Source organism: Apium graveolens, chromosome 9 (genome assembly GCF_009905375.1).
Source record: "Apium graveolens cultivar Ventura chromosome 9, ASM990537v1, whole genome shotgun sequence".
NCBI classification, from domain to species: Eukaryota; Viridiplantae; Streptophyta; class Magnoliopsida; order Apiales; family Apiaceae; genus Apium; species Apium graveolens.
In genome coordinates, this window is record NC_133655.1 from 97795044 (window position 1) to 97867132 (window position 72089).

A 72089-nucleotide genomic window follows, 5' to 3' on the forward strand; every position below is an offset into this window, starting at 1 on the left:
ATGAGGATTATGTGGAACAGGATGACTCCCTGTATGAAGAGGAAGAGGAAACATATGATGTTGAGGGATTTGAGATAGAGGCTGAAGAAGGAGAAACTGAGGTTGAGCAACCAGTACCAAACCCAGGCATGGATCCCATGGGCCAGTTCATGCAACTCCTAAGGCAGAATTTGGAACGCCAACCCAACCCACCCCCTCAAGGAAATAACAATACTGTGGCAAACTCTTTCAGGGCCTTTAAGTCCCTTATGCCCCCTCAGTTCCACGGATCAGCCGACCCAGTTGAGGCAAGGGCATGGTTAAAGGAAATGGAGAAATCCTTTGAGATCTTGAGTACCGATGAGGCACAGAAGACTGTATTTGCTACCTACCTTCTAAAAGGAGAAGCTAACTACTGGTGGGACGCCAAGAAATACATGAAGACAGATGCTATTATAACCTGGGAGAGATTTAGTCAGTTGTTTCCGGGAAAGTATTTCCCGAGGTTTATGGAAAACCAAATGGAGCTCAAGTTCTTGGAGCTAAAGCAGAATAATTTATCGGTAGCAGAGTACGAAGCGAAATTTACTGAGTTATCAAGGTTTGTGCCGGAATTTGTGAGCACCGAGGAAAAGAAAGCTAGGAGGTTTCAGCAGGGACTGAAACCGTGGATTCAGAATAGGGTGGCAATCCTTGAGCTTACGGACTATGCCACTCTGGTGCAAAAGGCAACGATTGTAGAAGTCGGAAGTGAACAGATGCAGAAGGAAAGAGAGAAGAAAGGAATAAAGAGGAAAAGTATGAGCATGGGTGGAGGTTCCGCAGGAAGGAGCTTCCCAACTAGATTTAATCGAGGAGCAGTGTCCCTACCAGGAAGGAACACTGGGTTTAAGCGGCCAATGAGTGTGAGTGTGAGCCAGGGCGGCCAGAAGTCAAGAATGTCCTATCCCAACCAGTCTCGACCCCCATTGCCAGCCTGTAACATATGTGGAAGGAATCACACTGGGGAGTGTAAAGGAAAGCCAGTAACCTGCTTTAAGTGTGGTCGGGAAGGTCACTATTCAACTAAGTGCCCATCATAAACCCCTGCCGTCATTCCAACCACCACTTGTCATCAGTGTGGACGCCCGGGTCATTGGAAGAGGGAATGCCCAATGAACAAACCAGCAGCTTCGAGAGCAAGCAGGGCTGCTTCTAATAAGCCACCTACTGCAAGGACTTTCAACATGACGGTCCAGGATGCTATGAAAGATTCAGATATGATAGCAGGTACCCTTTCTCTAAATTCAGTCAGTGCAAACGTTTTATTTGATTCGGGAGCAACTAAATCTTTTATATCAAAGGACCTTGCGCGTAAGTTAAGACTTAAGGCTGAACCCTTGATAGAACCCTTACAAGTAGAAATAGCCAATCATGAAATTATTCCTGTTAACCAGATTCACCCCGCCTGTGAGATAGGCATAGGGGAGCAATCTTTTAGTGTTGATCTGATTCCTTTTAAATTAGGGGAGTTTGATGTAATTTTGGGAATGGACTGGCTATCTAGCAATGATGCTCAGATAGACTGTAAAGGGAAGAAAGTTAAGCTAAATATCCCAGGGAAGAAAGAAGTTATATTTAGAGGAAAGAGGCAGACGCAGAAATTTTTGACTATGGCCCAGGCCAGAAGGATGCTACGAAAAGGAAATGAGGCTTACCTAGCCTATGTGGTGGACATGCAGAAGGAGGTGCCCAACTTACAAGATATTCCAGTAGTCAACGAATTTGAAGATGTATTCCCACAAGACCTTCCGGGATTACCACCCGATAGAGTGATTGAATTTGCTATTGAGTTGGCCCCAGGGACGGCGCCAGTTTCAAAAGCACCTTACCGGTTAGCCCCGTTAGAAATGAAGGAATTAGCTATCCAATTGCAGGAACTCTTGGATAAGGGTATGATAAGACCCAGTGTGTCTCCATGGGGAGCACCAGTTTTATTTGTTAAGAAGAAAGATGGGATCATGAGGCTGTGCATCGACTATCGAGAGTTAAACAAGCTAACCATAAAGAACAGGTACCCATTACCTAGAATAGACGATCTGTTCGACCAGCTAAAGGATGCTGTTTATTTTTCCAAGATCGACCTGAGAACTGGATATCACCAACTGAAGATTAAACCCGAAGATATTCCCAAGACAGCGTTCCGTACCAGGTATGGGCATTATGAGTTCTTGGTAATGTCCTTTGGATTAACCAACGCCCCAGCGGCTTTCATGGATTTAATGAATAGAGTATTTAAGAAGTACTTGGACAAGTGTGTGATAGTTTTTATCGATGATATTTTGATCTACTCAAGAACTGAGGCAGAACATGCAGAGCATTTGAGGATAGCTCTAGGAATACTCAGAGAGGAACAGTTATATGCCAAATTCTTGAAGTGTGAATTCTGGCGGAATGAAGTACAGTTTTTAGGACATGTGATCAATAAAGAAGGAGTATTGGTCGACCCCTCCAAGATAGAGGCGGTCTCAAATTGGGAAAGGCCAACCATACCCACAGAGGTAAGGAGTTTTATAGGATTGGTCGGCTACTATCGTAGATTTGTACAGGACTTTGCGAAGATCGCAGCCCCTTTGACACGACTTACTCATAAGACAGAGAAGTTTGAATGGACGGAGAAATGCGAGAACAGTTTTCAGGAATTAAAGAAAAGGTTGATAACGGCTCCGGTGTTGGCATTGCCAGACGGAAAAGGAGATTTTGTGATATATAGTGACGCGTCGCACAAAGGACTAGGGTGTGTGCTTATGCAGCATGGTAAAGTGATTGCGTATGCGTCGAGACAACTGAAGGAATATGAGGTTAGATATCCTACTCATGACCTTGAGCTCGCGGCAATAGTATTTGCCTTAAAAATTTGGAGGCACTACTTGTATGGAGAGAAGTGCGAAATTTTCACAGACCATAAGAGCCTCAAGTACATATTTACGCAGAAAGAGCTCAACATGCGCCAGAGGAGATGGTTAGAACTAATCAAGGACTATGATTGTGAGATTCTCTATCATCCAGGGAAAGCCAATGTGGTGGCTGATGCCCTTAGTAGAAAGGAAAGACTCAGAATGATAACGACTTCGGAAGAATTGATAAGGGATTTTGAGAGAATGGAAATAGAAGTAAAGTTAACCGGAACCGGAACTGAAAAGCTTTTTGAGATCTCAATGCAGCCAGAGTTATTGGAAAAGATCAGATTATGCCAGGAGAAAATAATGAATGAAGGCAGAGAGTCAATGACTGGAGAGGAGATCCATACTGAGAAAGATGATAAAGGGATAATGAGGTACTCCTACCGGATTTGGGTTCCGAATGTTCAAGAGCTTAAAGATGAGATTTTGGATGAAAGCCATAGTTCAAGATATTCCATTCACCCGGGTAGTACCAAGATGTATAGGGATTTGAAGGAATATTACTGGTGGCCCAACATGAAGAGGGACGTAGCAGAATGGGTAAACAAATGTTTGACTTGCCAAAGGGTAAAAGCAGAGCACCAGAGACCCAGTGGACTCTTACGACCCCTGGAGATTCCCGAATGGAAATGGGAACAGATAGCGATGGATTTTGTTGTAGGCTTGCCAAGGACGAAAGCCAATCACGACGCCATTTGGGTAATTATAGACCGACTGACAAAGTCAGCTCATTTCATTCCTATCAATGAGAGATACACAGTCGATAGACTGGTGGACATTTACCTGAAGGAAATAGTGACGCGACATGGAGTCCCAGCGTCCATTGTCTCAGACCGAGACCCCAGGTTCAACTCTAGATTTTGGAGGAGCTTTCAGGAATGTGTGGGGACCAAGTTAAATATGAGTACCGCGTACCACCCCCAGACGGATGGGCAGAGTGAAAGGACCATCCAGACACTAGAGGATATGTTGAGAGTCTGTGCAATAGACTTTAAAGGGGGTTGGGATGATCACTTGCCGTTGATCGAGTTTTCTTATAATAATAGCTTTCATGCTAGCATCGGAATGCCGCCTTATGAGGCCCTGTAAGAAAGAAGGTGTCGATCTCCCTTATACTGGGATGAAGTAGGAGAGCGGAAGAAGCTCGGACCCGAAGTGGTCCAAAGGACCAAAGATATAGTGGATCTTATCAGAGGACGGCTTGTAGCAGCCCAAGACAGACAGAAGAAATATGCAGACCTAGCCCGAAAGGACAAGGAATATGAAGTCGGGGACTTAGTACTGCTAAAGGTATCCCCTTGGAAGGGATTAATGAGGTTCGGAAGGAAAGGAAAACTAAGCCCAAGATACATTGGACCTTTTGAGATATTAAGACGGATTGGAAAGTTAGCTTACGAGCTAGCCTTACCCCCTAACTTGCAACAAGTTCATAATGTGTTCCATGTGTCAATGCTAAGGAAGTATCATCGGGATGCCAGACACATAGTGGAGTACGAGCAGGTGGATATACAGCCAGATCTAACTTACGTGGAGAAGCCAGTAAGGATTATAGATAAGAAGGAGCAAGTGCTTCGGAACAAAGTGATCAAGCTAGTCAGAGTACTATGGCAGAATCATAATGTGGAAGAATCAACTTGGGAACTAGAGAGCACAATGCTAGAAAAGTACCCCCATTTGTTTTCTGTTTGATTCCGGGGCGGAATCCTTTTAAGGAGGGGAGACTGTAATAACCCCCAAAAAAATTTTAACTTTTTTTGTAACCCTTGTGAATAGTGTTTTTGCTGAATGAGAAAACTTTTCATGCCACACTATGTAGGGGTTCTGTTATTGATCTTCTGGGATATTATTAGTACTCTATGTGGTATATAAGTGTATGTAAAGATCGTCAGAATCCAATTTCCGAACACTTTGATTTTTCCCGGAAATCCACTAGATACGGAAAGAATTGAGTATAAGGTAGCAGGATAAAAAGGATTTAAATTAAAGGATTATAATAGAGGATCATAAAAAGGAATATAATGTATTGAGAAAGGTTAACAGAACCTAAGTAATAAGATCCCGGGTATAATCCTTCAAACGATAAACGAAAACGAAAGTTAAGCGAACCGTATACCAGATCAGCGGTCATTAGGCAAACAATTAGGAAGTTAATCAAAGGGATTAGAGAGAGTGATGTCACCCAACCAATGAGAAGAGGACAAGGAGGGAAAGATGACATCACAACATGACATAGGCATGACATGGGAAGGAAGGAGATGTGGTGGATTTTTAACCACACAAAATCAAGGGCAAATAGGTAATTTACTAAACAAAAACAAAATCAAATCAACCAAGCCAAGCAAATAATTTTCATCAAAACACAAAAATCATTTCTCTCATTCAAGCAAAGCTTGCTCTCGGCTTTTACTATTGTAAAGGGAGGAGAAATTCAAAACTCAAGATCCAAGCCTCCTAAATTGGTAAGATAATTCCCTAATCATCTTTATGCATAGTTAGGGCTATATCATGAGTTTAAGCCATCAATTCTTTCTCAATCTTCTTCATTAAATCAATGAAGAAGACAATGAATAGTGTTTTCAAGTTTTTAACTTGAAATTTTTCTTGTTTTCCTTTAAGATCCAAGCATTCCTAAGACTTCTCAAAGCTTCTTAAGGCTTCCTAGCTCCTCCCACCACTTCAAGGAAGGTATATCATCTCCAAACCCTAGATTCCTATGTTTAATAAGATGATTTTGATTATTGTGGTGATATTGTAGCTTAATGTTTGTGGTTTAGAGTTTGGGTTGAAGTGGTATTGAAATGGAATGGTAAATCTTGTTGTTTTGATTAAAAGAACTTAAGTATAGTTAAAGTTAAGCTTAGGCATAAGTATAAATGTTGGAATTGAATTGATTGGGGCTGTTATGATGTGATAAGGATGGATGTTGGTTGTGTGTTTGATTTGAGGTTAAATTGTGGTTGGTTTTGAATGGTTTAAAATTGGGAAATCGCGTAAACATAGCCGTCGTAACGTCCGATTTTCTTTAGACTGTTTTTGTGCATAACCTTAGGACGGGAGAACCCCCTGCTAGATTATGACCATTGCCATGTTTAGATAGCTCATGTTACGAGCTTCGTTTTGATATGTAGTTCGTTCGATTCCGATGCACGGTTTAGGAGAAACGACCGTTTCAAGTAACGGCGTTTCGCGAACAAAACTTTTCCCCTCGCCTTACTTTGAAACATAGGTTAAAGACCAAAAAGGGTTAATTAATGTATGAAACATTTATGGTAAGTGTGTTAGGCAGTTGGTAAGACACTCGCGAAGGAATCGCCTTAAAACTCGTAAAGGTTAAATTATTAAAAATGGTGGAGCCGAGGGTACTCGAGTGACTTAAGAGAATCAATAAGCGCAAAACAAGCGTTAGAGTCTAAGTTAGTTAAAGTATAGATTTACAAGTGACTTTGGTTTAATTCCAACTTACTTGTTGTTTATAGGTTACCAGACTCGTCCCGAGCCTTTTATCACCCCAAGTCGCTCAGGCAAGTTTTCTATCCGTTTTACTGTTGTTGTGATGTATATGCGTATATGCATTATCTTGCAGTAGATGCATGTTGGTTAATTAGCAAATGTTGCGATATATTGTAGCATGTTATATGGTACATATGCATGCCTGTTTCGTATTCTTACCATATATATATCTGTTGGTTCAGTTGATAATACCTATGCTAGAGGATAGCGGTAATTTGCATATACCCTTATTATAAGGACCCAAAAGGTGAAAACATTTTCTAAAACCGGGAGTCGGGGATCCCGAGTAGATTTTGTATATACGTATATATATATATTTATATATATATGGTTATAGTTTTCAAAACTATTAATCGAATAAGGTTTATTCGATAACTTTATTTTATTAATGAATATTATTTCGAATATTCATCCGAGGACTTGTGACTCCTTTATATTATTCATTGAATATTATTTCGAATATTCATCCGAGGACTTATGACTCCTTTATTTTATTATCGAATATTATTTCGAATATTCATTCGAGGGCTTATGACTCAGTTTATATTATTTAATGATTATTATTTGGATAGTCATTTGAGGATGTATTGACTCCTTTATTTTTAATGAATATTATTTATAATATTCATTCGAGGTATTATGACTCCGCTTATTACTGAAATATATTCCTTATGTAATTAAAGAATAAGGTGTCAATAATCAAACTTATTTTCGATTATTCAAATAAAGATAGTACTTTTATATAAGTATATCTTTGGTTATTTAATATCCATTTCAAGTATAAGTTTTAATACTTCTACTTCGATTATTTTTATAAGGATTATCTTTATGAGAATATTATTTAAATAATAATATTCAGACATTTTCTAAATATATTGGGACTGATTTACTTCATTAAATCAGCATTACTCCAAACACTCTTTAAAGTGTTTTCGAGTCTTCAAAATGATTTTAAAAAAAGTTAGAGCGGATCCCAAAACTCATTTTTATATTTAAGATCTTCCTTTTAAGGGGATTTAAATACTCGCTCAAAACCTGAGAGATCCGGCACTGTGGTGTATTTTATATTCGTAACAAGGTTGCAGTTTTGGTAAATGAATTGATTACTTACCCAACATTCGGGAAGTAAGTCCATCTATTGAGTCGGCATAAGCAACATGGGCTCAGTGGGCGTCCATGATAGTGTAAGTGGCTCAGTGGGAGTCCATCAAATGCATAAGTGGCTGAGTGGCAGTCCAGCATAAGGTCCTATTATGACCAGGGTGATGACCAGTGGGGAATTCGTCCATCTACTAGTAGAAAAGGTTACTTATTGGCATCTTTTCCTGATCAGCAAGATACCTGGTTTATGCCAAAATTCTTTTCCTTTCCAAAATTTATTGGATGTTTCAAACTCTGTTCATACTTTACATGACAGAGGTTTCAGGAAATGTATAAAGAAGATGTATATGTGGATATATATATATATATATATATATATCAGAACTTAATGAAGTATATAATAACTTTATTTCCTTTAATAATATTTCAAAGATTTAATCTATTCAAATCTTGTCTTGTAGCCTCATCTATGTGATGAACTGTTGAAAGCTCATTATACTTTGAACAGTGGTAGTTCAAGTAGCTTTATAAATGATATAAGTGTAGTGAAGTATCTGGTAACTTCATCCCTTGTTTTTACTTATATCTAGTAAGTAATTATCTTACACATGATAAAAGATTCTAGTAAGTATCCATTTAGATACTTATATTATTGTTATCACTATATATTATCTTGCGAGCTGTAAGGCTCACTCTTGCTTTATTTCTTCATCACACAACAACAGTTAGGAAAGATGGCCAGACTCCAGCAGACCCAGCGCAAGCGCGTGGGAAGCGTCCCGCGTCTTCCCGATGATGTTGTAGCTGCTATAGCTGTAGAGGTAGATCTATTGGTAGACCAGGCACTCTACTTTTGAGAATCAAATTATGTATAATTATAACTTGTGGCAGATAATGGCAATTAACTGTAAATTATCAAGTAATCATTTTGGGTTGTAATAACTTTTAAATTGTGGATTCAAAGACTTGTACTTATTTCAATTTCATCTCTGAGACTATAACGGGTTGTGGTGTGTGTTAGTGTGGGGTCACATCATAAGGTTATTTGTTATTAATTAAGTGAAGTGATATTGTGGAAAGAAAGACCGTGACGACCCGGATCCCCCACCCCGGATCTGGGGTGTTACAATTGTCCAACTTGCTTGAGAAGGATGTGCCTTTCAAATTTGATGATGACTGCTTGACGGCATTCGAGACTCTTAAGAAGAGTTTGATCACTGCACCAGTTATTACAGCACCTGATTGGACAGAGCCTTTTGAGATGATGTGTGATGTGAGTGATTATGCGGTGGGCGCAGTTCTTAGGAAGCGCAAGAATAATCTCTTTCATGTGGTCTCCTATACCAGCAAGACCTTAAATGGGGCCCAAATGAACTACACCACTACTAAAAAGGAGCTCTTGGCGATAGTGTTTGATTTCGAAAAATTTCGATCTTATTTGCTTGGGACAAAGGTGACAGTGTTCACTGATCATGCGGCCATTCGCTATTTGGTTTCCAAGAAGGATTCGAAGCCGAGACTCATTCATTGGGTGCTCTTACTACAAGAATTTGAGTTAGAGATCAAGGATCGAAAAGCTACTGAGAATCAAGTAGCTGACCATCTCTGTAGATTGGAGAATCCCGAGTCTACTTCACATGATAAGACATTGATCAACGAATCTTTTCCGGATGAGCAGTTGTTCGCAGTTCAGGAGGAAGAGCCATGGTTCGCAGATATTGTGAATTATCTTGTCAGCAATATAATGCCTCCTAATTTAACCACAGCTCAAAAGAAGAAGTTTCTGCATGAGGTGAAGTGGTATATGTGGGATGAACCGTATTTGTTTAGACAAGGAGCTGACCAGATCATCAGGAGATGTATCCCATTCTGTGAGACGGAGGGGATATTACGAGACTGCCACTCCACAATTTATGGTGGACACTATGGTGGTGAAAAGATGGCAGCTCGTATTCTGCAAGCAGGTTTTTTCTGGCCTACTTTTTTTAAGGATGCTCGTCTGTTTGTTTTAAGGTCTGATCGTTGCCAAAGAGTGGGAAATCTTACGAGAAAGGATGAGATGCCGTTAAATGTTATGATTGAAGTTGAGGTCTTTGATGTTTGGGGAATCGATTTCATGGGGCCATTTGTCCCATCCTACAATAATCAGTATATCTTGCTGGCAGTCGATTATGTCTCAAAATGGGTAGAAGTCAAAGCTCTACTGACAAATGATGCAAAGGCAGTGTTAAATTTTCTTCATAAGCAGATTTTCATAAGATTTGGAATGCCACGAGTAATCATAAGTGATGAAGGGTCACATTTCTGCAACCGTAAGTTCACTTCTATGATGCAGCGCTACAATGTGAATCATCGAGTTGCTACTTCCTATCATCCGCAAACAAATGGTCAAGCGGAAGTGTCTAACAGAGAGATCAAACGCATTTTAGAGAAGGTTGTTTGTCCGTCAAGGAAGGATTGGTCTTTAAAGCTCGATGAAGCTGTTTGGGCTTACAGAACAGCATAGAAAACTCCACTTGGGATGTCCCCGTTTCAAGTTGTGTATGGTAAGGGATGTCATTTACCTGCGGAGCTTGAGCATAAGGCCTATTGGGCGTTGAAGAAGTTGAACCTGGATCTAGATGCAGCTGGAAAGAAGCGAATGCTTCAGCTTAATGAACTTGATGAATTTCGACTCCAAGCGTACGAGAACAACAAAATATACAAGGAAAAGGTGAAAAGGTGGCACGATAGGAAGTTACATCCTAAGTTATTCGTGTCGGGGCAACAAGTTCTTTTATTCAACTCTCGTCTTCGACTTTTTCCTGGGAAGTTGAAATCAAGGTGGTCTGGACCTTTTATTGTCAAAACTGTGTTTCCACATGGAGCGGTGGAGATTTTTGAGAATGATCTGGACCAAGCATTCAAGGTTAATGGTTAGCGGTTGAAGCACTACTATGGGGACACGGAAAACCGGGAAGTGGTTAGTGCCGTTTTATTGTCAACTTGAGGAAGGTATGCAACGTCAAGCTAATGACGAAAAAGAAGCGCTTCGTGGGAGGCAACCCATGATTTGTTGTTACAGGAACCCTTAGAAGTTAATAACCTATCCAAAACCACAAAAAAATCAGAAAAATGGAGCCTGGAAAAAAAATTTCCAGAAGCCCCCTGAGCTAGCTGAGCGCCCGCTCAGCTATGTTGAGCGACCGCTCCGCAAGCTGAGCGCCCGCTCATCTCTGCTGAGCGACCGCTCAGGGGCCGACTGGAAGAATTTTTTTTAAGTTCAATAAAAATCAAAAAAAAAATCAGAAAAATAAAAAAACAAAATACAGACCATAAACCCACGACCTATTTCCCCATTACCCCATGATTTTAACCCTCAAACCCACTCCTATTCAAATTCTACCCTAATCCCTACCCTATATATACATACACCCATCCTATATATCCCCCATACACTTTCAAACCCTAAACTCTCTCCCAAACCCAAAAACACAATTCTCAAGCACTTTTACTCAGTTTCGATGGCACCCAAGAGAGCAAGGACTATCGATAGCAGCAACACTGTCCCTACTGCTGATTCGTCGAGGGGTACTGCTGCGAGGTCTCGTTTGAATGATAGGGCTGCTGAGGAGGAGTACACTAGGCTTCTGGGGAAGCCAATTTTGAAGGAGAGGGGATTCTTACCATCGGGAAGGGATGGTGAGTTGTTGCCTATGATTGCGGAGAAGGGATGGATTGCTTTTTGTGAGTCTCCTGAAGCAGTGCCGATGAGCGTGGTTCACGAGTTCTATGCGAACACGAAGGCCGAGAAGAATGGGTATTCTGTGGTCCGGGGGATGACGGTGGATTATCATCCTGCGGCGATTCGCCCTGTGATTGGGCAAAGACAGAGGAAGCCTACGGAGGAGAACTGGAAGGAGAAGACTGTTGAGGATTTTGACTTGGATTTGATTTATGCCACTCTCTGTAGGCCTGGCACAGTTTGGACCTTCAAGACTGGAACTAATGAGTATCGTCACTTTCCGGCGATCGCCATGAATAGGTATGCCCGTGCATGGAATGCTTTTATTTGTGCTAATATTTTGCCTACTTCGCATGCACATGAGGTCACAATTGTTGTGGAGAATTTTGACTGAGGAGTACTATGTGGACCTTGGTAAGTTCATCTACCAAGGAATTCTGAAGTTTTTGAGGAGAGCTAAGCACATGAACATCCCGTATGCATCTACGGTTACCAAGCTTTGCCGAGCGGTGGGAATTCAGTGGCCGTCTCATGAGTAGTTGCAGTTGCCAGCCGCTCCTATTGACTCCGGGACTCTGCATGCGGTGCAGGAGTGGATCGGTGGTGAGCCCGAGGAGCATGGGCTGGGTTATCATCTTCTAGGAGGGCGTCCAGCACGAGATGCTACCATGGCGAGGCCAAGGCGTGATGAGGCTGGTTCTTCTAGAGCTCAAGAGGGTGCTGGGATGGCTGATGCCTAGTATAGGAGGCTGTCACGGAGGAAGGATTCGTGATATACCAATTGATTCGTGATATTGATGCGAGTGTAGTGATAGCGTTAAAGAGATATTGAATCGTGTAGGTTGATATGCATGCTAGAAACACTTGTAATTTCACTAAGTCTAAGGGAATGCTTAAGAGGACTAGATGGTTGTTATGGTTTGATGGTTTTCGAGGTTAATCTATTTATTATGCTTAGAATTTTATAATAGGTTCTTAGTGATAAAAGGCATGAAAAGAAAAAAATGGAGTGAAAAATGGAATTCGTTGCTAATTGTGGCTAGGCGTCAAATGGCTAGTAGCCGGATCGTATGTTTATGCGAGTAGTCTAGGGTTGAGCACGATGGAGCGAAACGCACTTGCTCATAAATTTTGAAAAAAAAAGAAAAAAAAGAAAAAAAAAGAAAAAAAGAAAAGAAAAAAAATAAAGAGTTAATGCATAATTGATCACGAGTGGGCTCTTTGGTATTCGAGTTATTAAGTTCTTAGGGGACTTTGTGCCTAGTGACCTAAGGCTTTTATAGTCTGGGATCTGCTAACCTAACGCTCGCTACATGGATACCATTGTAGAAAGGGTCTGAGCACCCGCTCAGCTCTGCTGAGCGGCCGCGCAGGAAGCTGAGCGCCCGCTCAACTATGCTGTGCGGCCGCGCAGAGTTGTAAATTCAAAATAATTATTTTAAGACTCCTATTTCTTTTTGGCTTCCAACTTCTGAGTTATCTGGGTTTTATGGGACTCCTATATAAGTAGATTTCAGAGACGTTTCAAAAAGGTTGGATCATAGTATTAATCAAGGAGCAAAGGAGATAAGGAAGAAGACCGTTTTAGCACACCGCAGCGAAGAGGAAGCATATTTTCTTGTGATTCTTTATTTCATTGTAACGTTGGATGCTACTTTTCTTTATTTTGAACCTATTTACTGTCGTGACGTACTCTGGTTTAATATAAGTAGTTTTAGTTATTATTCTCTTGTGTTTATTTATCATGTTTTCATATGAACCCATGATGACGATGAGTGTTATCATGGGCTAATCGTGATCATGAGGTCGTAACGGATTTACTATGGAATTCTTTAGTTAGTTGTTTAATACCTTAGTGTATGATGATTGTATGATATCTAGTATTGGTTATGCGTATTCGTCTTATGTGCGTCGCGAACATATAAGATAGGGTGTTAATCTCTTGTGAAGCAACGATGGATCTTGAGATTTAGAACTTGCCATGCTAGCATAGGTTCATGTACGAGTATGCATGATTAGTGGGTAACTCTAACCGTTTTATTCGCCCTGTGTAATAAAAAGGAATAACTTGTTCTTAAATCGTTATGTTGTCAATTTCTGTAGACATATAGGGACTCAACATAATTGATGCCTATTCAACTTCTATCTTAATTGTGGATATTTGGTAGAATGGTACTAGTACAATGAAAGTTGGCTTTTATCAGTTTCGTGTTATTCGATTAATATCATCACTGTTGCATGCTAAAGGTAATAACAATGACTATTGAAGGAAGTAGTAATGAAGTTGGGATCTCATAAGTGTTTTAATATTGTTAATTCAAGTATTAATTAAGTGGTTAATTGTAGTAGTTAATTGTAGTTAATAATTAGTTAATCAAATCTAAGTGTTATTGTCTTAACATTGAGAAGTAATCATACATTGGTGAGTGAGTTTAATTGAACATAATTAGTCCGAGTCTCTGTGGGAACGAACTAGAAAGCATTCTATATTACTTGCGAACGCGTATACTTGCGTGTATTATTAGCGCGTGATTTTGCCCTAACAGTAGTTAATCGGGGTTTATGCTTATTTAATTATTAGATTAAAGGTGTGTGAGTCCTCATTTTCTTACCCCGAGATTGAGGGCATCATAAGTTGGTATCAGAGCTACAGGATCTAGTCCCTGAGACAAGTTAGGAATAAAAAGGGTATTTTGGGTATATATCTATATCGCGAGAGAGTTCGACTCATATAGAGTTGAGGTAGACTATTAGGTATAGTCTAAGGAAAGTGTGTATCAGTTAGAGTGGAAACTAGAGTTAGGGTGTGAGTTAGCTGGAAGCTTTATTTAACCATAAGATTTTTTCTTGGTTGTTGTTTTGTATTTTCTCTCAGGATCCTAGTAGTGGTAGTGACTCAGATTCAGAGATTAGTTTGACTGGTAGCCCAGTGGACCCCATTCCACCCTCTCTAGAGGAGCCTATGTATGTTAGTTCAGACCTAGAGGAGGACCCTTCTGAGAGTAGTGAGATCCCTATGCAGATTTCACCCTTGAGGCCAGATTCAGAGACCCTGCCCCTGAGCCAGAGTCTGAGATGCCTAAGACTGTATCTGTCAGTGTTGGTGGCAAGTTAGCCTAGGATTGAGACTTTGTTTACTCCCACATTCCTGAGTTGGGAGCTTTGGTGGATAGGCTGATCCGAGACTCTAGGCAGAGGACTTCAGTAATGATGGAGGAGTGGAGAGCTAGGATTCAGTTGGTGGAGCAGGTTTTCAGGAGGAGATTGGATGAGGGACCATCCACTAGTGATGTTGATGCTGAGGCCCGGAGGCTGTATAAGATCATTCACTGGATGTTGGTTGTGTTGAGAGAGATTCTGGATTATTAGACGGGACTGTTGGTTGAGCCCGTAGATGGTTGTTTTTCCAGCGCCGGTAGGCTTTGGGATACTTGGTCAGATGTCGGGATCCCTTTTTCATTTATCTTGTTGTATTTCAGAACTGTGTTGTAGCAGTAGTTTTTCGAAGTTAGGGGTAGATAAGGGGATATTTTCCAGTTTTTCCTCTGTTTAACCCTGCTATATTATTGTAGCTTATTTCAGAACTTGTGATAACCAGACTTTTCTTTATGTACTCTTTGTTTAAATAAATTCATTGTCTTGTTTCCATTGTGCACCCTAAATATCTCATAAACTGTTCTACATATCATGTTTCTATACAACCATGTTTTCGTATAACCATGATAAAACAACACTGATGTGAGAATTATGTAGTAATAAGATTGCATGTGCAAAATTGGGTAAAGCTTAAAACCCGCAAAAGAGATTTTATAGAAAATGTTGTTATATCTATGCCATGTTATCATATTGCTAAATAATTGCTCAATCAGGTTTGTAAGAAATGGCCAACTCACCAGATCACCAAGAAGAAGAAATTCCAACATAAGACCCAGAAGTAAACCCAGAAACCACCATGATGAGCAGACTTGCTCAACTTTTGCAACAACCTGTGGCCCCTAAAGTTGGAAATTTCAAACACTTTCAATCTGTTCATCCCCCAGAATTCTTAGGTTTTCCAGACCCGATCAAAGCGCAGTCGTGGTTGAGAGAAATGGAAAAAGCTTTTGAGTTAGCAGAAGTTAAGGATGATAAGAAAGCTCAGTATGCGAGTTACTACCTTCAAGACGAAGCAAGTTTCTGGTGGGAGTCTTCGAAGGCGTTGTTGGAAGGTAAGGACTTAACATGGGAGAAGTTCACTGAGATGTTTCTGGAGAAGTATTTGCCGAGCTATATGCAAGATCAATTAGAAATGAAATTTCTGGACTTAAGACAAGAGGATATGTCAAAAGCGGAGTATGAAGTGAAATTCTCGGAGTTGTCTAGATTCGTACCTGAGTATGTGAATACGGAGACAAAGAAGGCTAAGAGGTTCCAACAGGGACTTAAGCCGTGGATTAGGAGTCATGTAGCGTTGTTGGAGATCAAGAATTATGTTGCCTTAGTTCAAAAGGCAATGATAGTGAAAGGTGAGCGTGAAGCTGCAAGGAGAGAAAATGAAGGAAGAAAGAGGAAATTTGAAAGCTCAGAGCAAGATCAAGGGAGTTCAAAGTTTAGAGGAAAGTTTGGCAAGAATGGTGGAGGTCAGAACCAAAAGTTTCAGAAGTTTAAACCCGGTAACGGAGCTCAAAAGAACTGTTTCCAGAAAATTGGACAACCGGGGAAGGATAACAGACCTCAGATTCAGGAATGCAAGAATTGTGGAAAGAGACACCCGGGAAGGTGTAATAAGTTGGATGTGACGTGTTTTAAGTGCAACGAGAAGGGGCATTACTCTTCAGAATGCCCAAGTGGAGCAAGGAAGCCAGATTTGGCTTGTTTCAAATGTGGTAAAGTGGGCCATATGGCCAGGAATTGTAAAGAGCCTGTTCAGAAGGATAATGTTCTTAGGATTGCTGGACCGCCGTCTCTCCCAGCACCGTCAGCTCAACCCAGAGCTAGAACCTTTAACATGACGATGAAAGATGCGGTGCAAGATATGGATGTGGTAGCAGGTATACTTGTTATTAACTCAGTAGAAGTAAAAGTATTGATGGATTCTGGAGCAAATAGATCCTTTATTTCTGAAAGTATTCTTGATAAGTTAAATTGTGTTGCGTACCCTCTGGAACCTAATTTGATTATAGAGGTAGTAAATCAAGAGAAAGTTATTATTAATAAAATTTGTCCCGATTGTGATGTGGCTATAGAAGGTCGGCACTTTTCTGCTGACTTAATTCCCTTTGAGTTAGGAGAATTTGAGGTTATACTAGGAATGGATTGGTTGTCAAACCATGAAGCGTGAATAGAATGTAAAAGTAAGAAGGTGAAGTTAAGAACCAAGGATGGTGAAGAGGTGATATTCAAAGGAAAAAGGCAAGAGAAGAAATTCCTAACGGCTATTGAGGCAAGAAGATTAATACGTCAAGGATGCGAAGTTTATTTGGCTCATGTCATGGATATGGAGAAGGAATCTTTAAGGATTGAGGATATTCTGATAGTAAGAGATTTTCCAGATGTGTTTCCTGATGAATTTCCTGCACTACCTCCCGACAGAGAGATCGAATTTACGATTGATTTGGCTCCTGGAACGGAATCAGTGTCGCAAGCTCCCTATCGCATGGCGCCAGTCGAGATGAAGGAATTGGCAGCTCAGTTACAAGATTTGTTGGACAAAGGAGTAATCCAACTGAGTGTATCCCCATGGGGTACACCGGTGTTGTTTGTAAAGAAAAAGGATGGAAGTATGAGGTTGTGCATTGATTACCGCGAACTGAATAAATTGACGATTTAGAATAAGTACCCTCTACCGCGGATCGATTACTTGTTTGACCAGTTAAAAGGAGCTTCGTGTTTCTCCAAGATTGATTTAAGATCCGGGTATCATCAATTAAAGATTAAAGCAGAAGATATACCCAAGACTGCGTTTCGAATGAGATATGGGCACTATGAGTTTTTGGTAATGGCATTGGGCTTGACGAATGCGCCAGCCGCATTTATGGATCTTATGAACAGAGTGTTCAAGCAATATTTGGATAAGTTCATTATTGTGTTTATTGACGATATACTGATTTACTCCAAGATGGAAGAAGATCATAAGGAGCATTTGAGAATTTCTTTGGAAACTCTGAGCAAAGAGAAGCTGTATGCTAAGTTTTCGAAGTGTGAATTTTGGCTAAAGGAAGTACAATTTCTTGATCATGTAGTTAATAAAGAAGGAATCAAAGTGGACCCAGCCAAGATAGAAGCTGTAATGAATTGGGAAAGACCCAAGACTCCTCCGGAAGTCAGAAGTTTTCTGGGATTAGACGGATATTATAAGAGATTTGTGCAAGATTTCTCTAAGATTGCCGTTCTGTTAACGAAGTTGACAAGAAAGAATGAGAAGTTTGTATAGACAGAAAAGTGCGAGGAAAGTTTTCAAGAGTTAAAGAAAAGGTTGGTAACCGCCCCGGTGTTGGTATTACCAGATGAAAAAGGGGAATTTGTGATATTCAGTGATGCTTCATATAAAGGACTTGGATGTGTGTTAATGCAACATGGAAAGGTAATAGCATATGCGTCAAGGCAACTCAAGCCGCACGAGCAGAAGTATCCAACGCATGATTTGGAATTGGAAGCAATTGTGTTTGCCCTTAAGGTTTAGAGGCATTATTTGTACGGGGAAAAGTGCGAGATTTATACGGATCATAAGAGTTTAAAGTATATCTTTACTCAGAAGGAATTGAATATGAGATAAAGAAGGTGATTGGAATTGATCAAAGATTTTGATTGTGCAATAAACTATCATCATGGAAAGGTGATAAGTGGCATTTTATACCACTTAGAATGTCTTAAAATGGCTTAAATTTGTGTCTTGAAATCAAGTATTTTGTATATTTGATGCGTTTTTCTAGTGTTTATGCATTTCAGGGTATTAGTTGCATTTCGGAGGAGGAATCATCAAGAATAAGCCTTGGCATGTGTTCACCATTGCGAGAGGAAAAGAACGGGCAGATTACGGCGAAGAAACGGAGCAAACCTGGATTTTTTCCAGTAGGGTCCTGCGCGCCCGCACATCAATGCTGAGCGGCCGCGCAGCAGCCTTGCGCGCCCGCGCAGAAATGCTGAGCGGCCGTGCAGGGTCGGGGAAAAAGCTGAATTATTTTAGACTTCTACTTCTGTTTGGCTTCCAACTTCTATGTAATCTGAGTTTTATGGGACTATTATATAAGTAGATTTGAGACGTTTTCATAGAGAATAAGAAGGAGATTATGTTTTAGATTGTGTTTTGCGCAAGAAGCGAAGGAGATAAGGAAGAAGACCGATTTAGCACACCGCAACGAAGAGCAAGCATATATTCTTGTGATTCTTGTTTCGTTGTAACGTTGGATGCTAGTTTTCTTGCTTTGACTTATTTACTCTTGTGACGTACTCTGTTTTAATATAATTAGTTTAGTTATTATTTTCTTGTGTTGTTTATCATGATTTCATATGAACCCATGATGGCGATAAGTTCTATTATGGGCTAATCGTGATCATGGGGTTGCAACAGATTTATTATGGAATTCTTTAGTTAATTGTTTAATATTTTAGTGTGTGATAATTGCATGATATCTAGTATTGGTTGTGCGTATTCGTCTTATGTGCGTCGCAAACATATAAGATAGGGTGTTAATCTCTTGTGAAGCGACGGTGGATCTTGAGATTTAGAACTTGCCATGCTAGCATAGGTTCATGTACGTTGTGCATGATTAGTGGGTAACTCTAATAGTTTTATTTGCCCTATGTAATCAAAAGGAATAACTTGTGCTTAAATCGTTGTGTTGTCAATTTCTGTAGACATATAGGAACTCAACATAATTGATGACTATTCAACTTCTATCTTAATTGTGGATGTTTGGTAGAATGGTATTAGTACAATGAAAGTTGGCTTTTATCAGTTCCGTGTTATTCGATTAATATCATCACTGTCACATGCTAAAGGTAATAACAATGGCTATAGAAGGAAGTAATAATGAAGTTGTGATCTCATGAGTGTTTTATTATTGATAAATTGAAGTGTTAGTTAAGTGGTTAATTAAGTAGTTAATTATAGTTAATATTTAATCAACAATTTTAAGTGTTACCTTAACATTGAGAAGTAATCATACATTGGTGAGTGAGTTTAATTAGACAATAACTTAGTCTGAGTCTCTGAGGGAACGAACTTGAAAGTATTCTATATTACTTGCGAACGCGTATACTTGCGTGAATATTAGTGCATGTTTTCGCCCTAACAAGTTTTTGGCGCCGCTGCCGGGGACTCGGCGTATTTGTTTAATTTATGTACTTACCATCATTGGTCATTAGGACTCAGTGATTAGGACGTACTAGTTAATTACTCTTTTCGGTTATGTTTCAGATACTTTAGCAAGCGTTTATGCAAACTCGTTCTCGTGCTCGCAAGAGGACCTTAGATACAGCTGAGGAGAAAGACGAAGTTCTTGATACTTCGGAGAAGTTAGATTTTGAGGATTCGGATTCAGGAACTGAGCAGAAAGAACCAGTAAACATGGGAGATCGTATTGTTCAAGCTGATCCAGCTCTTATGGATTTTTCTCGGCCTAAAATTGATGACATTCAGTCAAGCATCCTTCATCCGGCTATTCAAGCTAACACCTTTGAAATCAAGCCGGGCACTATTCACATGGTGCAGAATTCTGTTTCTTTTGGAGGAGCGGCAACTGAAGACCCCAACATGCACATAAGGAATTTTGTCAAGATCTGCAGCACTTTTAAGTATAATGGCGTGACTGATGAGGCTATCAAGTTGAGGCTTTTCCCATTCTCACTAAGGGATAAGGCTAAAGACTGGTTACATTCTGAACCAGCTGGGTCCATCACTACGTGGCAAGATCTTGCGCAAAAGTTTCTGGTGAAGTTTTATCCAATGGCAAAGACTGCTGCTATGAGGAGTGCTCTTACTCAGTTTGCGCAGCAACCTACAGAATCTATGTGCGAGGCTTGGGAACGCTACAAGGAAATGTTGAGAAAATGTCCACATCATGGAATGCCGGATTGGATGGTAATCACTGGTTTTTATAATGGTTTGGGGGCCCAATCTCGGCCCATGCTCGATGCAGCAGCTGGAGGAGCCTTATGGGCTAAAAGCTATACTGAGGCGTATAATCTTATCGAGACGATGGCTGCAAATGAGCATCAAAACCCAACTCAGAGGATGACGTCAGGCAAGGTAGCAGGTATTTTGGAAGTTGATGCAGCCACCGCTATTGCAGCCCAGCTCCAAGCGCTATCAATGAAGGTTGATTCTTTGGCTACGTATGGAGTTAATCAAATAGCTATGGTTTGTGAGCTTTGTGCAGGTTCTCATGCTACGGATCAGTGTTCTCTTGTCAACGAATCTATTCAGTATGTGAATAATTATCAGCGACAACAGCAGCCTGTGCCAGCGACCTATCATCCTAACAATAGAAATCATCCAAATTTCAGCTGGGGGAATAATCAGAATGCTATTCAGCCAATATATCAGCAAGGAGTGAGTAAACAGTTTAACCCACCTGGATTCCAGCAACCACAGCAGTATGCTACAAGGCAATCATATCCTCAACAGGGAAGTGCAGTTGCACCTACTAGTGCTGATTTTGAGGAACTTAAGCTGTTGTGCAAGAGTCAGGCGGTTTCTATCAAGACCTTGGAAAATCAAATCGGTCAATTAGCCAATGCAGTGCTCAATTGTCAACCTGGCACTCTTCCCAGTGACACGGAAGTACCAGGCAGGAAGGAAGCTAAAGAGCAAGTCAAGGCTATTACCTTAAGGTCTGGAAAAGTAGCTGATGCTGAAAAGGCAAAAGAAGTCGAAGCTGAAGTTAGTGATGAAGAATCTAAGCAAAAGGAGAAAGTTGCAGAACCAAAGAAGACTACTGTTGAACACACTCTGCCTGAGGCTAATACAGGGGAGAAACAGCTCTATCCTCCACCACCTTTTCCTAAGAGATTGCAGCAACAAAAGCTGGATAGACAGTTGGGAAGTTTCTGGAGGTGTTCAAGAAACTTCACATCAATATACCTTTCGCTGAGGCGCTGGAACAAATGCCTAGTTATGCGAAGTTTATGAAGACTATTCTTTCAAGGAAGGTGAAACTGGATGACCTTGAAACCGTTGCTCTCACGGAAGAATGCAGCGCTGTTCTGCAGCAAAAGTTACCACCAAAACTGAAAGATCCAGGAAGCTTCACCATTCCTTGCACCATTGGCAATCTAACTTTTGACAAATGCCTTTGTGATTTGGGAGCAAGCATTAATCTGATGCCCTTGTCGATCTTCAAAAAGCTGGATCTGCCTGATCCAAAACCCACATACATGTCGCTACAATTGGCGGACCGTTCCATTACTTACCCAAGGGGCATAGTTGAGGATGTGCTCGTCAAGGTGGATAAGCTCTTCTTTCCTGCAGATTTTGTTATTCTGGATTTTGAGGAAGATAAGAAGATTCCCATAATCTTGGGGAGGCCTTTCTTGGCTACTGGCCGTACTTTGATAGATGTGCAAAAAGGGGAACTTACTATGCGGGTCCAAGATCAGGATGTGACCTTCAACGTATTCAAGGCAATGAAATTCCCTACAGAAGATGAGGAGTGCTTAAAAGTGGATGTGATTGATTCCGCAGTTACTTCGGAACTCGATCACATGCTAATGTCTGATGCATTGGAAAAGGCCTTAGTGGGGGATTTCGACAGCGATGATGAAGATAGCAACGAGCAATTACAATATCTGAACGCTTCTCCATGGAAGCGAAAGCTCGACATACCATTTGAATCTCTTGGTACTTCTGACCTTAAGAATGCTGAAGGGAAGCTCAAATCATCAATAGAGGAAGCACCTACCTTGGAGCTCAAACCATTACCTGAACACTTGAGGTCCCGGGTTCCCGGGTTCTGTGCCTGGGAGTGGTCCGGGTCCTGGACCTGGGTACTAGCAGAAGGTCTCCCGATAATACTTTTTCCTGCTCTTTCCATTGTTTCAAATGTACCAACACCAACTGACTAAGATTTCAAACTAACAATATCGATCTAAGGTTACTTTTTAAAAATAGCATAAACTGCCCAGAACAACAACAAGCAACTTTCTGGGACTAGTTCAAATAACTTTCTAGGACTAGTTAACAATATGGTAGAATAAGTGCAGTTGGGTCTTACAACACAAAGGCAATATACAAATTAGAGAAAACTTGAGGTTCTAAAACAATCAAAACTATCAACATCACACACAAATATGGTTTAAATCAACAAAACACGGCTCAAACAAACGTGGCATAAAATAACGAGCACACACCAACGTGGCTTAAATGAGCAACATTCATAGTTATGAGAGCTAGGTCGTTTGGGTTCGTACAAGTTAAAGAAATGTACTCTTTTAAGAGTTTGTTGGTGAAGATGAACCCAGATCCACTGAGACCCAAGGATGGAGAACCTCTTCTTCTAGCGCCAAATGATAACTCCTAGGTGTGGGGCTGCTCCTTCGACGTCGCGTCTGGATCATTCGTTGTGGTTGCGGTGGAGCTGTTGTGGGGTTATTCTCCAAAATAAAACCAGAAGGGGGTTTGGGTCACTCGGCGCCTCTGGTGTGAGAGTAAGAACTTGCTTTTAGGGAAGACGAAGATAGATAGAAATGCAAGGTGGCTATGTGTGTATATGAGTGTAAGAGACTGATTAACCCCAAAACCTTTCCTCATTGGGCTATTTATAGCCCAATGATAGGGTTTAGGGGTTGGTACCTTTGAATTGTAGTTGTTGGTTCTGGGAGCGGAGGACACCTGGCTGGGATAGATTCCTTACACGTGTCGGGATGGGAATGTCTGAGGAATTTTCTAAGGATCTCCTGACACGTGCCTTGATTATTCCAATGATTTATCCATGACAGCCGTCTCTATCACGCGTTTGGGCATGTGTCTCACGTGCTGGGGCTTTCAAGGATTTGGCCGCTGGGAATCACTAGTCTGAACTAGGGGTATGCGGGACTAGATGGAGCCAGGAGTCTGGATCCAGTCCTTCGAGGAGCCATATGTACTATCACATATAGCTTCACGAACTCAACTCATATAGAAGCTAATATGCGCAGTCTTTCATCTTGGCTATGGCTTGAATTGGATTGTTCCACGGCTACGACTTAAGCTATTCTTTGACACCAATTCATCTTAAAACTAATGTGTATGGACTTTTACAATTATTTGTTTTGTTAATTCCTTTTCGATTCTTATTATAAATTATGTATTACTTCGATCTTCCAACTTTTGGATTTGACTACGGCTTCTCTAATATATGGACCACCTCTGTTGGATAATCAGATCAGTCTGTTTGTGCTTTTGATTCAAATTACTCGTATATGTATTATGTTCGACTTTCACATTACTTGAGTGACATCACCAAGTATTAATTTATGCTTCTCACATCCATATAAATCAAAAAAATTCTCGGTATTATGGGAACTCATATAAAAATTAATTAATTTGACCTCTCTCTGCCAGCTGCGACTTGAATTGGATCGTCCATATTAAAACCAATATTCTCATTGAAGACACCGGTCATCATAAATGGGGTCGGTTTTTCCATTAAACTTGTTAAGTAAAGGGTTGAGGCCCCCAAAATTAAGAACACATCAACTTTTATGAGTTATATATATATATATATATACACGTAGGTTCTCAAATGACAACCCACTTTAAAATAAGAACTAAGATTATATCTCAACCCTTCATTACTAATAAAAATGTTTAATCTGTGCCGTATGTGTTTATGTTTCAATATTTCTTAATAGCTGCTCCTCTTTGATGCTCTTGCACTTTTCACTCCTTCCGGTTAGATCACAGATTCTTGTCACTTACCATCATAATCTCCACAATCTTCTATACACATATCACACACACACATACTCTCTCTCTCTCTCTCTTTCTTAAAAATAGATCTGAATTAAAGCCAATCGACGACTTCTTTTCATCCTCCATCCAGATTTGCAATTAGTGATGAATATGTCACGAAAAATCGTCTAAAAATGATACGATCAATGTGTATTTAGCTACAATTACACCATTATCGACAATGTTTTGTAAATGTACTGGCACTATTGATGATCTGGAACTAAACCTAATGAAATCAGTTACCAAATCTTAAAAAATGGTGATTTTCTTGAAATTTGGTATAAAAAAAATTTATTGTAGGTACCCTTCGAGTGCGCAGTGGGTAAACCCTACGGGCTCACGCAATAGCCTGCAAACCACGTGAACCAAGGTAAACCGCATTTAAGCGACAGTCTATGGCTCAGGAGGCATAATTGTGTATCAAATTTGATGATTTCTGTTATTTTTTGGTGATTTAGACCAAAATTTGGTGAATATGTAAATTAGAGATATATAAACAGTTGATGATGATTTAAATTTAGGTATTTTTTTATGGTGATTCTTTTTTAGAATTTTTTTCTTTGATATTAGTGAATAAGTGTTAGTCTTGTAGTGTTTATAGGTGATTAAGTTTTTTTTATTGATACATGCTAGGTTTGATTTTGTTAAATTTATAAGTTGTGGTGATGGCAATGGCATGTGTGTTTTAAATTTTTATAATTTTATCTTGGATTTGGTATTTTTAAAAGAACTAACATAATGACCGGTGCGAGGCACGGATCATTTTCTAGATTTTTTTATACATCATGCAATTATAATGTTCTTAGTTGTTTTCTTATTTGTAAATGTTGTACAATATCTAATGTATATCAAATAAAAGTTGATTGTTTATAAACGTGTATAATTTCCATACAAGACATTATCAAATTACACAATATTTCTAATATAGCTCATTATGGAGAATATATATATATATATATTCTTATTTGTGTTGTATAATTTGTATTTAATGAATCAATATAAACACAGTAGTCAATGTACGTTTAAAATGAAATGATTAAACTTAATCTGTAGAATGCCGTTAGTATGTTTACAAAAAAAAAGCTAAATATTAACATATATGTTGAATACTGAGTTGACCAAAAATTTTAAATTTTATTTAAATAAACTATATGTACTGGTCTAAGTATTACTGAGTTCACTACTAACTTACAATTAACTTGCTCAATTTAGAAAGATAACAAAATGTATAACTGAAGTCAGAATCACTTGCAATTATAATATACAATAATGTAAAATTTACACAACTGCTAATATAAAAGTTGATTTTATGAAAAATGTTAGTTTTTGAAATTTAACGTATGTATGTATGGAAAAATGTTAATTTTTTATTTACACTACTATTAACAAAGTAAAATTAAGTTGTATGTGTGTGTGTAAACATGTAAACTATCATATGTTACATTTCTTAGTAAATTACGATGATTTCAATTATTTATATGCTAAATATCTGATTTATGTACATGTATAATCATTATTAACATCTAGTGAGACAATTGATTACTTAAATAACATGCATCCATAATTATTCAAAAATTAAAATTATGTAATAAATAAATTGCGATAATTTATATATGCTATTCAAATATTTCTGAAAAATAATCCATATCTATTTTTACGCAACCGAGTATCAATCATGGTTGTAACATAAAAATAAATTATATATTGTAAAGACTTATTATTGATATTCATGATTATTTTTCAAGAATTCGAAGCAAAATTGTAAAATATTGTTATATAAACCGCTTTTATATTTCTTTCATTACGACTCTAATATTTCTTCATATAATAATTTGATAACATTGTATACTATTCTTCTAAAATTAAATATTTTTCAAATCGATAAAGATTTATAAATACCAGTTGAACTCGATAATTTCTTCAAATTATTGAACAATATATATTTTCTTTAAATAGTATAAAATACATTGAATCAAATGCTACAATATATTATAGATATAACTTTTATTTCAATAATTTAATATATTAAAAATAATTCAAAATATTTGTAAAATATTATCTTGATCAATGAATATTGCTTATCTAAAAGAATTATTTTGAAAAAAATATTTTTTTTAAAATGAAAAATGAAAATAAATTAATTTAATATATCATCGTAGTTTTTACAAATCTTTTGAGATCTCATATCAAATTTCGAATATTTTTAAAATCGGAACAAATCCCAAAAACAATAATGCGCTACGAGTTTTTAAAGATCTTATAAAAACCTCAAACACATTAATTTATATTAACATAAGATATTAAAAAATTTCATATTATTGGAAAGATATTCTCGTTGAGTTTTTAATATAAATTTACTAAACGTAGAATGTGACGATATTTTTCGAGTATTTTTTGAATAATGGCCCAAGTTTTGGTTTCAAATTCAAAATAAACTAAAATGAATTGACTCATTATAATTCTAACTTATCTAAATATGTAATACTAATATAGATTATTTATATATAAGAGATTCTATTTTCACTATTTTCTTTAAAAAAATTATGTACATTTTAATAATTTTTTATAATAAAAAATATGTTAAAAATATATGAGATATATTTTCAAACTAAAAGTTAATTAATAAATAAAATAATAATCCATTTATGTACTATGCCTAATTTTATATCTGGAATTCAATTCTTTAAAATTTACCGTACAAATATTCAAGTAACTATCTATTTTTTTGTGGAATTCAAATAACTATCTTTAAAGTTAAAAAAAATATTTATTTAGCAGACTTACATATTATGTGTATGATAACAAGCACATGTGACCATATGGTGTAGTGGTGTGAGGTTGTACAGCTGAATAGAATATCTCAAGTTCGATTCCCACAAATTACATGTTTTATGTAAATATTAAAAATAGGGTAGTCTAGTCTTTTTAATCTCATGAATTTTATCACCTTGTTCTCCTATTATATATATAAGAGATTTTGTAATTTTTCTTTAAATTTTGTGATTCTGACTATGGTAATAACGGTATGATTTTGGATCAGATTTAACTTTAAGAAATAAGAAAGTGATTTTGTTGAAGCAAGGTTGCAAAATGCTCACTTATAAATTATTCTACATTTGATATGCATTTTAACCTATCTTCTTTTTACAGCGTTATTTCAAATATTGGGAATGTCTCATTGAAAGTGATAAAAATATAAAAATTCAAGCATCAAATATAAAGGATGCTTTGTTAGAATTGGGAGTGAGCAGTCCTCAAGATTCTAAAACAAGAATTGAGGCTAACTATGTAGCAAAGTATAAGTATGAGGCTCCATCCCTTTTTTGGTATATTAGAATGGAGAAGTTATTTTTTTGGTACATATGTTCAAAAAATTCCATTTATGGTACAGAACGCCTATACTTGTGGCATTCTACAACTGACACCCAAAACAAGTGGCGTTCTGGGGTCTTTTTAATTTATTTTTTTTTCTCTTTTTCCCGTGATGAAGTTGTGTTAGTGTGTTTTTGAACGAAATAAAATTAGATAATGGGCTATTTTTGGACTCCCATATTAAAAAAATGGAAAATGTTTTTAGTAATTTTTTTTGTTGGCTTGTAATGTAAACCTAATTTATGTGTGTATTTTTTAATTTAAATAAATAACCGTACAAATAAGATTTTTCTAGCTCCGAAAAGGGTTGCACGTGAGTGTATAATTTTTAGGTGAGTGCATGTTTTGGCACGTGCGTATGTAAATAACCGTAGTTTTTTTGGGATCCAAATTTTGTTGTTGTGTTGTAATGTAAACCTATATTTTGGGAAAATTTTAATTTTGAATTAAAAATTTATATGGCCAACACTTTTGTAGCTTCGAAAATGGTGTCTTGATCGGCGAGTGCGTAATTGTCACGGGAGGGCAAATTTGTGCACGACATATTTAAATAACCGGAAATTTATTTAGGTCCATTTTGTAGGTATGTAAAAACATTTGGAGTCTGTATGATTAAATAATAAATAAACATTTGGAGTTTTTTTTATTAAAAACTAATATCACTAACACTTTTGTAGCTTTGAAAATGGTGTATTGAGCGGCGAGTGCTTAATTGTAAGCGAGATCATGTTTGGGCGTAATTGGCAAAAAATTTGTATATGTTATATTTTAGTTTTAAATTTAAAACTCGAGAAAGGGTGTCATGAGGGATAAAGAATTTAAAAGTACGTTGTAACGGAAAGTGGATAATGAAAATGATAAAGTAGGAAGTACATTGCAACTGAAAAAGGGATAATGAAAGAACTCTCAAATTCTTTAGTCATCCGCAAGATTAACAACGTAATGATCAAATTCTTGATCTTCAATTTCGTTAGCTTTTTCATAATTTTCTTCCTCATCCCCTTGAATGTGAGGGGAGGTATGTTTATGACCTCCCCATTTTTGTGGGTTGATGCGTGCCTACTCGACCGAGTTTGACGCGGTGGCCACGGGTCGGGGCCGTGAATGCTATAACAGATGTTTGTAGCCATACCAACATCTTCGTGGCCTTGAAAAAAATACTCAAGTTTGACAATATACTTAGCATATTTCTTATCCTACTGTTGTTCCTCTTCACGTATCTTTTCACTCCTACACCTTGCGACTACATCCTCGACCTCCCTTTTCCTCATCTCAAGCTCGTCCTCCATGAAGTGGTAGTATCGACACATTTCTTTTAATTCATAATCATATTCTTTCTTTGAAATGTTACCAGCGTTGAAATTCTTATTAATGTTATCTTCGTACCGGATCGATGATTTCATAAACTCGAAGTGCATTTCCCCGTACCCAATAAACTGTTCATTGTCACAGACGGCGAATCTTTGTGCAGCCCGTATAGCTCGCATTCTTCGGATAAATTGTTTGACCTCACTGATTTTGGCTCTGTGAGATTCAGTAGGTGCCTGAGATTCGGTCCATTTATACCAATTAACTTCCCCGTTGTTACGCATTTCGGAGCTTGCGTGTCCCTTGCCCTTGTCCATGACCTCAGTGTATGAATCTAAAAATGTGAAGAATGTTAAAGTGGAGAGGGGTGAAGTTGAGATGATGACTTATAGGTCCGCAGATATTTATAGGCCAAAAAATGAATTGGTAAAACTTTAAACTTTGAACTGGGGCAATAATGATGAAGGTGAATTTAATAGTTTGAGTTTTCAAATCATTTAAAACATTTGCACGTGACTAAAATTCTGAATTATTACATGTGCATTACCTTTGAAAACACACAAAACTTGTTTCAACTTATCTTATTTTTGAGGAGATTCGTACATGGGGTGTTTAATGCAGTGATGGACAAGAAGAAGATATTTGAGGGGAAAAACTATTACAATGAGGCAAAGAAATTACATTGTTTGCTAAAAATCAGCAAGGTTAACAACATATTCATCAGACTCTTCACCAGACTCTTCATCCTCAGCCTCCATCTCTAGGTGCTGCTGATGAGCCACAACGTACCTTGCTATTAAGTTATCGTCTTGTTCGATAAGGTTGATTTCCATTATGTCATATTTTTTGTAAACCTCATCCACCTGACGGATACGTTCCTCCTCCGTTTGGGACATATCGTTATAGGCCCTTTCAATCTTCATTTTATCAGCTTTTATTTCGTCCAATATTTTGTGATTAACCTTACCATACGATTTCTTCGCGATTTTAGATTCTTTCTTTTTCCTTCCATGTTCAATGGATTCAGCTAAACTTAGTTGACGCATACCTCTCTTAACATTTGTAGGCGTTGCATGCCCTTTGCCCTTATCCATTTTATGTGTAATAAGATGCCTACAGTTGGAACATATAGTTTAAAGTTATGAAGTATGATGTATTTGTAGGCCAAAATGAGCCTTATGGTGGTACAGTTTAAAGGTTATTTTGCATTCTTACCGTATACTCAATGACAAAAATAATATTAATATGTCATCCAACAACCACTGAAATCTTATCAGCCTTTAATAAAGACTTTGAGTTGTCATATTTTCACATGCTATTATCTTCAATTATTTTGAAATGACTACTCGTTGTAGTGAAAGTAAGAAAAATGAAATGTCATTATGTAACAACTGTGGAGCATGAATAAAGATTGAAAGCAAAATAAGATTGTCCTTATAGTCCATTGTGTGTTTGAATTACTTTTATCCGTGGGTTGTATAGTCTATTACTGTCATTCGAAGTAGCTTTATAGTTGTTAGAACAAATGAAAATGTGAGTAGATAAGTATGGAGTTTATTGTCTCATGTTGGCAATGTGTTGCAATATCATATTTCCCGTTATCATTGATGTATCATTTTATTTTCCTAATGGTTCCCTTGTAACATTATTTTCATTTGGATCAAGTTTTAAATTTTTTAAGTATGCACCATTTGGAGCTAGTTTAGAAAGCATTGTGAATACTAATACCAGGAACGAAAATTAGTTGATCGTGACATAATAAAATACAACAAGTCTGAAAGTGACCATAACTAATAAAGTAAAGTCTAAACTGCATACAAACTGAAAACATGGCATAAATAAAGACGAGAAGGCTGGAAATATGAGCAACAGTACTGATCAGCCATAGAACCTCCCGCCGGTGTGACATAGCCTCCATTTCCCTTTTACTGCTCTACGGGGCTACTGCCTGACATGCACAGGAGTATCGACTTCCTCACTAGCGTCATCCTGCTCATCACTGTCATCCCCCATATCTTCCTCCTGTATCTGATAGGGTGTATGCATCTGACGCCCCTGCTCGAAGCTCTGTGCGGAGGTGTCATATACCAACCAAGGGTCGAACCCCCTAGCCGGGGTCTGAAAAGAAAATCCCGAACCACTAGTCTCGGGTGGAAAACTGTAGGTAGGCTGTGGAAAAGCCTAAACCACATGACCATAATCACTCTGAGTAGAATGGCCCCAAGTGGATCCAGCAGCCCAAGCACTAGGAACAACATAAGGGCTCTCAAAATTGTGGCCCATAGTAGATGTGCCGAAATAAGGGCTCTGAGTACTGTGGCCAAAAGTAGATGTAGCAGCAGCATGGCTCTGAGATATCTGCCCCCACGAGGAGCCCGTAGCATCATGGACTTGGGAACTACGACCCCAAGTAGACATATGAGAGGATCCATCTCCCTGAACGTAGTGGTCCCAGGTAGGCTCAGTATATCCCGGGGAACTTTGCTCCCAACCTGATGCATATGAGGTGTATAGAGAAGAACCCTCACCAACTGATGGGCGAGGCCAAGGCGCCCAACCATCCAAAGGAGCTACTGGAACATGAAGAGAAGCGGTACATGACCTACGTGCATGAGCACCGCTAGTACGTGGGGTAGCAGGAGGTGGATGCGGGGGCCTCTGTGAAAGAGAAGTGAATTCTATAGCATCTAATGTGCCATGTAAACCCTGAAGTGCCTCATCCACAGTAGCATCATCCTCAGCCACGCCCGAACCCCAAATTTGGTGGTAGGCAGCGGACAAGCCCTCAGCCTACATTCACAACATGTAAAAGTGTGAACATAAACTTATATAAGGAAAAAAAACAGAGGTACTTGACTTAAGAATATAAATGTTACAGCCACGGGTAGGTATCCCTGCAACCCCTGGAAGCCTTGTTGGCCCCTCCACGTCCTAGGGTTGATCATGAAACGCCTTGTGAATCTATCGAACCACTGAGGATACTGAACTGCGCACATAGGTCTCCGAGTGCGCCTGTAAGCTAGTGGTTGAAGCACCGAACTGTGGCGTGAGTCCCACAGCTCACGCACCCTATCGAACTGCAAAGGCCATCCTCTCTGACCCCTATGGAAATAATCATGGCCTCGGAGCGGAGAGTCGGTAGGGACCTACTGCAAGTAGCCAAACTGTCTAGTGACCCTATCGGTGTAGCACCACTCCACCCATGTCAAGTAAAAAAGGGGAGAAGGTGTCTCAACAGTTGTATGGGACAATGTGTCCAGGAAGGAGTGCGAATACCAAAACAACGCGCCATACACATGCAGCGAGAAACGCCTCATGAGCTGGAATTAGCATTATTTCGTGCTAGAGAGGAAGAGAATCGTATGAAGATGCGCTTAAACCATAAAGACCTACAATGAAGAAGTTAGGAGTATGATGAAGACGGCGACCACCACACTGCAATGATGTATCATCATTTCGCTATAGGTCCTGACTATGTTTCTGATTATTTTTTATCTGATGATGAGTAAGATAATTACTTATGCCAAGTAATTTTGTAAAATATAATTATTAATCACGGAGTCAAATAAAATTAAACAAAAAAACATAAACAACATAATACAACATTTCTTTTTGTTGTAAATTTCAAGAATCTTATCTTCTCTTTCATATCTTCCAAGTGGGACATAAATAGTAGATTTCTCTTTGACAAATATCCTATCGGAAATCTCCATTGGATTCTATCAATAATGCATTCATATCCGAATTCTCAAAATGTTTAGCTATCTCTAGCCTACAGCTTCTATTCCTATTTATATGTGTCCTCCAACATTGCATATATTCAAAACATACTGCAATTCTAAGTTCCTAAATCTTTAGGAAAATAATATTGTTCATACTGCAATTCTAAGGTATGTCAGCATTACATGTATGTTTGTTTACATGTACAATCTTGATTTTGGTTTCCTAGCTGTTAATGTTGTCTTCAACGCGGGGAGATGGAAGGCCACGTCAACGTCAAATTTTTTTGGGGTGGAGTAGTTATTCGAGATGGTAGTAATATCAATTACTCTATCGATCCAAAAAAAAATGATGTTTATTAGGTTTGGTACCACTTATAATGAGCTTAAAAGTGTCGTGTATAATTTAATGAACATTAGTTCGTATCAAATTGAGTTTAAAGTATCCATATCTTGGTCAGTACAACATAGTTGAAGGTTTTTATTAAATGGATATTTTATGTAATGATGATGTTACACGCATGTTAAATGTTCCTGCCATGTTGCTAAACATTCAAGGAGATGTATCTTTGTTCATTGAAACAGAAGATATTATTGTTGATGACCCATACTCATTCCAGCATAATTTCGGGTCACAACCAACATCAACAACATACGGTGGTGATGTACAGCCACTATGGTCAAATGTACTTTTTGATCAAGGTGTAGGGTATGGAGGGAGGACTACTCAACATGGTGGAGGGTCTGGTAGGGGGGCTAGTGAACATGGTGGACGGTATGAAGGGGGTAGTAGTCAATATATTGGAGGGTATGGAGGGGGGAGTGTACAATATGATGGAGGCTATGGAGGGGGGATTAGTCAATATGGTGCAGGGTATGGAGGGGGAGTAGTCAATATGGTGAGGGGTTTGGAGGGGGAACTATTGAACATGGTGGGGGTAATGGAGGGTGGAGTAGGCAATATGGTGGAGGCTATGGAGGGGGGACTACTGAACATGGTAGAGGGTATGGAGGGGAAAGCAGCCAATACAGTAGCAGGTTTCAACAGGGGGCTAGTTATGAAAGTGATGTGGTGGGAAGAGGTTCAGGTCAGCGGTTAGCCCTGCTGGCAGATGGAGTTGTAGCCAATTCATCAAGTGAGGAGAATTTTCACCTTTACGATGATGACGATGAGGAATCTTCTGCAACCGAAGATGGTGAAGGACATTCAGAGAGAAATGAAGAAATTTCCAATACATTTTCGGTACTTCGAGAAGAACATCATGTTCCAAGGGTTCCATGGTTTCGCACAGAGCAATACACTCCACCAATCATAGATAACCCTAATGATATATATGCTGATGAAGACCTCGACAAGGGGGAACTGGGTAAGGGAATGTGTTACCGTGACAAAGCAACGCTCTTGGGAGCAGTGAGGCGTGCACATATTAACACTGATCGTACATATAAAACTACAAGGAGTAACAAAGAACAGCTCATTGTATAGTGTCGGGCTGAGGGGTGTAACTGGAGGATGAGGGCTGCTTTCATGCATGATTCTGGGTACTGGCGGATTAATGTTAATAGAGAGGAACACAAATGCATGGTCGATCAGCCGTTACAAGATCACAAGAAGTTATCTGCAAGGATGATTGCGCAGCTTGTAAAACCACTTGTAAGTAAATATTTAGCAAACGCCACTTATTAAAGCCGAATTTTGTTTGACATTTACTGTTTTATGTGAAACAGGTAATAGATACACCAGAAATTCCCATTAAACCATTATCCCACTGATCAACAACGAGCACAACCACATAGTGGGGTACAAAAAAGCATGGAGAGGGAAGCAAATAGCAATTGAGGAAGTGTATGGCAGTTGGGCTACAACATACCAAGCTCTACCCATGTTCCTCACAGCCATTATGAAGACAAATCCTGGAACCATTGCTGAGATCGATGTTGTCCCTCATGCTAAGGAGCGGAGCATCTCCGTCTGCAAGCGGATTTTTTGGTCTTTAAAGGCAATGATGGACGGCTGGCAACATGCACGTCCTGTGATTTCAATAGATGGGACATTCTTGAAAGGAAGATATAGGGGTAAGCTGCTTATTGCTATGGGTGTTGATTCGAACAACCACCCGTTCCCTCTCTGTTATGGCTTGGTTGATGAGGAGACATACGAGAACTGGTCTTGGTTTTTGCAACGACTTCGAAGACATGTCTGTCGGCAACGAACCAGCGTCTGCATCACTTCTGACCGTGCTGCCAGGATTATCTCCGCCCTATGAGACCCTCAAAACGGTTTTGCTGAGCCACTCAGCATCCATAGATTCTGTCTCCTCCATGTAAGAAGTAATTTTTGTAGTCATCACCCAGGTGGTGAACTAAAAAAATTAATGTGGAAAGCTGGAAGAACCACACAAGTCTCAAAGAATGACGCATATATGTCAAGGATTGGTAAAATTTCCCCCACCGCCCTACAATATCTTGCTACAAGACCCGTGGAGAGGTGGACACTTTCCCACGATAGTGGTGTTCGCTACGGTCAAACAACCACAAACATGCTTGAGGGCTTCAACGGCAACATAAGGAGGGCTCGTTTTCTTCCAGTAACAGCAATGATGGAGTATCTCTTCTACAAGGTGGTCACAATTATAGATAAACATCGAAACATAGTGGATGATGGTCTACAAGAGGGGCAACAGTTATGTGCATGTTCCGCCGCTATGTTAGCTAAAATTCGTAGAAAGGAAACAGGACATACAGTTATTACTTTCCATCGTCTCCACGGGATTATGAAAATACTAACACATCAGTACACAACTGCAAAGGGGATGGTAAAGGGAGGTAAAACCCAAGTTGTTAACCTCAATGACCGTACGTGCACCTGTGGAAAATGGGCGATCCATCACATGTTGTGCTCCCATGCAATGGGAGGTTGTATAACACATGGATTGAGTTGGGAGCATTTCATCGATCATTTTCATAAGAACCAGGCAATGCAGGACTTGTACAAGCCAATAATTTATCCGTTGGAACCAACTGAATACTAGAACTATGACTTACCCGTACCTTGGAAGGGGTATGGAAAGTTAGTGCCGGAAGAGTCCTTGAAAAAATTAAAGAAAAAACGCGGGGATAAGGGACAATCGGTGCGGATCCGAACGGAGATTGATGGTCCACGGTCTGGAAAGAAATGTAGTTTATATAACCAAGAAGGTCACACCAAGCGTAGTAAGAAATGCCCAGGGCGCCCCCACTAAAACACGTGATCTTCTTGTTAAACATATGTACTACTGCTATTACAAGTAGTTTACTTGTAATATGGTTCTGTTTCCTTGTTTTTCATTTCATTATTTAATTGTTCTATCATAATATTTTGGTTTCCAATACTCAATGCACATTCATTTTATGTCTACCTATAAAATAATAGAAAAATGGCCCTAAACAAATTTCCGGTTATTTAAATATGTAGTGCACAAATTTGCCCTCCCGTGACAATTACGCACTCGCCGCTCAAGACACCATTTCCGAAGCTACAAAAGTGTTGGTCATATAATTTTTTAATTCAAAATTAAAATTTTCCCAAAATATAGGTTTACATTACAACACAACAAAAAAATTTGGAACCCAGAAAAACTACGGTTATTTACATATGCACGTGCCAAAATATGCACTCACCTAAAAAATATACACTCACATTTCATGGCACCCTTTTTGGAGCTACAAATTTCATATTTAGACGGTTTTTTATTTAAATTAAAAAATACACACATAAACTAGGTTTACATTACAAGCCAACAAAAAAAATTAATGAAAACATTTACCATTTATTTAATATCGGAGTCCAAAAATAGTCCTTCACCTTGTTTTATTTCGTTCAAAAACACACTAACACAACTTCATCAGAGGAAAAAAAGAAAAAAAAAATATTAAAATGACCCCAGAATGCCACTTGTTCTGGGGGTTAGTTGGTTTTTCCCAAAATAACAGGCGTTCTATACCATAAATGGAAAATTCTCAACAGGTATACCAAATTATAGACTTTTTCATTCAACTATACCATAAAAGTGACGGAGCCTAAGTATGAAGACTTTGAGTTCTTTTTAACCCTAGTCATTTGGTATGATACGTTATTTGCAATCAATTCTTTGAGTAAAATTTTACAATAAAAATATATGGGTGTTAATGTGGCTATAAATCAACTAAAAATGTTTTTTTTTATTTTCTAAAACACCATCGACAAACTGAAAATGAAAGTTCCAAAAACTACATCATCGATATTGCGCACCCAAAAATATATTTCAAGAAAAATACGTAAGTAATAGAAAAATCTAAATTTACAATATAATTGTCAAAATTTGAAATAATAAAAAAATAATTTTTCAAATATAACTAATTATTATATTTAATATTAGTGGACCACAATTACGTAAGATTCAACAAATTTTAAATAATATCTATTTTATACAATTTTAACTAATAAATATAGTTACTACTTGCTACCTTTGAAGATAAATTATAATTTGGCATCTGAAAGGCACAAATTCAAAAGTTTGATAAAGCCATAAAGGCCTCCGAAAAGGTTACAGGAAAAAGACTTTATCAAAAGGTCCATAAAAACTTAGTTTATAAGTATCTAATTCATGATAGAATAGTGTTTGCGGCAAACAAATTTTATTTTATTTAACATATAACTATCAGACTCTTTTTTAATTTTTGGGCTCAGCTCTTTTGATTAGCAAACGTGTCCACCCTCTATGAATAAAATTATGTATCATAGTTGAATTCTGATACCAAAAAATGTCTGAACTTTACTAGATGTGAATTTGCCTAACATTTCATTGCTCTGACTTAGTGGACCGTGATTTTATTTTTAGCCTTTTTACGGTACATAGATTAAAGTCAAATAAAAGTTGTATCCATGCTACAAGGTTGTAATCGGTAATACATACATCGCTCGCTAATCTTGCTATTAAAGTATATAGTAATACTATATATGTCTATTAGATCAATAAATTATTGCGCTTTACTCTATTTCAATACGGAGGAGAAAGAGAGAATCACACCGTTTATCATATCCCCTTTGCTTTGCCAACCCCACCTTCACTATTTCTATCTCTAATAATTAATTCGATTACTATTCAGGGATGTTCGGTGTGTTTTCCGGCATCGAAGCCACCACTGCTGCGGTGGTGAGATTGGTGGTGTTGTTTTGTGTGACGTAATAGCTGAGAGAGAGAAAGAGAGAGAGGAAGAAGAGAGAGTTGAGATGAGATGGTCGGGGTTTTAGCCGGAATTTGGGTTCCGTTTCGTATTCAGAAAAACAGATTGGATACTTTTATAAATCCGTTGAGGGTGAGTCAAACTCGAGAAGATAATCCAGGTTCCGAGTTCGCTAGAATTTTACCGCCCGGCGGTGACGGCCGGTTGCTGCCATGAAAGCTGGTGAGTAGTTGGGTGGAGATGAGGAAGGAGGTGGAGGAAGATGGGGGCAAGATAGTCAATTGCTAATTGATTTAATTAAATTGACTTAATGGTTAATCAATCAATCATTTGCTTTGAATAAGTACGAAATATTTATATTTTTTATGGCAGGAGTGAGAAGAAGCCGAAGAAGAGTTCAATTTTTTTCTCTTCTAATATATATATAATACAATAACAGGGGGTTTGATTAACAGTTTAATTAATATGACAATTATACCCATATATTAATATTTATATAATATTTATTTCACCTCATCATTCATTTATTTAAAATTATTAATTATTGTATAATTATTATATGCATACATCCATTAATACATACATATATATATATGGTCAGATTCAGTGGGTAACTATTTTATTAAGGTAACTAAGTAACTATTTTTATAGCTCCACGTATATAACAAGTTCATCAACTTTAACACGTTTATGTTTTACAGTTTATGTTTTACAGTTTATGTTTTACAGTTTATGTTCTACAACATATTTTTCTTAACTATCTTTATGTTCTGTAATTTTAACATCTTGTTATGTATTCTTTAACACGTGTGCTGTGTTTTTTTAAGTATTTTAGATTGTAGTGTTCTTTATTTTTTTGCATCTAGTGATTATGTATTATATAAGTTCTTTAATTATTATTTTTATAGGATTTGTTCTTTACCAGTATTCTTTATTTTTATTTAATGTTATGTAATTTATATGTGTTCTGTATTTTTAACTAATATTATGTAATTTTTGTATGTTCTCTTTTTTAGTTAATATTATTTTTAAATAATGTCAGTGAAAGTTTAACATGGTCAGTAATTATTTTATGTACTGGATATTTTTTTTAGTGTTCTATATTTTTGTAACATTGTTGTGTTTTATAGTAATTGTTTGTTCTTTAAAATTTTGATCTTGAATATTGTTTTTTTAGAGATTTATTTGTTTGTTTTGTGTTATTTTTAGGTTTTCTAATTTTAAAATACTATTTGTTAGAAAACAAGGGATAGAAAATATGTAAAAAGAGATTATTGACAAAATTAAAAAATTTACATAACACATCAACATTGTACATGCCTTTTTTACTTTTCATCTTAAAGTGAAATTTGTTCTGTTACGGTTAAAAACACATGTAACATATTAAGATTAATAAATTAAGTTTAACGTGTCTTATAAAATTAAACAAATTAAGGTGTTTAAAAGTGCAAGTTAATTAGGTTTTTAAACATATGTTAAATGTCGTGTAGTTAGTTATTTTTTATGTTTTCCAAATCATCTGGACCGTTTATACAAAATCCATCTAATGGCTCAAATTTAGTTACTAAGTTACCTCATCAAATTGAGTTACCATTTGATCCCCCCCTCTCTCTCTCTCTCTCTATATATATATATAAATTAATAATGCATGCATGCATATATACATACATATATACATACACACATACATGCACACATGCATATATACATACATACATACATACATCCATACACACATATACAGATATACACACACACACTTATATACACATATACATATATAGATATGACGTACTCATATATTCTTAATTTGTCATCAATTTAATATCGTCCTCCAACACAATGAAATGGTCAAAGATTATTTTAAATTATATGAAATAAAAAATAAAATAAACTATTTATACACATATGTATGATTTATACTTCACTATTAATAATTATATGGCATATATCATATACTCCCACCGTCCCATATGTTGTTAACATCGTTAGGGGGTTTTGTTAAACAAATTAATACATATGACAATTATACCCCTACATTAATTTTTATATAATGTTTAATTTACCTTGTCATTCATTTATTAAAAATTATCAATTATTATATAATTAATATGTTACATATATATATACATACATACATACAATAAATATATACATATATATAAATTAATGCAAGGACATACACATACACATACATACTCGTACATTCTTATTTGTCATCAATCTAACCTCGTCTCCAACAAAATAAAATGGCGAAAAAATATATTAAATTCAATTAAATGAAAAAATAAAATAAACTATTTATACTATTATGTAAGATTTATATTTCATTATTAATCATTCTATAACATATATCATGTACCCCCACCGTTTCATAGGTTGTTAACATCGTTGTCAGTCACAGAGATTAAAAAATAAATTATGTTGAAGAACAATTAAGAAAGTGGGGGTAAATTTTTGGAGCCATTATAAAGATAATATTGTTGTAAAATACTAGATATAACAGTATTATATCGAACCTATGTAGAAAGTAAATAGAACAGATAGAGAGATGAAGAGAGCTGAGCAATGAGAGAAAGAAGCAAGCTGCTTGGGACATCTTTTTCATTCACAGATGCAAGCTATTTATAGGAAAAAGGGGGACATGTAATTAATGTTCATGTTAACATTTCTACACCTAAAGCTTAGCCCTACTATTACAATATTTGACCACATGGAAAATCAATTCACAACACTCTCCTTTGATTGTCATTGTGGTATGGATCATAGACTACCTCGTTAAAACCTTGTCAAAGAAAAACCTTGTGGGATAAAAACTTTGACGAAGAAAAAAGAGTACAATATCCCCTTATAAAAACTAATCATTCTCTGAATTTTGTTGAAACAAATCCTTGAGTCGGCCCATGCCAATGTTCTGTCGTAATTTCTCAAATGTTAAATTCGGTAATGATTTCGTGAATAAATCAGCAAGGTTGTCGCATGACCGAATTTGTTGTACATCAATTTCACCATTCTTTTGAAGCTCATGAGTGTAGAAGAATTTTGGTAAAATGTCTTTCGTCCTGTCTCCTTTGATATATCCTTCCTTGAGTTGATCAATGAATGCAATGTTCATAACGGTAGGACTTCTAGTAATGTCTGGTAATCTACATGATTCCCGAATATTCTTGATGATAGACCGCAACCAAACACATTCTCTACTGGCTTCATGAATCGCAATGAGTTCTGAGTGATTTGTTGAGGTTGCCACTGTAGTTTGCTTCGTAGATTTCCAAGAAATGGCTGTACCGCAATGTGTAAACACATATCCAGTTTATGATTTTCCAAAATAAGGATCTGACAAATATCCAGCGTCTGCATATCCAATCAACTGAGATGTTGAGTTTTTCGGGAAGAATAACCCAAAATCAATTGTTCCACGAGGATAACGAAATATATGCTTGATCCCATTCCAGTGCCTGTCCAACGGAGCAGAGCTAAATCTAGCCAATAAATTCACAGCGAATGCAATATCTGGCCTTGTATTATTTGCAAGATACATAAGTGCACCAATTGCTCCAAGATATGGGATTTCAGGACCTAGAACTTCTTCATTATCTTCTCATGGTCGAAATGGATCTTTATCAGGCTCTAAAGATCTAACCACCATTGGAGTAGTCAATGGATGAGATTTATCCATGTAAAATCTGTTCAAAACCATTTCTTTATATGTAGATTGGTGGAGGAAAATTACCGATGACAAGTGCTCGACTTGTATACCAAGGCAATATTTTGTCCTTCCAAGATCTTTCATTTCAAACTCTGTCTTTAGGTATATGACAGCTTCATCAACCTCTGTAGGTGTTCCTACAAGGTTTAAATCATCCACATATACAGCAATAATCACCAAACTAGATTATGATTTTTTGATAAAAACACATGGAGAAATTTGGTTACTAATATACTCATTCTTTTGTAAATAACGACTAAGTCTGTTATACCACATACTACCAGACTGTTTCAGTCCATACAATGATCGTTGAAGTTTAATGGAGTATATATGACGAGGTTTCTTGAACTCGTCCATTTTTAACCCTTCTGGGATTTTCGTAAAAAATTAACTATCAAGTGAATCGTACAGGTTTGCAGTAACGACGTCCATAATACGTGTTTCCAATTTTTCTTTAGATGCCATACCTAATATAAAATGAAAAGTAATTCGATGCATCACTGGCGAGTATGCCTCTTGATAATCAATGCCAGGCCTTTGAGAAAACCCTTGTGCTACAAGTCGGGATTTATATCTCAAAATTTTATTCTTTTCATTTCGTTTTCTTATGAATACCCATTTATTCCCAACAGGGTTCACACCAATTGGTGTTTGGACAACAGGTCCAAATACTTCTCTTTTACGCAATGAATTTAATTATGTTTGAATTGCGTCTTTCCATTTTGGCCAGTCTTTTCTTCTACGACATTCATCCACACTTTGTGGTTCAGGATCAGAATTTATATCGGCATCCAATGCTGCGGAAAACAAAAATACATCATCTATTATGACTTTACTTCGATCCCATAATTTCATATCATGTACATAATTTATTGAAATTTCATGATTGTTTAATCCCGTATCTTCAGGGACTGGAATCTCTTTAGGAGATAAAACCACTTCAGGGGTATTTACTTCTTCTGGAGCATGTGCCACTTCAGACACAATTTTTTTTATTTTTCTTTTTCGTGGTGCAACATCTTTTGCACCGACCGGTCGACCACGCTTCAGGAGTGGCTTTGATTCTGTAACCAATTCTTTTATATCTGATTTTTGAATTGGTATATCTATTCTAGATGGAGTATTTACTATACATATATGAGATTTAGTTATATTTATAGAATCGTTAAATGCATCAGGCATTTGGTTTGCGATATTTTTCATATGAATAATTCTTTTAACTTCAAGTTCGCATTGACCGGTACGTGGATCTAGAAAATATAACCCTGATGTATTCCATGTTATGTTAGGATTAACTTTATTTGAATGTTTATCTCCCCCTAAGGGAGGAAACATAGAATCGTCAAAATGACAATCTGCATATCTTGCGGTAAATAAATCTCCGGTTAGAGGCTCCAAATATCTAATAATAGATGTGGAATCAAAACCAACGTAGATACCTACTCTTTTTTAGCTCCCATCTTCGATCTTTGTGGTGGAGCAATCGGTACATATACAGCACTTCCGAAAATATTGAAGTGAGAAATATTAGGAACTTGACCTAGTACCGGTTGTAGCGGAGAATGTTGGTTGTAAGAAGTTGGTCTAATCCTAATAATATTAGCAGCTTAAAGTATTGTGTGACCCCAAATAGATGTAGATAATTTTTCTTTCAACAAAAACGGTCTTGCAATAAGTTGGAGTCTTTTGATAAAGGACTCGGCTAACCCATTTTGTGTATGTACATGAGGAACTGCGTGTTCAACTGAGATTCCTACAAACATGCAATAGTCGATAAAAGTTGCAGATGTAAATTCGCCGGCATTATCTAAAAGAATTGACTTAATGCAATGATCTGGGAATTGAGCTCGTAATTTGATTATTTGGGCAAGTAATTTTGCAAAAGCATCATTAGGAGTTGAGAGAAGACAAATGTGGCGACCCGAAATCCGGGGTCAGGAATCTCGGAGGCCACACCATCTAAACTACTACAACCACATAACTCACACTACAATATATAAATACTCACGCTTCACGACCCTACACTTATCACACACACACATACACACTTACAGGTTATTGTCTTGGAAATGAACCATTCATAACTAGAGTAATTCAACCATCAAGTGATAATTATTACAACCCAAAAGTGATTAAGTCTTGCCGGGGAGTAACCTTTAAGTAAGGCTAGTCCGTCGGGCAAATATATGTTTCTTGTTTATTACCTAACATATGTCATACTTATAAATAAGCCGAACTAAAAACAACTGAAAACTAATCCAGCTTATTCGGACTACCTGTGGTACAACACCAAACAATCTACGGAACAGCTAGCCATTTCCAACCCGTTTCCTGGTTGTGGTTCTCATAGAAGGCATCTTGATTCACTGTTGTGTCAATTTAAGAAAATAAGTGTGAGCTATAATGCCTAGCATAATAATGTACAGTATGAAAATGACTGTATGATATCTTACGTAAAACATCATATATGATAATTATGTTTTATTCGAAAATAGTTTTCCTTGGTGATACACACCTTCTTATGAAAACAATTCTTTAGGGGATTTTATTATCCTGCGAATACCTTAATAGTAAGCCCAACACCTATACTTGGGTTACGGTATTGCATCACAATTCCAATTGGAAGAATTTGGACACTCGTTGGAGCCACCGTATATGATGATCAGTCGTAATATGATAATAGTAATCTTTTCTACTAGTAGAAGGACGACACCTTCGTATCCCGGTTATCACCCTTGCCGCATTCGGGCTACGTGTCCCATTTTCGGGTATACACATACTTCACACGTTCCTGAGTACACGGAGTACCTTTGCCTGCGGTACCTTTGGTAGTCCATCTAGCACACTTAGTACCAGTGTCTACCCCTCCCTTGTCCTTTAAAGGAATTCTATCAATCTCGAGAACTCGAACCACATCGAAGTTCCCCAAGCATTTTGCTTGTTGATAGAAACAGTTTATCTTACTAAGATATAAATGTATATATGTATATACGTACTTCCGAGATTTTCGGAGGAAGTACTAAGGATGTGAGTTGACCGTTGTCAACAGATAATTTAATAGGGGGGAGTTTTTCCTTGAAACTATATTCATAATATTAAATAAGTCGGGATAATATTTTCCGACGATCTGAAATATTCGAATGATTTTCCGAAGTCAGAAAGAATATTTTAAATTAGGATCTATGATTTTTAAATCAATAATAAACCCTTTAATGAATAATAAATAATTACACGATAATCGATAAATAATTAAACCTCGAATGAGTTTACTCTCTAAAAGAATATTTAAAATAATATTCCTCAACTAGTTTCTGTCTACGTAGTTAATAATCTTTAATGTTTAATCAGGTTTGAAATAAATAATCGTTGATGTATACTACTCCCATAATAAAGGATTAGGTATAAAGTATTTATTATTCGAACCATAAAATATAGTTGAGGGAATATGATCGTTGGGAAATCGTTTTAATAAAAGTTTGAGGTATTTTAATATTTCGTAAGTGGACGTTAAGTCCCTTTAAAATGTACTATTATGGACTTGTAATCGTCCTATAATATCACCGGAATGAATCCCGGGTTTTCATCTTAAAATCCCGATCGACTCTCGGTCTTATAATCATACGTCACGTTTAAAGCGGAATTAAATATTTTACGATATATACTTATCGTACAACATCGCTACATTATGCGAAAAAGTTCAATTACTACGTATCATGGCAAGCATGGTATTTATACAATGATAGTAAAACAATCCTTTCACAACACAACAGTAAAATGGAGTTGGGTTCGTAAACTTTCCTGGGTATTTCGAGGTTGAGGATGCTTTATGTTCCGCTCGGAAAGCTATAATCATAAACACAATTCGTTAGGTCCCGTTCTAATTTACGGCGACTCGCACTCATGCGCTACTTATTATGCACCCTCTCAATTTATACTACCCTTATTATTCCTTTAAGTCCTTATTCACATCATGGTCGCTTCATTTTTCAAAGCATCTTAGGTTCATTTTCATTATCGTCGTCGGCTCCGGTTATGGATTCTACGGTTTCTAATCGCGCGGTCTCGGCTCCGATATTTTTATAAAATTGAAAAATCATTATTTTACTTGAAATTTTTATGGCGGTTAGGAAACTCAATATGTTACTCTCTGTAAAAATTTCATGATTTATGAACACATAAGTCGATCCTTTATATTTTCAAAGTTCTTAATTCGTAGAAGTTTTTGTCGCGTACATCACTTTTAGTAAAACGGCCATAACTTTTGATCCGTAAATCAGAATCAAGTGATTCAAGTTCCTAAACGATCCTTATGTCATTGTCTATCATAATCAACGGTTAGTTTTCAAGAAACTACAGTTTACATCTTCGGGAATTTCTGCAGAAACTTAAAGTTACGATTTGTTCCTTTTAACGGAATTACGTTTACGATCGGGGTTTCGTTTACGCCCTAACTCTTAACACAACCACCAACAATAATAATCTCATCATCAACACACAAGATTCTCTCAAAAATATCATGTTCTTGAGGCAACAACAATTAACCTCACTTCTACTTAACTAAACATCAAGATTTTAACAATACCACTTCTAAAACTAGGTTTACAACTACATACTAAATATATCTTGAAGATGAATCTTAAATAGAGTTGGGCCAAAGATATTTACCTTTCTTGAAAGATTAAGATGTGTTCTTGAAAATGGTGGAGTCTTGGAAGTGCTTGGTATGATTTTTGGAACCTAAAACCACCATTGAAATCAAGAAACCAAAGAAGAGTTACTATTCATACTATTCACTAATAACTTTCTTGATTTTATTTCACCCATCAAACCTTGATAAAAAAGAGATGAAAGAATTTTCTTACCTTAGTTTGGTTGTTAGGGAGCTTGAGAATTAATGGGCTGATTTTACCATGGCTAGAACTTGAGATTTTGAATTAGATTTCCTTCTTTTTCTTGAAATTGTCGAATGGAAACAATGAAGGGGGGAGAGAGTTTTATGCTTGCTTCCTTGGTTGCTTCTAGGAAATGAGATTGGTGATATCTTATATTGATTTGATATTCTCCTAGTTTGAATCCTAGGTTTATTCTTTGTTGCAAATCTTGGGGATAAATCCAAGTAGCTTGCTAGCTTACAAGCTAAACTACATGTGCTAGCTTCCTTAGCACACTATTTGGCTAGCTTGCTTGATCATCCTAAGTTTAGCTCACTATTTGATAAAGTAACCATGGTTACTTTCTTACCATGGTTAGTTAGTGCGTTATATTTATTTAATCGTTTACGCGTTCGCTCGGTCGCTTAAGCGTTTTCGTAATACTTACTCGTAAATGGTTCGCGACGTAATTCCTTTCGTATCTATTCCCTATATTTTAAATTATCGTACTTGGATATAAATCCGTAGGTTTTTAATCTTGTAATTATATTCTGATTCCCATAATCCTCGATAAGTCGTAAATACGGTTATTTTTCAAAGTTCGTTTTCTTCGAAAACTAATAGCGTTTACATACACTCATTTCCTACGTATAATCATAATATCAACTCCGAAACTCATTTTCTCATGCACTACATAGTGTGGGCTCAAAAGTTTTTCCTGCCTGTCAAGGTTACTATTCATTAAACGTTTTACAAGGTCTCAAAAATTCGAGTTATTACAGTCTTCCCCTCTAACAAGGATTCCGTCCCAGAATCAATTAGAAAATAAGTGGGGGTATCTATTCCTCATTGCGTCTTCAAGTTCCCAAGTTGACTCCTCGACATTTTGATTCCTCCACAAGATTTTAACCAGCTTCACAGTCTTGTTCTTCAGCACTTATTCTTTTTTGGTCCATTATCCTTACTGGCTGCTCGATGTAGGCCAGGTCTGGTTGTAAATCTACCTGCTCATATTTTATTACATGTCGTGCATCTGCATGGCACTTCCTTAACATGGACACGTGGAACACGTTGTGCACTTGTTGCAGATTAAGAGGCAAGGCGAGCTCGTAAGCTAGAGGTCCTATACTCCTCAAAATTTCAAATGGTCCTATGAATCTGGGACTCAGCTTCCCTTTCTTCCCAAATCTCATCACTCCTTTCCACGGAGATACCTTCAATAGCACAGAATCTCCTACTTCATATTCCCTATCCTTCCTGGTCTGGTCGGCGTACTTCTTTTGTCTGTCCTGGGCTGCTACCAGTCTTTTCCTGATGAGTCCCACCATTTCCCTGGCCTGTTGGACTAACTTTGATCATAATATCTTGTGTTCTCCAACTTCATCCCAACATAGGGGAGAGCGACATCTCCGTCCATAAAGAGCTTCATACGGAGGCATTCCTATGCTAGCGTGATAGCTATTGTTGTAAGCGAATTCGATCAGGGGCAAGTGGGCATCCCAATTTCCTTTGAAATCAATGGCACATACTCGTAGCATATCTTCTAGGGTCTGAATAGTCCTTCCGCTTTGTCCATCAGTCGGGGGGTGGTAAGCGGTACTCATATTTAGTCTGGTACCTACGCATTCCTGGAAGCTTCTCCAAAATCGGGAATTAAACCTTGGGTCTCTATCTGATACTATGGCTACAGGAACACCGTGTCTCACTACAATTTGTTTCAAGTAAATATCCACCAACTTGTCTACGGTGTACCTTTCATTGATTGGTAGGAAGTGTGCGGACTTGGTCAATCTATCTATGATAACCTATATGGCATCGTGATTGGTCTTTGTCCTTGGTAAGCATGTCACAAAATCCATGGCTATGTGCTCCCATTTCCATTCCAGAATTTCCAGGGGCCGTAATAGTCCACTAGGTCGCTGATGTTCCGCCTTCACTCTCTGGCATGTCAAGCACTTGTTGACCCAATCTGCTACTTCTTTCTTCATGTTAGGCCACCAATAATATTCCTTATGGTCACGGTACTTTTTTGTACTTCATGGGTGGATTGAATATCTGGAGTTGTGCCCTTCTTGCAACAGCTCATCCTTTAACTCGTGCACATTTGGAATCCAAATTCGGGACGCATACCTCATAATCCCTTTCTCGTCCTTCTCGCATCTCACTTCTTCACCGGTCAATGTTCCTCTTTCTTCAGTCATCTTCTTTTCCTGATATACTCGTATCTTTTCAGTCAGCTCCGGTACTAGCTTAATCTCAAATAATCCTTCCTTTCTCTTACCGGTCATTCTCACGTCAATTTCCATCTTCTCGAATTCTTTAATTAGCTCCTGCGATGTCATTATCATCTTGAGTCTTTCCTTCCTACTAAGGGCGTCAGCCACCACATTGGCTTTACCCGGGTGATACAAAATTTCACAGTCGTAGTCTTTTATCAATTCTAACCATCTCCTCTATCTCATGTTCAGTTCTTTCTGAGTGAAAATATATTTGAGGCTTTTATGGTCAGTGTAGATGTCGCATTTCTTACCGTATAGTTAGTGTCTCCGAATTTTTAGGGCAAACACTATGGCTGCTAACTCTAGATCATGCGTCGGGTATCTGCTCTCATACTCCTTCAATTGTCGAGAGGCATATGCTATAACTTTGCCGTGCTGCATCAGTACACATCCTAATCCTTTAAGCGATGTGTCGTTGTATATCACAAACTCTCCCTTTCCGTCAGGAAGAGCGAGCACTGGTGCTGACACCAGCCTCCTTTTCAGCTCTTGAAAACTCTCCTCACATTTCTCTGTCCATACAAACTTTTCTGTCTTCCGGATAAGTCTAGTCAGTGGACCGGCTATCTTAGAAAAATCTTGCACGAATCTTCAGTAATATCCTGCTAAACCCACAAAACTCCTAACCTCTGTTGGGGTAGTTGGTCTTTCCCAATTGGATAACGCCTCTATTTTGGCAGGGTCAACTAAAACTCCTTTGGTACTCACCACATGTCCTAAAAACTGAACTTCTCTTAACCAAAACTCGCACTTCGAGAACTTGGTTTACAATTTCTCATTCCTCAAGATTTCTAAGACTATCCTCAAATATTCTGCATATTCTTGCTCAGTCTTTGAGTAGATCAGAATATCATCTATAAAAACTATCACACACATATATCCAGGTACTTTTTAAACACCCTGTTCATTAAATCCATTAAGGCTGCGGGTGCATTGGTTAATCCAAACGACATGACTAAGAACTCATAGTGCCCATACCTAGTGCGAAAAGCAGTCTTCGATATATTTTTCGGTTTGATTTTCAACTAGTGATATCCTGTTCTCAAATCTATTTTGGAAAAATGTACAGCTCCCTTGAGTTGGTCGAATAGGTCATCAATCATGGGGAGAGGGTATCTATTCTTAATAGTCAGCTTATTCAGCTCTCGATAGTTTATGCATAATCTCATACTGCCGTTCTTTTTCTTTACGAACAAGACTGGCGTTCCCCATGGCGACACATTGGGTCTTATTATTCCATTATCTAATAACTCTTGCAGTTAAGAAGCTAGTTCCTTCATCTCAACTGGGGCTAGCCTATATGGGGCCTTGGATACTGGTGTCGTTCCTGGTGCTAATTCTATAGCGAATTCTATTTCCCTGTCAGGTGGTAATCCTGGTAAGTTTTCTGGAAACACATCCTCGAATTCGTTTACTACGGGTATGTCCTGTATATTAGGGACTTCCTTCTTGGTATCTACCACATAAGCCAAATATGCCTCGTTACCCTTCCTTAACAACCTTTTTGTCTATAGCATGGTCAGAAATTTCTGGTTCTGTCGTTGACCTCTAAACACTACTTCTTTTTCATTTTGCACTCTTATCTTTACCCTCTTCCGTTCACAATCTATTTGCGCTCCGTTACTGGATAACCAATCCATTCTTAGGATTACATCAAATTCTCATAACATAAATGGAATTAGGTCAACCCCGAAGACCTTCCCTTCCAATTTCAACTTGCACTTAGGGTGTACTTGATTTACAGGAATTATTTCCTTATTTGATATTTCCACTTGTAATATCTCACGTAAGGGTATTGCATTAAGTTTTAACTTTTTAGAAAAATCTTGAGATATAAATGACTTAGTTGCTCCAGAATCAAATAGGACATTTGCATGTTCGGAATTTAACAAAAGGGTACCTGCTATCATATCAGTGTTTCAGACAGCATCCTGAACAGTCATGTTGAAGATCCTAGCAGCTGGGGGTCGGTTGGATGCAGCTCTGCTCATCCCTGAGGCTGAGGGCTTCAATGTCGGGCAATCCTTTCTCATGTGCCCTACCTTTCCACATTGGAAACACGTTACATTGGGTCGGGTGCAGTTGTTGGCAAGGTGTCCGACTTGGTCACACCTGTAACATTTTAGAGGGGCTCTCGCCTGGGTACACATTCCAAGGTGTCTTCTTCCACATGTCTGATATTCGGGTATTGGGGCACGGGGTTGGCTATGGAACGTTGCCCTAGATTGTCCGCCGCCCTGGCCAACACTCTCACTCCGGGCCTTTCTGAATCTGGGGCCTCGTGCAGGTTGGGACACCGCTCCCCTGATGAACCTGCTTGGAAGGCTCCTGTTCCCAGTTCCTACTCCTTCTCCTCCACCTTGGCTTCCTATCTTCCTCTTCCTATTTTCCTTTTCCTTCACACTTTGCTCGCTGCCAGCTTTAACAATTGAGGCTTTCTGCACTAAGGTGGCATAGTCTGTCAGTTCTAATGCCGCCACTCTGTTTTGGATCCACTGTTTCAGGCCAAGCTGAAACCTTCGTGCTTTCTTCTCTTCGGTATTCATAAACTCAGGCACGAATCTCGACAACTCAATAAATTTGGCCTCATATTCTACTACAGTCATCTTATTCTGTTTCAACTCCAGAAACTTAATCTCCATCTGGGTCTCCATAAACCTAGGGAAATACTTGTCTAAGAATAGACAGGTAAATCTATCCCATGGAATCACAGCATCAGTCTCTAGGTTTCGTTTGGACTCCCACCAGTAGTTAGCTTCTCCTTTCAGCATGTAAGAAGCAAAAATGGTCTTGTATCGTTCCTCAACACCTAGTATCTCGAAGGACATTTCTATCTCTTTGAGCCATGCCCGTGCTTCCACGGGGTCGACAGATCCTAGAAACTCTGGGGGTTTGAGAGATTTGAAGGCCCTAAAGGAAGTGGCTGCAGTCTGTTGGGCAGCATATGGTTGTGGTGGAATAGGCTGTTGGTTCAAATTTTCTCTTAACAGTTCCATAAATTCATTCATGGGGTTCCCTCCCTGATGGGTATCCTCAGCCTCTTCTTCTACATAATCTTCTTCATCATATTCATTATATTCTAGGTCATCTTCACTGTCTTCATTCACTACGGGGTCAGGTTCATTCCGTTGTTGGTTAACAGATTCAGCGGGTTGTGCCCTGGTTCCTCTTCTACGGGGTGGCATTGTTCCGATAATGAAAATTTGTCAACATAGTTGTAATTATAACAGTTGGATTAATTTATTCATATGTAAGCATGTCATTCATTATCTAGCATATTTTTTCTTTTAAGTGCAATAATATGGACATCCATTTCTTAATAACTGCTTAGATATATATTTCGTAAGGTCTCCCACTTATATCTTGGGGGACAAAAAAACTAGTTAAGTTCATAAATGCCTGATTACAATACATTACTAGTCCTAAATACTGAAATACAAATACATAAGCCGTGTACCCTGAAGGGCTAGAAACGCTATCTACTACTAGTTATCCTATCAAAATTGGTGACAAGTCACCCAGCCTTCTTCAAGGTCCATATCTAGTCACTAGTCCCTCAGTCACTGTCACTGCGCGTGAGGTCACGCACCCTCCTCATCGCTCCTGCCAACATCAACTCTGCATCAACTATCGGGATGTATCCTCCAATCGCTGTCATCCTCATCTGAACCCTGGTACGGAGCTCGATCCCATCGATCTCTCTGCGGGCTATGACTGGGGAAGCAGCTCTGAAATCCCCTGGGTATCCTAGTATGATGGCTCTCTCAGCTGTCAAGTCCTGGCGTAACTCCGCAATGCGAGCAAATGCTGCAATAATCTCAGCGTTAAGCTGAGCCACCATCCAGTCGTGTACAGCTACATGTATGGTCGCCGGGGGTGGTAGAGGTGAATCTAGGTCGCTAGAGGATATGTCGTAAACCTCGTAGACCTGTGCATATATCCCATCCTCGTCATCATCATCAGTATAGGGCATAGGGCTCTGAATCCCTGCGGTTGAGGTAGGAGAGCGAATAGTCGGGTGAGAGTACATCTCTACATCCCTCCAGCCTACGTCATCTCCCTGGGTCATCTTAACGCCATTAGATATAGGGACAAGAAGGTCAGTCTCCTCCTCTGGGAGATCCTCAGTAGGGTCATCATCTGAATCATCAATGGGTGGGTTCTCTGGCTTGGGAGTAGGGTCATGCTCAGGGACCATAACATCATCAACAGGGTCAACCTTCCTCATAGGCTCCACTGGTACCTGACACAATAGGCAAGGTGTTACTAACTTAGAGTCGGAATTCCCTAGATGGTAAAAACAGTCAAGAATCTAATTGGTTATTTTATTATTCCAATGTCTACGTATTTTATATCCTATCGTTTCCAAGATTTGATAACCTAAGGCTCTGATACCATTTCTGTGGCGCCCCGAAATCCGGGGTTAGGAATCTCGGAGGCCACGCCATCTAAACTACTACAACCACATAACTCACACTACAATATATAAATACTCACGCTTCACGACCCCACACTTATCACACACACACACTTACAGGTTATTGTCTTGGAAACGAACCATTCATAACTAGAGTAATTCAACCATCAAGTGATAATTATTACAACCCAAAAGTGATTAAGTCTTGCCGGGGAGTAACCTTTAACTAAGGCTAGTCCGTCGGACAAATATACATGTCTTGTTTATTACCTTACATAAGTCATACTTATAAATAAGCCAAACTAAAAACAACTGAAAACTAATCCAGCTTATTCGGACTACCTGTGGTACAACACCAAACAATCTACGGAACAGCTGGCCATTTCCTACCCGTTTCCTGGCTGTGGTTCTCATGGTAGGCATCTTGATTCACTGTTGTGTTGTGTCAATTTAAGAAAACAAGTGTGAGCTATAATGCCCAGCATAATAATGTACAGTATGAAAATGACTGTATGATATCTTACGTAAAACATCATATATGATAATTATGTTTTATTCGAAAATATTTTTCCTCGGTGATACAAACCTTCTTATGAAAACAATTCTTTAGGGGATTTTATTATCCTGTGAATACCTTAATAGTAAGCCTAGCACCTATGTTTGGGTTACGGTATTGCATCACAATTCCAATTGGAAGAATTTAGACACTCGTTGGAGCCACCGTATACGATGATCAGTCGTAATACGATAATAGTAACCTTTTCTACTAGTAGAAGGACGACACCTTCGTATCTCGATTATCACCCTTGCCGCATTCGGGCTACGTGTCCCATTTTCTGGTATACACATACTTCACAAGTTCCTGAGTACACAGAGTACCTTCGCCTGCGGTACCTTTGGTAGTCCATCTAGCACATATAGTACCAGAGTCTACCCCTCCCTTGTCCTTTAAAGGACTTCTATCAATCTCGAGAACTCGAACCACATCGAAGTTCCCCAAGCGTTTTGATTGTTGATAGAAACAGTTTATCTTACTAAGATATAAATGTATATATATATACGTACTTCTGAGATTTTCGGAGGAAGTACTAAGGATGTGAGTTGACCGTTGTCAACAGATAATTTAATAAGGGGGGGAAAATTTCTCCTTGAAACTATATTCAAAATATTAAATAAGTCGGGATAATATTTTCCGAGGATCTGAAATATTCGAATGATTTTCCGAAGTCAGAAAGTATTATTTAAATCAGGATCTATGATTTTTTAAATCAATAATAAACCCTTTAATGAATAATAAATAATTACACGATAATCGATAAATAATTAAACCTCGAATGAGTTTACTCTCTAAAAGAATATTTAAAATAATATTCCTCAACTAGTTTCTGTCTACGTAGTTAATAATCTTTAATGTTTAATCAGGTTTGAAATAAATAATCGTTGGAGTATACTACTCCCATAATAAAGGATTAGGTATAAAGTATTTATTATTCGAACCATAAAATATAGTTGAGGGAATATGATCGTTGGAAAATCGTTTTAATAAAAGTTCGAGGTATTTTAATGTTTCGTAAGTGGACGTTAAGTCCCTTTAAAACGTACTATTATGGACTTGTAATCGTCCTATAATATCACCGGAATGAATTCTGGGTTTTCATCTTAAAATCCCGACCGACTCTCGGTCTTATAATCATACGTTACGTTTAAAGCAGAATTAAATATTTTACGATATATACTTATCGTACAATATCGCTACATTATGCGAAAAAGTTCAATTACTAAGTATCATGGCAAGCATGGTATTTATGCAATGATAGTAAAACAATCCTTTCACAACAGAATAGTAAAATGGAGTTGGGTTCGTAAACTTGCCTGGGTATTTCGAGGTGGAGGATACTCTATGTTCCGCTCGAAAATCTATAATCATAAACACAATTCGTTAGGTCCCGTTCTAATTTACGGCGAATCGCACTCATGCGCTACTTATTATGCACCCTCTCAATTTGTACTACCCTTATTATTCCTTTAAGTCCTTATTCACATCATGGTCGCTTCATTGTTCTAAGCATCTTAGGTTCATTTTCATTATCGCCATCGGCTCCGCTTATGGATTCTACGGTTTCTAATCGCGCGGTCTCGGCTCCGATATTTTATAAAATTGAAAAATCATTATTTTCAGTTAAAATTTTTTTGAAAGTTAGGAAACACAATATGTTACTCTCTGTAAAAATTTCACGATTTATGAACACTTTTAAGTCGATCCTTTATATTTTTAAAATTCGTAATTCATAGCAGTTTTTATCGCGTAAATCACTTTTAGTAAAACAGGCATAACTTTTGATCCGTAAATCGGAATCAAGCGATTCAAGCGCCTACACGATCCTTATATCATTTTATATCATAATCAAGGGTTATTTTCAATAAACTACATTTTACATCTTCGGGACTTTCTGCAGAAACTTAAAGTTGCGATTTGTTCGTTTTAACGGAATTACGTTTACGATCGGAATTTCGTTTACGCCCTAACTCTTAACACAACCACCAACAATCATCATCTCATCATCAACACACAAATTCCTATCAAGAACATCATGTTATTGAGGCAACAAAAATCAATCTCACTTCTATTTAACTAAACATCAAGATTTTAACAATACCACTTCTAAAACTAGGTTTACAACTACATACTAAATGGATCTTGACGATGAATCTTAAATAGAGTTGGGCCAAATATTTTTACCTTTATTGAAATCTTGAGATGTGTTCTTGAGGATGGTGGAGTCTTGGAAGTGCTTGGTATGATATTTGGAACATAAAACCACCATTGACATCAAGAAACCAAAGAAGAGTTACTATTCATACTATTCACTAGTAACTTTCTTGATTTTATTTCACCCATCAAACCTTGATAAAAAAGAGATGAAAGAATTTTCTTACCTTAGTTTGGTTGTTAGGAAGCTTGAGAATTAATGGGATGATTTTACCATGGCTAGAACTTGAGATTTTGAATTGGATTTCCTTCTTTTTCTTGAAATTGCCGAATGGAAACAATGAATGGGGGGAGAGAGTTTTATGCTTGTTTCCTTGGTTGCTTCTAGGAAATGAGATTGGTGATATCTTATATTGATTTGATATTCTCCTAGTTTGAATCCTAGGTTTATTTCTTGTTGCAAATCTTGGGGACAAATCCATGTAGCTTGCTAGCTTACAAGCTAAACTACATGTGCTAGCTTCCTTAGCACACTATTGGGCTAGCTTGCTTGATCATCCTAAGTTTAGCTCACTATTTGATAAAGTAACCATGGTTACTTTATTACCATGGTTAGTTAGTGCGTTACGTTTATTTAATCGTTTACGCGTTCGTTCGGTCGTTTAAGCGTTTTCATAATACTTACTCGTAAATGGTTCGCGACGTAATTTCTTTCGTATTTATTCCTTATATTTTAAATTATCGTACTTGGATATAAATCCGTAGGGTTTTAATCTTGTAATTATATTGTGATTCTCGTAATTCTCGATAAGTCGTAAATACGGTCATTTTTCAAAGTTCGTTTTCTTCGAAAACTAATAGCGTTTACATACACTCATTTGGTACATATAATCATAAAATCAACTCCGAAACTCATTTTATCATGCACTACATAGTGTGGGCTCAAAAGTTTTTCCCGCCCGTCAGGGTTACTATTCATTAAACGTTTTACAAGGTCTCAAAAATTCGAGTTATTGCAACAAACATGAGACCATCTAGTTGAGGCATCGATTAATACCATGAAGTACCTAAATGGGCCAGATGATGGGTGTATAGATCCACATATGTCGCCTTGGATTCTTTCTAGAAAAGTTGGGCTTTCAAGCTGAACTTTAGTAGGGGATGGTCGAGTAATCAATTTTCCTGAAGAACATTCTAAACATTGAACGTCATTATTGGAAAGAACAACATAGAGATGCCAGGATGACCTAATCTTTCATGCCAAAGTGTAAAAGATTTTGGATATATGAGTTTGGAAGCAATGACATTATGTGACTCAATATTTCTATTTTCATCATATATAATCCTGAGGAAAGTGAGTGAAACTTTTCTAAGATTTTCTTGTTGCTATGATTATCGGAAGTAATAAGAAGATATTCTCTATCAGCCTCAGAGGTAGTTTCGATGTGAAAATTGTTGAGTCAGATATCTTTAAAACTAAGAAGATTTCTAGTAGACTTACTAGAATATAATGCATGTGGAATGTGTATGTGGGTACCATTAGGTAGGATGAAAGTAGCTTTTCCAAAATCTTCAATTATATTTGATACCCCAAAAATCGTTCCGACTTGAGCTTCAGTTTTGGTTATTTGGGTAAAATATTTTCGGTTTCGTAGAATCGTATGAGTTGTACCATAATTTGCAATGTATATATCTTCAAAATCCATTCTGTATATAATTAAGAAACATAATTTATTTGATAAGAACATAACACACTACATGGTTCAAACAAAATAAAGCACATAATACACACTACTATAGTAATTATATGAAACTAATCTTCAGCCTCCCATATGGGAGTTTCTCTAGGTTCATTCGAACCATTAATGCTTATTCCTCCAGTTGTGATTCTCGGAAAATCATCTATGTTATTGTTGGCGAAATTTGTTTCTACCATTTTCTCTTTTGATTTTTGAGAAGATTGGTATATCTTAACAAGATGATCTGGGGCATGACAAATACGTGTCCAGTGCCCATCCATGCCGCACCTATAGCAAACATTTTCAGTTTTTCCTCCTCGTGGTGCCTTTCTTTTACTCTGTGATTCAGATTTCCACTTCCGATGACCAGAGTTGTTATATGGACGAAAATGCCCATGGCTCCACCTCGTTCACGGTACCGCCCTTGGCCCCGTCCACCTCTATACCCTTCTCCACGTACATTCTGCTGGAATGACATGTTATTTACTTCAGGTAATGGGGCAGATCTTGTTGGACGGGATTGATGATTCTTAATCACCAATTCATGATTCTGTTCATCAACGAGGAGAGTTGATAGAAGATCCCCGAACTTAGTAAATTTGCGCTCCTTATACATCTCTGCTAAGTTGATATTGTTGGGGTGAAAAGTTGATAGTTTTTTATCGATTTTTCTTTTTTATAGTAACTTTCTCACCACACTTAATAAGCCTAGAACTTATTTTGAACAAAGCAGAGCTATATGCTCGGACACTCTTAAAATCCTGAAGTCTTAAATTAGTCCAATCATTTTCAGCTGTAGGTAGATAAACTAGTTTCTGGTGATCGAACCTATCCCATAGATTTTCCCATAAAATAAAGGGATCCTTGACTTACAAGTACTCATATTTTAAATCTTCATGCATGTGGTGTCAGAGAAAAATTATAGAGGTAAAGTTTTCTTCAGCCGTATATTTATTTTCTGCCTTTATTATATTCCTTAATTTCTTTGAACCCAAATGCAAATTTACATCTTGTACCCATGATAAATAATTATCTCCATAAATGTCCAAGGCAACGAACGAAAAGCTTGTTATATTTGTCATACTAAATCTGAATTAATACGAAAATTATTAAATTTTAATTCATCAATGTAAATATTACATAAAACCCTAGTTAATGGGGTGCGTTAACAAGTACGCAATAATCAATGTATATATCATTATTATCATTGATATTATAAACATATCTATATATAAAATGACGAATGGATTTTCACCCGCCATACGGACGTCTGCAGGTTGTCTCCGACCAATAATAAATTAAAGTGGACAATCCTGCATAAGTTAGTTAGGGGCAAAAATTTATTATTCGATAAGTATGTAATTAATAAATTAAGGTTCCCACTTTACTTCGGTATTACCCAAAATTAAATGGTACCGTAAAATAATTTTAAAAAGCGGTGCTCCAGCCGTATATATTTAAATTATTAGTAGAGGGTGTAACTAAGTCTACTCCGGTGATATATATTTAAATTATATATAGAGGGTGTAACCACGTCTACTCATATATATGTATATTTAAATTAAAATTATACCTTCTCAATTTCGGCAGGGCTTCGTGATGATAACGTGTTGTAAAATACTACATATAACAGTATTATATCGAACAAATGTAGAAAGTAAATAGAGCAGATAGAGAGATGAAGAGAGCTGAGCAAAGAGAGAAAAAAGCAAGCCGCTTGTGACATCTTTTTGATTCACAAATGTAAGCTATTTATAAGAAAACAAAGGGGACATGTAATTAATGTTCATGTTAACATTTCTGCACCTAAAACTTAGCCCTACTATTACAATATTTGACCATATGGCACATCAATTCACAAGAAATATGATATTTTAGAAAATGTTAACAATCTATTGGAAAATCTCAAAATAGAAATATTAGGACGAAGAGTATCATATGTCATTCATTGAGTAAACTTACATTACTGACGTCAATTGCCTATATAGTATAACTCATTAATCACATTTCTAACACATAAATAAATTAAATAATTAAAACACAAAATAATAATAATTTTTTATTTAGAGTGATTGTTATATATCATGCACACATAATTACTTGTATTTATTTTACTTTCTAAGCGTTAACATCTTATAAATACCCTGTATTTATGAAGTGGCAAACCCTGTATTTATGAAGTGGCAAAAAATGTATACTAACATAATTTATTACTTTCTGCGAATGCACCATTGCAAACATATCTTAATCACTCGTGCTCATATGCATAAATAAATTATTCATCTATTAGGTAAAAATATTAATACATCTTCAACAATTATAACAAAAACAGTTTAAATTAGCACAATTTAGAGTATGCCCGAGTATTGCAAGAGGTATAAAGCTAATTTCTTTCTAATATACCTTCATGTTGCACCAAACTAGCAACAGATTTGGGACGCTTTTTTTAACTTTCGGACTTTTTTCTAATGGGTTTCAAATAAGTAGTGGATTCCTAATATATTTTAAGTGGATTCTTTAACGAAATTAGCTCTATACCATTTGCTTTGCAGCAGGTCCGGTGGGTTTCAAGGCACTCAACCCAAGCTTAAAATAAGATTTGATTAGCTGGCCCACAACTTTTTATCTTTTTCATTTTTGTTTATTACATTTAATTATCAATTTTATATTATTATATTATTTATTTATTATGAAAGTTAAATTTGTTTTTTAAATTCTTGCATCTCATTTCTATTGTAAGTTCAAATATAAAATATAAAAATTAGATAGGCTCATTGCTAATAAAATTATACAAAAAATTATAATATATTATAAATTTAATGAGTAGTTTTTTTGTGATCCTATTATAAGAATCTATACCATCATAATAATTTTAAAACATTTAAAGTTTATGTTGAATATAGATCATAATTTTCATTTTGTTGTACCGAATAATAAGTAACAAAAATTTTAAAAATGAAACTAAAATACTTTTTTTAAATGTGATCATATTTTCTTATTTGGAATATTTTTGATTTACTAATAGTTAAGGAAGGATATTATAAAACAAATACAATTAAAAATTTTAGAAATAGACAACTTTAAGAAAAGTTTACTTGGTAGAAAAAAAATATATTTATATTTTAAGCAATTTATGTCAATATACATTTAGTTGATTATAGAAAATAAATATTACCTCCTATTACAAATGATAATATAATTTTTATTTGTATTATTTTATTAGTAGTGAGCATATTAATTTTTATATTTAATTCATTCAATCTATAATACACGAAAATACATATTTCAAAATTTAAACAAAGATAAACCAAATTAACTCCCACAATAAATAAATAAAATAATAATTAAAAATTGATAATTAAAAATAATAAACAAAAATGAAATATATAGAAAGTAGTGGGTTAAGTGATCAAATCTTATGTCCTCTTTAGGTGTTAAGAATCCTCATGTACGGGGGCAATATTTGTAGTTACTACCACACTTTTTTATCCATACTTCTATCGAACGGTGCCGAAACTGACAATGTTTGTAATTGCTACCACACTTTTTTCTCCATACTTCTATCCAACGGTGCCGAAACTATTTGTGTGTAGGATCCCTTACAAGGATCCCTTACAAGGACCAGCTCTCTAGTATTTTTAATATTTAAAAGTAAATTTTATAAAATAAAGTATAATATAAAAGAGGGAGAAAGAGATAGTGATCTCCATCATATATTATAAAATAATATTTAGAAAATCTTTAAAAAGATGAATGTAATACTTAAAAATACGAATTGTAATGGTACCCATAATGTTTTTAAGAAAGCCAAATGTTGGACCATACTTTCGATTCACAATCCTTATAATCTAACCTTAGATATGGAATAAACGAATAAAGATGAAATAAAAGTACAAATAAAAATGGATCAAAACTCTTTGTTAAATACTGAGAAGGCATGTTATAATAATACTTTACTTGACAAGTGAATCTACTGTGCTAGTGGTAATTACATAGTGTTATGTCCATTTTCGGCATGACTCCTAGACATGTTCAGTGATATTGACATTATAACTTATTTGATTACGAGCCCAGTTGTGATTGAAAATATAAGCCCAATTACGTATTATATGAAATGTAATATCCGGTATATCGTGTGTAATTATTTTATCATAAATGATTTTTATGTAATTATTATGTAAATTTTGGTGAGTTATCTACTGATTGATAATAATATTTAGATGTATATATGTGATAAAATGTGAGTGCATCAATTTTATTATGTCTAGAATAAAATATAGATAATTAAAGTATTTTTCTGGTAATTTTTGGAGTATAATATGATTTTATATTGATTTATGAATTTATTAACTATTTTCTGAATAATTACAAAATTATTTTATAAAGTCGGGAATCGCCCAACCTCAACCGTTTTTTGCGTTTTTACAACCTGAAACTCTTCCGAATAATCCTTCCTAACCTAATATGATCGTTCCAGACATTTTCCATGTTTTGACTTTTTTGATCCGGATTACGGTTTGACCCGTGCGCGGCCCGGCGCAAGATTTTTGATACGATAATCATTTCGGTGAATAAACAAAACATGTATTCTCGAAAGACGGGATAATATTACATTATTTTCATATAAAGTGTTTTATCAAAAGCCCGGTTGGGATAATTATCCAAAACTGATATCAAATCGGATCGTTTTTGCAGTTACTTAGTGGCTTGGTAACTAATTTAACGATCCAAAATGAACCAATATTCCGTAAATATGAATAGCCTATTTCTTATTTCATTTTATTCGTTTATTCATTTGCAACCAGTAAAAATATAGAAAATACAGAAAAAATCCCAGAAAACGTTACGTTCTTGAAAATCAAACGCACAAACGAAGGCGTTACCGAACTTCGATTCAAGCTTGCGATATATCAAAACGAAGCTCTCGAAATATAGAATCTGAATCAATCATCAGTTTCAACCCAGAAACATCAGGTAATTTTTTGTTTAATTGTTTTAATTCGAATTTATTAAGGATTTAAATATGAATTGTTGTTCTTGAGGTTGTTGATATGATTTGATGGCATAATCGTGTAGATAATATTTTTATGATCATTTTGGTATATAATATGTCAGATTATGAGTTTCGCATCATGTAGAAAAGTGATTTTAATTCTCGGATTATGACATTAGGGTTTATTAGCTTTGAATGTTTTCAATTTGATTTGGGAATTTCTTGTTTAGGGTTATCTGTTAATTTCATTGATATGGTTGTGATCCTTGTTGAAATTGCAATCGAATGGTATGCAGTAGAGTAACTGACAGTTCCTGGAAATCGATTAAATGAACTCACCAGATTGTCACCGGTTTTGTTGGAGTTTTTTTTCCAGAATCGTGATGAACTGATTTTTGTGGTTAAATCATGTTGATTTGTGTTTCTGGGACAAAACAGGATCGATTAGCATCAAAACCCCTGAAGAACAATGGCCATTGAGGTCGGAATTGAACTGACCGGAGTTTGAACCGGTGGACGGATTATGGGATTCATCCCGACCCGGTTCCAGTTCATACCCGACCCGTTCGGATTAATCAAAACCCGGTTTTGATCCAAAAACCTCTAAAAACAATTATGTTTTTATGTTTTTACAGTTTGGTACCTGGAAGTTTCCAGATTTTTCAGAAAATGGATTCTGTTTTAAATTCTTTCAAAAACCAGATTTGTTTTAATTATTTTCAAAAACGGCATTACCTTTTTATAATTATTTTCAAAAATTGTTTTTATTTATTTTAAATTCTAAAAATCAATATTTTTAATTTCAAAAATCATTTTAAATTCGAAATTAAAATTTATTTATTTATTTACTTAATTTTTATTTGATAATTAATTATTTAATTACTCAATTAATTTAAATATTAATTGATTAATTTATTTAATTAGGTATTAATAAATTTTAATTAATTATTTAATTAGATTTAATTAATTATTTTGATATAAAAATTCTGAAAAATAGTTTCAAGTTTTAAAATATTATTTTAAATTATTTTCAAGGCTTGATAATTATTATAATATTATTTTAAAGCCAGATTCGGGTGTTCGAACCCTATTATTTAATTATAAAATGATTCGGAGTCCCGTTTAAATTCCGAAAAATATTTAAAAATTTGTAATAAATACCTGGAACATCATTTTTACCCCGAATCCTCTTTGATTAATTATTTTAATCAAATATCTTACGAGTTACGTGTTATATATGGTCTGATTGATGCGTAATATGATTGTACGTGCATTGTTTAACTGTTTCTGCTGTAACTTTTAATCCGTACGTCGGATTTGGGTGAAACGACGGGTAGTTAGAAGCGTGTAACGAATAGAATATGATGAGAAATAGTATTGATAAGTACATGTGATATTTAACAGAGGAAGCGAGACGTAGAAAGGAAAAGCAGGTAGTCAGTGAGTGGGAATCAATTGATAAGTGCTAGTAAAGTGAAAGCGAATCGATAAGGCAAGTGTTTCTTTTCCTCTTGATTATATTGCAATTATTTTGGAACACTTTTCACTATGTCGCAGTTACTGTAAACAGTTATTATTCTATAATGCAAGTACTTTGAAGTACATAACCCAAACCCTGATTCTTATTGATCTTGAGCCATAAGCCTGTTTCTTCATAAACCGTTGATTGTTGAATTCACATATACAAGCCACACCTATATGATACTGCTCCATAAATACATACCTACACATACTGATTCCTGAGACGAAATTGTTTATCATACTAACCCTTATATCTTATGTAACAGAAGACCAACTCTTGCAACTCTTGAACCCTTGGGTCTTCTGTTTTATGATTCTTTCTTTGATTAAAACCCAACCTTCACGATATCCTGGTTATTTTATGAGATTACAGATCATCCTACGTTTCAAAGTAAATGTTGTTTATGATTCAATTTTTGAGTTACATTTCTTATTACATTGTGATTCTAGAATTGGATTGTTTTTAAATATGGACCAGATTCGTGGTCATAATAGGCCAATGTGTTCCTTGGATCCAGTATATATAGAGCAAAGCTGGGAGTCTTGCTCGGGGTTAGTGCGTGACTGATCAGCAGCCTAACCTTGGTTTTTAAATGAAAATGAATATCCAATTCTAATCATTGCTTATCAGTAAACTTGATTCCTTATATCATTACAATTGATCAATGTTAATCTCAATTATTGTCTTTATGACTTGCTGAGCTAGTTAGCTCACTCTTGCAAAACTGTTTATATTCTTTTCCAGTGAAAAAGGAAACTGATGGTAGCGAGGATCCCCAGACAAGTGTATGAGCTAGGTATCCAGGTTGAATTGGAATAGACTAGCAGATGATGTGTGGCTTGGTTGTGTTTATAGTTTGTAATAAAGTTGAAACTTCCAATGTAAGATAAATAAACTGGGTTTTGGTACGTTTGTGTAATAAATAAGATTGTGACTTATGGACATGCTTTAAATTGTTTCGATCCGTGGATTATGGTAAGTAGGGTCATTGCATACCTATATATTATTATATTCATAACAGGTTTAATATGGTGTGTGTGTAGGCCCCAAACTTTTGACCCGGGTTTGGAGGGCGTTACATGAAACCTCATAGATAAGCTTTTACGTATATAGTGGGTACGAAACGACCTCATGGATGACTAGCGCTAACAAGGATTGCTATTATCACAAAAGCGAGCCCATTTTTTAGGACACAATATTCTTTTATCAATAGTTTGAAGACTTGCAGGCAAAGATCCTGTGGGGGCATCTTGTATATATGGAAGACTTGAGAGTTCCAAAGGGGTGCATCTCTATTATATGAAGAAAAAGGTTCATAGAAGAGGCTCCTTCGATATAGATTGTATAAATACATTAAAGAAACAGCAATACGTGCAAATATCCATACAGATCGCATGTGAGGCCAAAGGTGCCCTCACGCGTACACGTGAGAGGATCCTGCCTCATGCCATAATAGTTTTGAATCCAAATGGGCTTAAACGGTGATTAATAGGCCTAGGATTTGATGGACCGAATGGAACAACAACCCGTCTAAAGGTAACTTGTTCTCCAAGAACTATGTGTTGCTTAAACCCCTATAAATAGGGGTATGTAGATCTCTTATTTTAAGTTGAGAAACAGTTTGTATTAGAGAGAATGTACGTATTTTTCTGGAATCTGAGTAATCAATCAACAAGATCAGTCACAATATCCATCAGATTCATTCCTTGTTCTTGTGTGCTTAGAAAAATATCTGTATTTTACTCCGTGATTTCAGCAACCTCCAAAAATATTATTATATCATATTCTCCCAATAACATCTGGCGCTAGAAGGAGGATGTAGTCATTAATCAGGAGAAAAATGACAAATTACAAGCACCTGAAGAAAAATGTGAATCAGAACGAGGAAATGATCCTCCCTGGAGATCTTAAGCAGACTCGCGATGTTGCCTAGTAAAGTAATTGTTTAAGCGGGGTGGGATACAATTACTAAACAAATCGATTTATCACAGAAGTAAAGTAAGTACAGATTAATTAAATAAGAGTTTCTATTGATCTTTAATAAATTATTACATAACCCTCTCAAGAATAATATTCTTAAGAGCTGCTGGGTTATATAATACTCGAGTTGTGCACCCTCTTTAAAGTGATAACCTATTCTGTGTTTATATACTACATAACTACAATCAATCTTTATTAATGACAAGATATGTTACAGTATAACTCTGCTATTTTCTATACATACCTAAATCAACTACGATCCTATAAATCAACACATTCTGATTTATCTCGCAGCTCTGACTTGTCATTCAAGACATATTCAACAGATAAGCTGATCAATGGATATATGTTAGAGTGTAAATGGATATTTATATGTAAGTATCAATAGATGACTGAATAGAGTGTCAACGGATGATATTGAAGCTTTCAACGGATAATTATATCCTGACGGTTGATCATATCCTGATTGTTAGACATATCCTGATTCTTGACGTAGCCAATTTCCAACAATCTCACCCAATTTATGCTTTACAGAATAAACATAAATTCTAATAGAATTTTCTAGTGCCAAAAACCAAAGAGACAAAATGTAGAGTGTAAAGCATACTTTGTTTCAGACTTTGATCTTCATATTTCTCGATAAACTCTACAGTATCTGTGAACAAAAGCTTTAACTCTGTCATCAATTTTCTTCAACATTATCTCTTCTAATTTGATCTTCAAGTTCTTTTAATATTCATATTTATTTGACAATTGATAAATAGCAGCTCTTAAGTTTCTGATAGGAGTTCTTTCAATCATCAACTCCTCCAGTGACACATAGCAAGCTTTAGGACCATAATGATTCATAGTTATATGTCTCTTTATGAGAACATTCTCAATCACAACTCCTCATTTCTTCATGTTGACTTCTTTCCCTTTGAAATTCATGTAAGTAGGAATATATGATCCAAATTAATATTAACCATTATCCAGTATCCTTTTTCTGATATTGGCAAGAATCATATTTGACCATTGTCTTGAAGTTTCATCTTCAACTCTTAGCAAATAGTGAATATATTCCAGTTCCTTTATTGTCATGATCAACAATTCATCAAGTGAAAGAACTTGGACTTGATCATTTTGCAATAAGAGTAAGATCTTGTGCTTAGGTTCAGATTCATCATGTTTTTCAAGTATAATCTTCACAGCTTCAAGTATATACAAGTGATCTGCAGTAACTTTCTGAACAAGACTATCAGCAAGAGTGAAGTCCAACAACTTTAAATTGACAAGTTTAACTTCATGATGTCCTATTCCAGCTCTTATAAATGGTTCAATCAACTTGAGACTCTTGGCTTGTACTAACCAAGACTTTTTATTTCCCATGGTATTAGAACCGGGCAAACCATCTATCCTTATACCTCCAGGAATAAAGCTCATTTCGTCATTACAAATAAGATCATCAACTTTTTTCCATTTGTATTTTTTCTTGATCTTTGGAAACACTTGAGCTTTCCTTTATACTCTTTCACATAACATCTTCATATCTATACTCCTCAATCTATTGCTTTCAGGTCTTCTAAGCATATTTATATATGCTTGATTTGCTTTGTCAACAACAATTCTGATTTTTCCTTGTTGAGCCCTTTCTTCTCTGTCAAAAGCCATTTCTTCTTTCTTGAAGTTTTTAGCATTAAAAACTTCAACATATGTAGAAATAATCTGTAGATCCATCCGAAATATAATTTCTTCTTCTTTTTCACTTTTAACAGAATCAGGAATAATTATCACTCTGTCAGTGTCAGGAACATAATCAAAACTTGTATCTTTTTGTCAGGAATTGAACTTGGAGTAACAAGAGAAGCTTTTATATTAGATCCATCCTTGAAGACTTGAGTTGACTGTGTAGTTTGATTTTGAATTCCAAATCTAGTTTGAACTATCACAACATCATAGGTCTTCTTCGCTTGCTTATCACCATCATCATCAGATTGGCATTTTTCCTCAAAACTGATTTATGTTAACATTTTGTGTTTGGTACTATCTCCCCATTTTTGGCATATAGACTTCGTAAAAGAGAAAGAATAGCATCCAATTTAGAATTTATATCATTCTTACCAGCTTCCAGAGCTATTAGTTTTTCAGACATTTGATCCTGTTTAGCTTCCATACTAAACATCCTCTTTATCAAGTCATTATGCTTGTTTGTACCTTTAATAGTCACAGAAAGGTCAGCAAGCTCTTCTCAAAGAATAATATTATATTACTTGAGTGCAGAGACAGAAGAATGCAGGCCTTTAACTAGTACTATTTTGGTCTTGATAGAAGCCTTCATGTCAGGATTAGAAACCAAATGAACAGCATGATCAGCTAGAGTCTGAGCAGATTCCGGAGAAATATTCTCACTGGGTAATCTCCAAAAATGATTCCATTCATGAGTTCTGTGAGCATCAAGAACAGGAGCATGACCAGATGATGAACCAAAAGTAGACAATTTAGATTCTTCTATTTCAGCTTTCAGAGCAGCATCATCAGGATTGTCATCATCATAAGAATCTCCAAACTCATCTTCATCAAAAAATGCTTCAGGAACAGCAGAAATAGGGTCAGGAACTTTGCCGTTGAGCTGTAAATCAAGATTTGACTTGGAAGGATTAGTTGCCTGTGATGAACCTGAAATAAGAGAATCACAACCTAAATCTCTCTATTCTTTTCAAGTGTTCTCATCACTTCTCACATATATATTACTTTGAATAGTAATATCTAGCTCACTTTTATCACTCAAATCTACCTCCCCTTTTTCCAGTACAGGAGACTGCCTCTCAATAATTCTGTTTTTCTCTTAATATTTTCTCACAATCTCACTACAAAGGCTCAACTCACTAGGAAAAGAAGAAATAAGATGCTCCAAAGAGGAGTGGTCTTTAGTCATATAAATACAGCGGGACCTACCCTCTATCGATTTAACCGAAATGTATCCTTATTAATAGGGCTATTTATTATCATTCTGTCAGATAAAGTAGATGTAGACTAAATTGTACTGTAACAACCGGGATTTTCGCGAATTATAAAAATGTAAATTATGTGGTTTATGTGCAAATTATGTGAAATAGTACATGAATATTTATAAATAAATATTTCAGTTTGACGAGTCAGTATAAGATTTGAGTTATGGTATGTGACTGATGATCGAGTCGGAATGACAGTCGGGCTGTCAGTTGAGACGCGACCCGTAAAAGACGATTACACGAAAAGTGGTTTGACGATATTATTGAAAAAGAGAATTAAGTGGAGTATGTGGAAAATATATAATGTGAAAAGTCTTATATGATCCTGTGATTATTTGAATAAATAAATGTAAAGTCGTATCATTATTAAAATTATTGGTTATTTGATAAATGTGAAAAGTATTTATAAATAGAGTTTATATAAAAAAATTGCATATATGAGATTTGATTGATTGGGATATATGAATATATGTTATTTGACCTCTACGTGATTCAATTTGTGATTGTGGAATTTTTAAGTATTTTTAAACAATTTATTAAGTAAAAAATAAGGTCTATTTAACCTTCAAACATTTTTATAAAATTATCGGAGTATGATTGACTCTTGAAACTTATTTTATTATCTATAGAATTACACTAGAGACTTTTTAAAAATAAGAGTTGGATTTTTTAATGTTTTGATATTTTAAAATGAATTTGTGAAAATTATTTTTATTTCGTGCATTACCTTGCAAAATTCGTATAAAATAAATCGTTCTCTTAAATATTATTTTAAAAATACCGGGAGATAGATATTTTCATGATCTTAAATTTAACACTTGATTTTGTATCTAAATTCATCTTTTCATAATTATTATACAATTTTCAAGTGTATTTTCAGCTATATATTAAATTCAGGAAATTGTTAAATAAAAATGGCAAAGGACAAATATGCCCCTACCACTTTTTCCTTAAAAACCAGCAGCCCGGCTTTTTTTTTCTTCACCAAAACTCTCGAAGCTTCTCTCTCTCTCTCTCTCTCTCTCTCTCTCTCTCTTTCTCCCTCTCTCTTCATATCTTACTCGTTTCTTGGTCGTTTTTCGATCAGAGACCATGCTTGTGCTCCTCATTTCTTCCTCTCCAATCTTTGTACCTGCATGCCTGGATTGGTTTGATTTTTTTTAAACACCCATTTCGGGGTTGATACGACACGTGAGTACATGAAGTATATCAAAGGAAAAGACGTTATAGAAAGTTAAAGAGAGTTAAGATGGTTAAGCTTTGCAAGGTTCTAAAAGTGAAAACATTCGGATTAAAAAAGAAAAGAAAGTTCTAGGTGGTAGTAACTCAGACTCTGTGAAAAAGGAAAGCTTTTTGAGGCAAGTAACTCTTCCTTTGTTACTTATGATTTGATCATAAATAATTGATTATGACATGCAATGATATAGTAAATGATCTTGTTAATACTGTTGTTGAATCTTGCTAATAAACCTTGATATTAGTCCATTTCATTTCAAGTATGTATGCCTGCTCTTGTTAATATTTTGCTATCCATACGAACCTATGAACCTATGAAATTTGGCGAAACTTCTCATTCGATATCTTGTTAACCTAGATTCCTGTAATAGTGAACTTGAACCTTGTTGACATTTTGTTCCTTGAAAACACTTTATCTAATAGCCTTGTGAACAACTATGCTTGATGCTTGATCATTTCCCAACGTACTCTCTTTTAATTTTGTTTGCTTATTCACTTGAATTCTTAAATTGAATCTAAGAATAATTTTCGACTTGCAAGAGTCTGAATGATTTCAAAGGCTGGTAATGATAAAAAGAATCTTTGATTGAAATTCTATATTCCAATATAAAGGTTTTCAATGAATTCCTAAAGGATTGGATAGAGACCTAAGAGACTAGCGGGGCTAGTCCAGTCGCATAAGAGGCTAGCGGGGCTAGTCTAGCTTTATAAGCTGAAATAATGCCATAAAGTACCAATATGACCGGATGGAGGTCAGTAAGGGCTGATCACCCGTATTATAAATAAAATATGGATAATCCAATTAAGGGTTCTATATTGTTAAAAATGGAAGTAAACGAGGTTTATTTTGCGATAAGCACTATTTATTTCATTGTGATTTGAAACTGATTTATACTGATGAAACTTCTTAAAGTTGTGAGATAACTTATTCGTGAACCCTGTCATTCTATTTTGAATATCTGATATACAAGTTTGAATTGAACTTCTTAAAATTGTGAGAAAACTTATTTGAGAACCCTATCAATTGATTTTGACAATTGATATATAAAGCTTAAATCTTGATTGCCTTGAAACCCTCACTTAAACCTTTCCTAGATATTGTTATAATACTGCCACCTAGTTTATTAAGAATAAAAAAAGCCGCTATTTTTTTATAATTAGAACTGTTTATTAGTTACTTATTGAGACGTTTAGCTCATTTATTTGTGTTGATCTAACCATGGCAGTTAAGCAAGAAGATGGCGATATTTAGGCATTCAGCTCATGTAGAAGCTTTGTGAGAAGATCGATTATAGTCTTTTGGACTTTCAGATACAGTTGGGTTATCTGGAAATTCTAAGTCTTGTATACTTTAAAATTTCAAAGGTTGTAAAAGTTTTAAATTATTGGTTGGTAGATGTATCTTGTTTCATATCTTATCATGCATCGATCCTTGTACCTTTTTGGAGTTTCTATTTCATTTAATTTCGCATTGTATATTATATAAGGTGTAGTGGGTCCTCAATCTTAACCCCGTATTTAAGGGCGTCATAAGTTGGTATCAGAGCTGCATGATTTGGTCCCTGAAATAAGTTAGGTTAAAAAGGTTATAGATTAAGGATATAAGTAAGCGAGAGTGTTCAACTCATATAGAGTTGAGTAAAGATTATCAGAAATAGTCTCAAGGGTTAAGTTTGTTCCAAGGATTAGGTTGACTCTAGGTTTAAGATAACCCTTATCATTTTTACGTTGTTAAGAATATGTTCTGAACTTGATGATAAGTTAAACAAAACACTTAGTAGATATCATTTAGTGTATTTATAGCTTTCAACGGATGATCACTTCAACATCCATTGAAAGAGTAGCTTATGTAATAATAAGTTTAGCATATTCC

The 72089-nt window shown here is 36.4% G+C and overlaps 2 protein-coding genes and 1 non-coding gene across 3 annotated transcripts; 2 read left to right on the top strand and 1 right to left on the bottom strand.

Moving 5' to 3' along the window:
- Nucleotides 1–20197: 20197 nt before the first annotated feature.
- On the bottom strand, nucleotides 20198–20304 carry LOC141687837 (small nucleolar RNA R71). Its single transcript, XR_012561317.1, has one exon. It is a non-coding gene; the product is annotated as a small nucleolar RNA R71 (small nucleolar RNA).
- A 14162-nt stretch (nucleotides 20305–34466) lies between these two features.
- Nucleotides 34467–34832, top strand: LOC141685425 (uncharacterized). Its single transcript, XM_074490527.1, has one exon. It carries the CDS (start codon nucleotides 34467–34469, stop codon nucleotides 34830–34832), a length of 366 nt encoding a protein of 121 aa, XP_074346628.1.
- A 156-nt stretch (nucleotides 34833–34988) lies between these two features.
- Nucleotides 34989–35597, top strand: LOC141685426 (uncharacterized). The gene has a single exon (XM_074490528.1). The coding sequence runs from the start codon at nucleotides 34989–34991 to the stop codon at nucleotides 35595–35597; it is 609 nt and encodes a 202-aa protein (XP_074346629.1).
- Nucleotides 35598–72089: the final 36492 nt, after the last annotated feature.

Excerpts from the sequence above, each read along its gene's own strand:
- LOC141685425 (XM_074490527.1), top strand. The coding sequence starts at position 34,467 with ATGAAGACAAATCCTGGAACCATTGCTGAGATCGATGTTGTCCCTCAT.
- LOC141685426 (XM_074490528.1), top strand. The coding sequence starts at position 34,989 with ATGTCAAGGATTGGTAAAATTTCCCCCACCGCCCTACAATATCTTGCT.